Source organism: Hippopotamus amphibius, chromosome 9 (genome assembly GCF_030028045.1).
Source record: "Hippopotamus amphibius kiboko isolate mHipAmp2 chromosome 9, mHipAmp2.hap2, whole genome shotgun sequence".
Taxonomy (NCBI): domain Eukaryota; kingdom Metazoa; phylum Chordata; class Mammalia; order Artiodactyla; family Hippopotamidae; genus Hippopotamus; species Hippopotamus amphibius.
Window position 1 is genome coordinate 123,673,772 of NC_080194.1, and position 68,716 is coordinate 123,742,487.

General features: G+C 44.7%; 5 protein-coding genes across 23 annotated transcripts; 3 read left to right on the forward strand and 2 right to left on the reverse strand.

Moving 5' to 3' along the window:
* Window positions 1-2,687: 2,687 nt before the first annotated feature.
* ZNF263 (zinc finger protein 263) lies at window positions 2,688-17,087 on the forward strand. 3 transcript variants are annotated; one of them, XM_057747337.1, is made up of 7 exons: window positions 2,688-2,791; window positions 2,967-3,727; window positions 4,605-4,785; window positions 5,233-5,306; window positions 5,577-5,703; window positions 7,125-7,241; window positions 7,757-10,708. In XM_057747337.1, the coding sequence occupies exons 2-7, from the start codon at window positions 3,341-3,343 to the stop codon at window positions 8,923-8,925; spliced, it is 2,055 nt and encodes a 684-aa protein (XP_057603320.1). In that variant the 5' UTR covers window positions 2,688-2,791; window positions 2,967-3,340; the 3' UTR covers window positions 8,926-10,708. The 3 variants fall into 3 exon arrangements, with proteins under 3 accessions (XP_057603320.1, XP_057603322.1, XP_057603321.1); XM_057747339.1 differs by adding an exon at window positions 17,005-17,087 and having other exon boundaries at window positions 2,741-3,727; window positions 7,757-7,983; XM_057747338.1 differs by lacking the exons at window positions 4,605-4,785; window positions 5,233-5,306 and having other exon boundaries at window positions 2,741-3,727.
* On the reverse strand, window positions 14,567-20,701 carry TIGD7 (tigger transposable element derived 7). Of its 13 annotated transcripts, none has more exons than XM_057747357.1 (2): window positions 20,316-20,701; window positions 14,567-16,496 (listed from the first exon to the last, which is right to left on the reverse strand). In XM_057747357.1, exon 2 carries the CDS (start codon window positions 16,429-16,431, stop codon window positions 15,046-15,048), a length of 1,386 nt encoding a protein of 461 aa, XP_057603340.1. In that variant the 5' UTR covers window positions 16,432-16,496; window positions 20,316-20,701; the 3' UTR covers window positions 14,567-15,045. The 13 variants fall into 13 exon arrangements, with proteins under 13 accessions (XP_057603340.1, XP_057603336.1, XP_057603337.1 ...); XM_057747353.1 differs by having other exon boundaries at window positions 14,567-16,509; XM_057747354.1 differs by having other exon boundaries at window positions 14,567-16,512.
* Window positions 20,638-34,486, forward strand: LOC130859876 (zinc finger protein 75D-like). 4 transcript variants are annotated; one of them, XM_057747342.1, is made up of 9 exons: window positions 20,638-20,961; window positions 22,289-22,807; window positions 24,001-24,196; window positions 24,837-24,994; window positions 25,274-25,400; window positions 26,438-26,589; window positions 26,879-27,005; window positions 29,308-29,418; window positions 29,600-34,486. In XM_057747342.1, exons 2-9 carry the CDS (start codon window positions 22,397-22,399, stop codon window positions 30,277-30,279), a joined length of 1,962 nt encoding a protein of 653 aa, XP_057603325.1. In that variant the 5' UTR covers window positions 20,638-20,961; window positions 22,289-22,396; the 3' UTR covers window positions 30,280-34,486. The 4 variants fall into 4 exon arrangements, with proteins under 4 accessions (XP_057603325.1, XP_057603326.1, XP_057603327.1 ...); XM_057747341.1 differs by lacking the exon at window positions 20,638-20,961 and adding an exon at window positions 21,005-21,498 and having other exon boundaries at window positions 29,597-34,486; XM_057747343.1 differs by lacking the exon at window positions 29,308-29,418.
* Window positions 34,487-49,464: 14,978 nt separating this feature from the next.
* On the reverse strand, window positions 49,465-51,195 carry LOC130861044 (balbiani ring protein 1-like). Its single transcript, XM_057749544.1, has 2 exons — window positions 51,166-51,195; window positions 49,465-49,941 (listed from the first exon to the last, which is right to left on the reverse strand). Exons 1-2 carry the CDS (start codon window positions 51,193-51,195, stop codon window positions 49,465-49,467), a joined length of 507 nt encoding a protein of 168 aa, XP_057605527.1.
* On the forward strand, window positions 49,898-59,390 carry LOC130859880 (zinc finger protein 75A-like). 2 transcript variants are annotated; one of them, XM_057747358.1, is made up of 7 exons: window positions 49,898-50,183; window positions 51,366-51,875; window positions 53,070-53,265; window positions 53,948-54,039; window positions 54,314-54,440; window positions 57,357-57,476; window positions 57,656-59,390. In XM_057747358.1, exons 2-7 carry the CDS (start codon window positions 51,474-51,476, stop codon window positions 58,252-58,254), a joined length of 1,536 nt encoding a protein of 511 aa, XP_057603341.1. In that variant the 5' UTR covers window positions 49,898-50,183; window positions 51,366-51,473; the 3' UTR covers window positions 58,255-59,390. The 2 variants fall into 2 exon arrangements, with proteins under 2 accessions (XP_057603341.1, XP_057603342.1); XM_057747359.1 differs by having other exon boundaries at window positions 51,366-51,494; window positions 57,656-59,388.
* Window positions 59,391-68,716: the final 9,326 nt, after the last annotated feature.

Consider the following 68,716-nt stretch of genomic DNA (forward strand, 5'->3'; position numbering starts at 1 on the left):
CGTGTTACAGGTAAAAGCAAACCTGAAGCCATAGATTACAGGAAAGCTGTGGTCAAGTAAAGTGGGAAGAAACCAAAACTGGGGAGAGTGGCAAATAACAAAAGCTTAGGGTGGCAGGAACCTGGAGGCCAGCATACCTAAGGTTAGAGTCAGGAAAAGCATTTCAGAATGACAAGAGCTGCTTATTTGCTCCTACACCAAAGAGTACAGACTTGAAAGTCTTAACACTGTAGATTTCATCAAATATCAGTTTGAAAACCAGGCACAGACAACTACACCCCACACCACCCTTGAGTGCAAGGTAATCTATGAGACCCAGGTAAAGACTGAAAGTAGCTCTATAGACAATTTAGTACCCATGAGAACTTAAGACCAGGAGTAGTAGGGTTTTTTAATCTGAAATTCAAAATTGTTTTTTCTTCTACATAACAGGGAGCCACTGATAGCTAAGGACAAGAAAATACAGTTGCTTTGTACAACACAGGTTTGAAATGCATGAGTCCACTTACACATGGGAATTTTTCAATAAATACATGTTACAGTACTATGCAACCCACAGTTGGTTGAATCTGTGGCTGGAGAACCACAAATATGGAAGGCCAACTGTAAAGTTATACATGAATTTTCCACTGTGCAGAGGGTTAGTGCCCCAACCCCCCACTGCATTGTTCCAGGGTCAACTGTATAAAAAAGTAAAATCAGCAGTGGTTACTAGAGGGCATTCTCACTTCCTTTAACTTAATTTTCACCAAGCCTTAAAGTAGTGGTTTTTAATCTTTTTCATCATTTAGAGAACTTGATGAAAGCAATGGACCCACTTCCTAGAAAATACACATACACGAGGTTTTGTGTACAATATCAAAAGGTTTACAAAATCTCCAAATCCATCCACGTGACCCTCTAGAACTGTGTTGACAGTAGCCACTACCTAGTGGGTCTTAGCAACACTAGCTGCATTTTAAGTGCTGAGTAGCCACCATCACAGTAAGTTCTATTGCACTCAGTACTGCTGCGCCTGCTAGAATTAAGAACTCCTGCCCCAAATGAACACTTATAGTTCTGCTGGCCTGTAATCCCACTCCCAGTCAAATTGGTATTTGACTATAAAATACCATCTATAAAAGCTATTTTCTCTGTCTGAATATAGATAAGCCTCAAAGAAATGAAGGAATACTATCTGTAGTTCTGAATAACACTGTAAATCTATCTAGCATTAAGTACCCGTGAATAACCTAAAATCAAAGGGAACTCAGCAAATGGTTCATCCCTCATTCTTACCATCTCAGGGTATGCGTAGTTTTGCAAATATTCACATGTTCCACATCCTGTAATAATAATCTGAGTGGCTTTTCTATGAGACAGGGTAAGCCTTCAGGAATTTGCTATGCATTAGTAACAGCTAATATTGAGTTCATACTAAGTGCCAGGTATGATTCTAAGCATCTTACATATGTTAGCCCATTTAATCCTCACCCAGTGTTATAAGGTGGGTATAGTATTATCCCTTCAAAACAGATGAAGGAACTGAGGTTTGAGGCTTAGTGATATTGAATAACTTGTCCAACTTGTAAATGCCAGAGACGTTATTAGGTTAGAATCTATTATCTCCTGAAATATTAATATCTAAAACAAGAAAAAAATGGCCTTACAGGACTTCGAGGTCACACGTCTCAACAAGGCTTTCTGAAATGGACCTGCACCAGCCTGTGTGCTATGAGGCCTCGGGGTCTGCATTTGCCATAATAGCTTATGGATCTTTCTCTGGCTTGGAACAAAAATACACAGTACTCAGGATTCTTTCCACCCCGTCACTGAAAGTCAACCTTCTCCGTCCCCACATCACCCTTTACCATCATGGCAGCCTGAACTTCAGCGACAGACTAAAGAGTGATCCTGGGCAAGTGAGTTAACTGACGCTCTGTAACATGGGGATAATAGCGTCTAGTTCCTACAATTTCGTGTGCTGTGAGGATCCAGTGGCACGTAAGCAGGTGCTCAATAAATGATCACTGTTTGTCACGATTCAATCCCATGACCCTTCAATCTCCTGAGACCACGGATCTGACCCTCGCTAGAGGAAATGGAGGAGGTGGGTCGACCTGGGCCGTGGTCACCTGCCTCACAGCTGGGTAGCCCTGCAGCAGAAAGCCTCGACTGCGCCGGCCAGGGGATCGACCCTCAAGATAAAGGTTAACAGCAGACCTAGCAGGGAGATGAAGAATGACCTCGCCCCCGCAAGGCTGAACAATGACATGTACGCCCTCGGCAAGTTTAAAATCGGAAGCCGATGGTGCTGGCTGGGTCCCCAGCGGCCCTGAGGGACATCCAGCCGCCCGCAGCTGGACCCTTTCCAGGCAGGAGAGCGCCACCGGCCACAAGCCCACCACCCCACTGACCGCCTCCGCACCCTGCCTCGCAGCGCCGGCAACTCCAGGGCGCAGGCGCGGGCCACGCCGCCAACAGCATCTCCCGGCAGGCCCTGCGGCGGCGCTGAGGTGGCCGGGGCCCACTCTTCCCCTTCTCTCCCAGGCGCCGAGTAGGCGGCCGAGTGGACTCTGGCTCGATTGCCTCGGAGGCTGCCTGGGCGGGTACACCCTCCCCTGCAGCTCCGCCTAACTGGAGCGGATGGGGACCGCCTTGAAATACGTTTTGACCCGGACAGTGATTCTCAAACTTGTCTGTGGGGGAAGAATTTCTCCACTTGTCTGTGGAGATGCTTGTTAACAATTTTCGGGCCCCACCCTACACATAGACGCACAGGATCTCGCGTGACTCGGAGGTCTGCACTTCAGTAAGCTTTCCAAGGGATTCTGACGCTGGTAGCCCTCCGGTCACACCCGATTTGGGCTGAATTTCCACTCACAGGCCTTGCGGTCCCGCTCCCAGGGGCTTCTGGGATCTCCGAGCGGGTCCTATGGCCCCGTCTCAAATCTCCAATTGGCCCCTCGCTCGTCCCGCCCCCGTAGGCAAATCTTTTCTCCTGGTTGGTCGGTGGTCCGGGAAGTTGGTCCCGAGTTCGCTGTTGACGCCTAACGCACGCTGAGACTTCCGGCGTGGGAGCCGAGTACCGAGTCCTGCGTGAGTCAGAGGCGAGGGGAAGAGCGTGGCGCACAGGTTCTGCCCCGGGGCGGTCCTGGCAGGGGCGGGCCAGGGGGCGGTGAGGCGGCGCCTGTGAGCAAGCGAGGCGGAGGCGCGGGAGCCGGCTGCGCCCGGGCTAAAGCCGGGCTCCTCGGCCGGGATTTGGGGCCTCGGGGCTCCCGGCTCTTGTGGACGCCGGCCCTCCTTGCACGGGGCCCGGGGCGCCTTCCTTGGAGGGCGCAGCTGGTTTTGGGGCCTGAAGATGGCGTCGGGTCCGGGCTTCCAGGACCGGGAAGGGCTCCTGATAGTGAAACTGGAGGAGGACTGCGTCTGGGGCCAGGAGCTGCCCCCGCCAGACCCAGGGCCCAGCCCGGAGGCCTCCCACCTACGCTTCAGACGGTTCCGCTTCCAAGAGGCCGCTGGGCCCCGGGAAGCCCTCAGCCGGCTCCAGGAGCTTTGCCATGGGTGGCTGCGGCCTGAGATGCGTACCAAGGAGCAGATCCTGGAGCTGTTGGTGCTGGAGCAGTTCCTGATCATCCTGCCCCAGGAGATCCAGAGCAGGGTGCAGGAGCTGCATCCGGAGAGCGGCGAGGAAGCAGTGACTCTGGTGGAGGATATGCAGAAAGAGCTTGGGAGACTGAGGCAACAGGTGGGAGAAAGAGCTGTTTTATATGTAGTTTGGCCCCGAGAACTGGGACATCGCGTAGGCCCAGTTCCCCATACGAATTTACTTGGTTGCCCTGAGTAGACCTTAGGTGGGCAAGAAGCCTTTTTGTAGTTTAGTGAGGAACTTTCATTCTGCAGATTTTCCCCAAGTGAACAGAATGAGCAATGAAGAGTGCCCTGTTTCCACATGGAGGCAGTGTCTGTGCATTAGTGTGAGCCCAGGCGTTAACTCGTCAGGTTCAAATCCTCACTCTGCTTGATACTAGCTTTGGGACTTTGGCCAAGTTACTTAATTTCCTTGGGCCTTAGATTTGGTAAAATGAGAATGGTAAAATACTTCTCTAAGGTTGCTTTGAGCATTAGAGAGAGAGCAGGATGTAGTTTTGATCACACTACTGGTTTACAGTTAGTGCTTAATAGCTGTTAGCTAATGTTATATTACAATCAGCAGTCTAACCTCTACAAAGCTGAGTGGCAGTTAATAGTGGACTTAAAAAATAGTCTGGCACTGAAGCTCTGAGGCTAGTTGCCCCAGGGCCACCCAAGTTTAACTTATCCAGTAGTGAGGAATTGACACATCTAGAAAGGGTGGGGCAAAGCGAGAGGGAGTGAGGTGTGTCAGAAGAGCTGTATGGGGAAGGTGTGCAGTGGGAGTGAACTCCCCCCACCTGTCACACACATTTTCTCAGGTGTGCACGGGATCAGAAAAGTTTGGTTTGAGTGTAAACAATTCTTCTCTCTTGCTGGGTCCAAAGGGATTCCAGTGATTCTCTGTTGAAGGCTTGCCTTCAAAATTCTGTACTGATTTCGCCTCCTTTCGGGCCCTGTTGTGATGATGAGTGATGTGGGTTGGTTCCCAGGTGACAAACCATGGGCGGGGAACAGAAGTGCTTTTGGAGGAGCCTTTGCCTCTGGAAACAGCACGAGAGTCACCGAGCTTCAAGCTGGAGCCAATGGAGACTGAGCGAAGCCCTGGCCGCAGGCTGCAGGAGCTGCTAGGCCCCAGCCCCCAAAGGGACCCCCAGACTGTAAAGGAGAGGGGTGAGGAACAGTTATCTGGGCCAATGGGAGGGAGGAGGGGCCTTGGGGTTGCCCCTGACAGCAGCAGGATGCAGCATCCCTACCTAGCAGGGGGCTTTCCTGACCTGAGGCTTCCCTGATGTGGAGTGAAAGACCTAGAGGTGGCTTGGATTCTGCTTGGGGTGGGTGGAGGGAGGAGGATCTCTTAGTAAGCCGTTTTGTATGCAGAACGGAGACGTTTAGAGCTCAGGTGAATGATTTAGGGCTTTAATGCTTGGGCTGGCAGGGAAGACTGCTGGTACTCTGTTGTTTTGAATCACTTTGTTATCCCTTGGTTGCCTTCTTTTGTTTAGTGTTGGATCTTCAGAGTAGAGACTGGGTGTTGGGGAACGGATGCTGTGTTGTGATAATCCTTGGGTTGCCAAGAATTAGGAATGCCATTCTCATCACAATTTCTGTCACCTTCAGCATTATCTACTCCCTGGCTTTCTCTCTTTCCTCCCGAAGGAAACATGGAAGACAAGGAGCTGACTGGGTCCCAGGTGATGTGGAAGTTCCCATTGTCTCCCCCCAGTTGCTCTCATGGGGGTGGGGTCCTTTTACCACTTGGAGAGGATTCTTTCTCCCTCACCACCTGTATCTCCCCCCACCTTCTTTATTTGTTTCCTCCACACCTCACTTGTTAGGCCTGGCACCCTTCTTCCCCATGAAATGTGTCCTTGGCACCCCTGGGTTTTGCCCCTTTAACCCATGACTCTGCTTGAATTGTTCTTGGTGCCTCAGGGCCTAAAGGCGATCTTGTGCTGTTTCAGTTGCCTGAGAGCTTAGAGGACGTGGCTATGTACATCTCCCAGGAGGAGTGGGGGCATCAACATCCTAGTAAGAGGGCCCTCTCCCGGGACACGGTGCAGGAGAGTTATGAGAATGTGGACTCACTGGGTAAGGACTTCTTTTCCAGGGATGAAGACTGAGCCATTTCTGACCAGGGTCCTGTCCCTTAGCCACTCACCTCCCGGGTATAAGTTCTGAGTTTGGCCAAAAGACCTGCCTTTGTCTCAAGTTCCCTGGACTAGGATCGGTTAAATATTTGCCAAGTGCCACAGCTGGCACACGTAAGGGCCCCAGCTGCCAGAGCTGAGGGCAGGGAGTCTAAGCCATAATGGACTTTCTGGGGCTGAATACGTCAAATCCAGTGATGCCCACCCCATCCCCATCCCATCCCCACTTGCACGCATCACACACAGAGTCACAGGATGCTGTGGGGCTCTAAGTTCTTGATGCTTTGCAAGTTCAGAATGCTTATTCTTCTGACCTCACTTAGGTTTTCTATGCTCCATTAGTATTTCTGGACTCTTCTCCAAAGATGCAAATTTCAGGGGCACTGGCATCAACATTCCAGCTTCGTGGCTGTCCCAGTCCTTAAACATTCAGGAAGGGGCAAGGCTTTGTGGAAATTTGGAAATGATCTATATCCAAAACAGGGTCTAAGTAAGTTCTCTGTGTTGAATCATTATGCAGTGATTAAAAATGAGGTCTGTGAAATATGACCCAAAACTGATAGTTGGTTTAGGTGGAGAGTGTGCGGGTATTGTATGATTCCTTCATCTTTTCTACATGTTTGAAAATTCTCATAATAAAAAATTGGGGGGAGTCTTCATACGTGAGGTTTTTGTAAAGAGAAGCACAGCTGTCATCTCACTTGCACTAATTTTGCAAGGGGGTCACTGCTGGGTTTGGTTGCCTTCACGGGGGTCTTCTCCAGGTTCTTTGTCACTGCTGTGGCTTGGTGCCCTGGGTTGAGCTCAGTTCTTTCAGTGAGTGCTAAATAGGAAGAGTTCAGATCATAAGTTCTTGGAACTAAACTTTTTAAAGTCCATGTGTGCTGAAGTTGGAGTGAGCATAGCACAGGATGGCACTTTTGGGTTTTAATCTCAGGGTCATCTCAGCATCCCTTTTCTTATTGTCCATCATATTACATTTTCTCCTTTTGGAGTTGCCCAAACTTAGCTCTATTTTATATGTATCCATAAGAGCTATGGCTCTTTCACAGTATTAAACTGATTCCTCAAGGAACTGACCACCCGACCATGTCTGATTGTTGTTTTAATTACAGAAGTTTTATATTCTCATTGCAAAAAGTCCCAAGTACTACAAAAGTGTAAAAAGAAAAAAGCCATATTCTCCCTCCTCTAATTTCTTTCTCTAGAGGTATTTAGTGGGAAGAGTTTAGTGTATGTTCCAAGTAACTGCTGTCAGAATTCTGTATCTGTCCACTGAAGGCAGGGAACAAGACTCTTTGTTTGCCCTGTCTGGTTGAGGAAAGTGGTGACATAGAAATCCTTTTCTTTCATTGTGCACAGAGTCTCAGGTTCCCAGTCAGGAGGCCCTGAGCACCCAGGTGGGACAAGAAGGAAAGCCCTGGGATCCCAGTGTCCAGACTTGCAAGGAGGACCTGAGCCCCAGGAGCCCAGCTCCAGGTAAGGAATGCAGTTGAGCACCCTGCCCAGCTAGCCTCCCGCTGTTGGGAACAAGGCATTCGAGGGTCTTGGTGTAAGGCTAGCCTATCATCGCTGCCAGGGCAGTACATTGCTTCCTGTGTCCCCACTGCCCACTTTCATCCAGTGATGGCAGGTGAAATACCCAGGGTGCAAAGTGTAAGGAGGCATTCACTCCTGGGCTCACTTGCCCATCCCAGTCCCAGTCCTGCCTCATCTTACCCATTCCCCAAGGGCAGAAGCCAGAGGCTCAGTTGGAGAGGGAAGTCAGGGCCCCTACAAGGGAATTCAAGACTGGTTTGAGCCCTGATTTTGGAGTGATGGCCCCACCCCTTATATGGATGCCTATCTAGACACTTTACCTATATGGGGAAGATGGGAAACTGAGGTAGAGCCAGCCTTTCTGGACTTCTGACCTAGAGGCATTAGCACCTGTGAGATTTCCTTTTCTTTGGTGTAGAAATAACATAGGGGTTTGGTTTCTCTCGATCTTCCAGGGGAAGAGAAATTTGAGAACCTGGAAGAAAGTGCTCAGTCTGTTTCCCCTGGGGGCATCCACCCTCAGTCACTGCTGCCTGGCCAGGCCAGGGGGGAGGTGCCCTGGAGTCCTGAGCAGGGAAGGCCTCAGGACAGGGCAGAAGAGCATTGGGAGCCTCCCCCAGAGGATCGGATGGAGCAGTCCTTAGTGGGGGCCGCAAGTTGCAGAGAACTGGGGCGACCAAAGGTACTGCAGCCAAAGAAACTCCATTTATGTCCCTTGTGTGGCAAAAATTTCTCTAACAACTCGAACCTGATTAGGCACCAGAGAATACATGCAGCAGAAAGACTGTGTATGGGTGTGGAGTGCGCTGAAATCTTTGGTGGGAATCCACACTTTTTATCATTACACAGAGCACACTTGGGAGAGGAGGCCCATAAGTGCCTCGAATGTGGAAAAAGCTTCAGTCAGAATACCCATCTGACTCGCCATCAGCGTACCCACACAGGCGAGAAGCCCTACCAATGTAATGTGTGTGGGAAGAGCTTCTCATGCAACTCCAACCTCCACAGGCACCAGAGAACGCACACAGGTGAAAAGCCCTACAAGTGCCCTGAGTGCGGGGAGATCTTCGCTCACAGTTCCAACCTCCTTAGGCACCAGAGAATTCACACAGGAGAGAGACCTTATAAGTGTGCTGAGTGTGGGAAAAGTTTCTCTCGCAGTTCTCACCTTGTCATTCACGAAAGAACTCATGAGAAAGAGAGGCTGTACCCCTTCTCTGAGTGTGGGGAAGCAGTGAGTGACAGTACCCTCTTTCTTACAAATGATGGGACCCACAAGGTAGAGAAGAAACTCTTTCAGTGTTTGACTTGTGGGAAAAGCTTCCGGCAGGGCATGCACCTCACCAGACACCAGAGGACACACACAGGAGAGAAACCATATAAATGTACCCTCTGCGGGGAAAACTTCTCTCATAGATCCAACTTAATCAGGCACCAGAGAATTCACACGGGAGAGAAACCTTATACCTGTCATGAATGTGGAGACAGTTTCTCTCACAGCTCCAATCGGATTCGTCATCTGAGAACCCATACAGGAGAGAGACCCTACAAATGTTCTGAATGTGGAGAAAGCTTTTCTCGGAGTTCACGCCTTATGAGTCATCAGAGAACTCACACTGGATAGGAACAATGGGATTTCTCTTGGGCCCAGATGAGGTGGCATATTCAGGGGGGCCTGTTGTTGAGACCTGGTGTTCCTTACCCAGCATGATCTGCATCGTTAAGGTAATTGCTCTAAAGGGGAACCAGGAGAGGGTCTTTGTGAGAGAGGTGTGGGGGCAGCAAAGGATTAGCATAAAACTGAAAAGAAATTCTGTTGGAACTAGTGAGGAGGCAGGTCTTTGAGGTGACCTGCTCAGGGTGGAATCCCCTCTGAAGTTCTTCCGGTCCCAGGGAGGAACTACCCTTTTAGCATATTTAGCCAACTTGTGACTTGGATCCCTCGCTGTGTCCAGTGTCTGTCCCAACAGCATTGGGTATCCACGGACTTTGTTCCTGTTTCCTCACTTGGGACATTCAGCAGGAGCTTTTCAGCTCCTGAGGCCCTTGAGACCAAAGAAGAGGGGCCAGGTGTCCTGGGAAGCCCTCTGGAGGCACTGAAAGAAGGGTGGTGAGTTGTAGGTCTCCCGAAGTCCTGGCTGGGAAGCCACAACTACCACAGCACCCTCAATGGCCTGACAGTAGGGCTCATTGGAGGGTTTTGCATGTTATTTGTCACCTCAGACAAAAAGGAACCAGAGACCTAAGGGAAACAGTAAGATGGAATTCGCAGGTCAGCCCAGGAATTGGCAGAGGAAACTGGAGTCTGAATTTGTTTTGCAGAGATTGAGTCTTTAGAAGGTTCTGTGAAAAATGGGTTCCCTGGGAGACTTTGAAAACGTGGATCCTGGGGAAGTTAGGAATCATGCCTTTCCCTGTTGAAAATACATTTGGATGGTAATAAATATCTTCAGGAAACATGAATGTGTGTGACTCATCATTGAGGGCCTTTGACTTGGCCTCCAGTGTTGATCTGTCTTCTGTCTGCTTTTGTTAGAGGACCTGCTTTCCCTTTGTGGTCTTACTTGGTTGCTAAGGAAGGTTCTAACAAAGGTGGCAACAGACTGGCTGAGGTAGGGAGAGTGTGACCCTCGCCAGCTCCAGGCTGAGACTGCTATGTGGTAACAAAGGGTGAAGCCCAGTGGCTGCTTGGGGTGATGTCATAATGGTGTGCTAAAGGTTGGCCTTTTTTTTCCCTTCTGTGGTGTACAAAGTGAACATGTCTTTTGATTGTTTGTTTAGAATGTTTACTTTCTTGCAAAGTAGATAAAGGAAGATCTGGCTCTTCAAAGACAAGTTATTTTGGTCTAGCAAATGGTTCCCAGGAAAAGATGGTCCTGATAGAACTGATTGCCCATTAGTGGAGGGAGATATAGGAGAGGGCAAAATTATTACGAGAAAGCCTTACATTTTAGAATGGGGAATCAGGAGTAGGAATTCTAGGGACTTCCCTACTGATCCAATGGGTAAGACTCCTCGCTCCCAATGCAGGGGGCCCAGGTTTGATCCCTCTTTGGGGAAGTACATCCTGCATGCTGCAACTAAAAGCTGGAGCAGCCAAATAAATATTAAAAAAAAAAAAGAATAGGAATTCTAGGAGTGTGTTTCTGTGGGAAAGAGAATACCAGGATTCCAGGAGTAGGAGATGCTGATGCCAGGAAAACATCTCAGGATTTGGCCCTGGAGGAACATATCTAACTAGCTATTCTTCAGGAGAAAAAGATGAAACATTCCATTGGCAACAGGTTACTAAATATAGCACTCTAAAGTGAGGGAAGTAACCCTGCATGCTCCCCATCCTTGCTTATATCTGTTTCTCATTGCTATCCCTTTCTCTTATCCACAGGAGGGCAGTGGTGGTGCAGGGCTTGGGGGTCAGGGGAGAGAGGGGAGGATTTGAAAGAGATGAATGTGGGATGGGCAGTGGTAGGAGCAGGACAGGGCTGCTCTGGTTGCCGATGCCATGAAGTGGGTGGGTGGTGTAAAGCTGATGTTACTAAGCCCTCTGGTTAGGGTGGCAACTTATGTGGATTGTAAACCTCATGAAAATGGAAAGCATCCCCCCTTCAGAACCCCGCCTTACTCCTCATCCCTCATAAATCACCCATATGGATCTTATGATGTGGTCTAACTGGCATCACTCCTACTTGGAGCACTACAGCTTGAGGCTAGGGCAAGAGTACCCCCAGGTGTTCACTCCTGGCACTAAAAAGGCTTTCCAACAGGAGACGCCACCCAGTCCCCAGTCTAGCTCCCCTTCTAACAAACTTAACTTGCAGAGAGCTCTTCTTGGCCTTGTTTTCATGAGATTATGTCACAAAATATTGCATGTAAAACACTTATCACAGAGCCTGGCATTTGTGCCATCTGTGGGCAGATAATGTGGCAAATTGCCTTTCTTCTAAGCACCTGGCATTGAGATCAATGTAAGGCCACTCTGGGGGCTTCCCTGATGGTCCAGTGCCGTGGCCCAGGTTCAGTCTCTGGGGAACTAAGGTCCCACAAGCCATGCACCGTAGCCAAAAAAAAAACAAAAAACACACCATGCTGGCAGGAATTTTGGGGAGCAGTCTGCTATTGACAGCATTGATGACTTCTTCCTTGTGGTCATTTCAAAAAGCAGGTCAGAGGTCCTTACTGCAGGGCCCCATGAAGGCACTGAAAGGGACAGCCAAGTATATATATGTTTACATTACACACATATTTTTATTATTTATTTTTAATTTATTTATTGGCTGTGTTGGGTCGTCATTGCTGCCGGGCTTTCTCTAGTTGTGGCAAGCAGGGGCTACTCTTTGTTGTGGTGCTCGGGCTTCCCATTGCAATGGCTTCTCTTGTTGCGGAGCTCAGACTCTAGGCCTGCGGGCCTTAGTTGTGGCTCTCGGGCTTTAGAGCGCAGGCTCAGTAGTTGTGGCGCACCAACTTACTTGCCCCGCGGCATGTGGGATTTTGGACTAGGGATTCAACCTGTGTCCCCTGCATTGGCAGGTGGATTCTTAACCACTGCACCGTCAGGGAAGTCCCCACACATACTTTTTACATTGCTACTTTTACCCCACTTGAAAAAGAAACCAGAACAGGTTCCAACTGGCTTTTTTGTCAAAGGGAAACTGACGCTGGGGGCAAATAAAGACCCCTGCCCCCTCAGTCCAAATGGGTACAAAGGAGACCTGGGAGATGTGGACTGACCCTGAGCAATAGCCACACACCCTTGTAGCAAAGGTAGCACATGAGACCAGCAGAAAGGCGCCTGGGTGGAGAATCAGTACCACACGGTAAGCAATGTGAAAAAGCCTGGCAGAGGCAGACTAAAAGCAGCAGGCGTGACAGATGGGGACAAAGCCCCATAACATCAGAGAGGAGAAGTGTTAAAACAGCACTAAGTTGTTTAGTTTTTTCCCCAGGAAAAGCCATCAGAAATTACTTTAAGAATTTTTACTGCAGTAATTAAAGAACTTTTAGGTCTCAATAACACAGGAGGCAGAGAAAATGGTCTCGGTAAATTCAACAATGACAAAATGGTTAATGAAAAATAGCTCAGTCCCGCCCCCGCCCCCCCCAGTTCTGTGACAAACCTTCCAGTTAATGTCCTCAATTCATCAATGAGATACCTTGGATGTCCCAGAAGCTTCTGTTACGAATCAAAACTGGTGGCTCACCAGGATCCAAACCTGCTTCAGGGAGATAGTGGGATTTCCCCAGGCAGAAAGGATGGGAAAAGAAAATACCAAGAAGTTTCTGAAATCCCAGGGTGTGTCTTGGCCCTAATGAGGAACTGTGTTTGCCTCTCTACCCCCCCCCCCCCCCCCTTTGCCTCTAGGCAGGAAAACGTTCTAAATTCTGGGTGTGGTTGTCCACTCACGGTGAAGCTGCTCTCGAGGGGATTTCTTTTCTCTTGGGAGGGGGTCCAGGTTAAGTTTGGGAATCTTGCCCCAGCCACTGGAACAAGAGCGAGGTGCCAGGTTTCTCCGAAGAGTTCTAGTCTTCAGCAATGATTTCCAGAAGCCGAAACTTCAGTCCCTTCTCCGGCTTGGGCGAAGCAAATGAGCCTTCGGGTCCCGGAGCTTAGCTTCTGACTGCATTTGGGACCGAGCACCCCGTCCCTACCGCCCGCATGCCCCACCGGCTGGTCCTGCCCAGAAGGAGCAAGGGCTCGGAGCCCGCGTTCCAACAAACCTTTCCTCCCACCGCCCAGGGACTGGGGGCTGCCGCACCTGCCACCCCCTGGCCGCAGTCCCGCGGAACGGGCGGCCTCATCTCACCTCGGGGGCCGCGGGCGCGCGCTTCAAGGCTGTGCCGGGCCGCGCCCCCTTCTCAGGCCCGCCCTCCACGCAGGCCCCGCCCTGGCCGCACCCCGGCCTCGCGCAGCCTGCGGACTCGGACTCCCCGGGTTGGGCCGGGCCGCGCAGCGCAGGATTTCCCTTTCCTTCCACCCGAACGGTTTTCCGCGGCGCAACACTCCCCGAAACTTCCCCGTCCGCAGGCGCGCGAGCGAACCCGGGGTCGACAGCGGGGCCGGGCGTCTAGGCCCGCCCTCGTGGTCCTGCTGGAGGCGTGCACAGAGCTGGGTGGGGGTGGGCAGATGGGAAGGGGCGTCTCGTGGGCCGGGAGGAGCGGGCCTAGAAGCCCACAATAGGCGTCAAGCAGGGGAGGCGCCTCTTCAATTTTGTGTTAGCTGTCTCTGGCTACAGGGTGGGGAACGGATGGGAGAGGACAATAAGGAGAGCGGGAGACTAAGGAGACAGGTGCAGAGTGATGCAGCCTGGACCAGGAAAAGAGCCGTGAGGAGAGGGAAGTGGAGACGAAGTGAGACCTTCAGGACGTAGAACCGACAGGACTTAACACGGGTCCAGAACGAAATCTAAAATCTTAGGATGACCTTCAAGGGCACTGAAAATCTGGCCCTGATTTGTCTTTGCTCCTCTTCTCTGGTAGCTGCCCCCCACAGCAACCATCCTTGGGTTGCTTGCAGCTTGTTGCAAGGGACCTTGCAGTTTCCGAGGGGACGTGCACTCTCACGCCGAAGAGTCTGCTCCCGCTCCCCTTTGTCCGGACAGCCCTTCTCCCTCCTTCCCCCACACTGTAAAGGCCAGATCAGAAGTCACACTTGCCGGGCTCAGATACATCCCCTACCACCCACGCACTCGCAAAGCCCTATCTGTACTCAGCTCTTACACATCCAAAGGTGGTTTGTTCTGATTCCTTTTCTTTGTGATTAAGTCTAAATGCCCAACACCACACTGCCTAGCAAAGTGAAATGTGCAAAAATCAATGAATATTTATTATTATTATTATCTTGGCTGCACTTTTCAGCTTGCGGAATGTGTTCCCCAGAGGAGGGGCTGAACTCAGGCCACGGCAGTGAAAGCCTGGAATCCTAACCACTGGGCCACCAGGGAATTCACTAAATGAATACTTTTGAAAGGGTGTGACTGCTGGTCATTTATCCTGGGAACCTATGACCATTGGGGAAAAAACAGATGTCTAGTGCAATGAACTAGAGAGCTGTCCAGTATGATCATCTGACATTCCCCCTCAATTTCTTCCACCATCTATTCTACCCTAGGCTTGAAAGGTGTCTCCACAAATGCTAATTTTATAATTAACAAAAATGTTAAGACAATAAAATTGTATTTATAATGTAACCTACCTATTTGAGAAATACGTGAAATATACCAAAGTGTTAAGCGAGCCTATCATCAGTCAACAGAATTTGGGTGCTTTTAATCTTTTTTTATATATCTTTTATAATCGGCATATGTTACTTCCACAATAAGAGGAAACCAAACACTAAATAGGTGGTAATCCATTTACGAGAGCAGAGCATGTCATACCATTAAACTGAAAACCAAGTCTGTCCTTATCTTCTTAAATAACTAGTCAGCATATATATAGCTTCTTTGTTATATGCTGTGGACACATTTAGATTTTAATGCTTTCCCCACATCCATTCCACCTTAGATAATCTGGGACAATAGTTCCTCATTATTCAAGTCCTTGTCTAAGACAGAAAAAAATATGGATTAATGAACATATTTATACATCAAAAAGCCCCAAATTTATTACTTTCAAGTTGTGTATTTTATAAACAATATAAATGCGCATTGCTATGCGAAGTGACGTCAGTTGATAAAAACAATGCCAGTTCACAAGAGATCTAATTCAGGTATCATCACATAACTGCAGAAATCTTTAAACACAAAATCTAATTACTACAACCAGAAGTTGAAGGCATATTGAAGGAATCCTTAATACTATGAGGCCTAGGTTTCAAAAAGCTACCAATTCTAGAATGGATTCTACTCTGGACCTGTTTCTTGATTATTTCTTGTTGCATTTCTTTCAGTGTAAAATGGAACCTTTGAAACTCAGGTGTGGTATCAACAAAGTCAAGAAGGTAGTCCAAACTCCTTCTTACAGCAGATAACTTAAATTCAGCAGTCTGCTCTTCAGCTCCTGCTTTCTGAACAATTTCCTTTGTAATTCCACCTTTTGTTTTTGGGGGGCTACTCTTTTCTTCTTCATCCCCATTTAACCACACCATATTGTCATCCAGCTTGGTTTCCAACTCCCCACATTTCTCAAGAAGTTCTCTACAATCCCCATCTTCTAAGCCTTGAAGATCATATTCAGGTTCCTTTTTGTAAAGAAGATTTTCCCATGCACTTGCTATGGTTATTTGTTTTACTTCATCCCAACTCTTGGCCCAGTTAAAAATTGCACTTTTTATGTTGTAGATTTTAATCTTGGAAACTCCTTTTTCTTGCTCATCATCACTTTCTTCAAAAATTACAAGACTCTCCTCAAGTTGCTTCCACCTATAAAGTCGTTTGCAGCTCAAGATCACACCTTGATTCATTGGTTGAATCAAGGTTGAAGTGTTATGGGGAAAGAACATGCATTTTATTCGACCATCCTCACTGGTTAGTGATTCAGTGGAAGGGTGAACTGGAGAACTGTCCAGAAGTAACAAGGCCCTGACATCCTCCTCATGGAATCTTAGAACATTAAGTTGAAAGTGCTTGACCTCAGGAACAAAGTTTTGAAAAAACCATTCTGAAAACAATTCTCTGGTGAACCACACATCTTTACTAGGTTTGTATATCACAGGTAATGTACATGTGTCATCTTTTACACTTCTGGGCAGCTTTGATTTTCCAATAACTATTGACTTTAACTTATGAGTTCCATCTGCATTTGCACATAAAAGAGCAGACAACCGTTCTTTGTTTATTTTCCTCCCTGGCAGACAGATATCTTTTCTGCTTGCCTGAGTATTTTCTGGCATTGACTTCCAAAAGAGGTCAGTCTCATCCCCACTGTAAAGCTGAGCAAGACACAGTTGCTCTTCTTTGATAAGCATGGACAGTTTTCGTCGAAACGGCTCAACATTTTCTGAAGCTGGACTTAGGACTTGTTCCCCACATACTTTTCGGTTCCCAATTGCATGCCTATTTCGAAATCTAAAAAGCCAACCAGTGCTGGCTTTGAAGTCTGTTCGCCCAAAACACTGTGCAAATCTCTCGGCAGCAGCCTGCAGCTCCACACCTCTCACAGGGACTCCAGCTGAGCGTTTCTGTTGGTACCACATGTAGACTGCATCATCCACGTCGCCGTATTTGGCTCCTGTTGTCCTCTTTCTCTTCTCAGCCCCTACTAATGGCATGTCCTGCTTCAGTACAAAGTCCAAAATCAATTTCTTATTCTTTTTAATGTCATAAAATGTTGATTTACTGATTCCAAATTCATCCATTACACTTTTAAGAGATCGTCCAGCTTCAATCCTACTTAGAACCTTCATTTTCTCCTCCAAATTCAGTGTTGTATATTTCCCTCTCTTATTCATACTGAATTTGGTTTCAAACAATCAACAAGGGCAAAAAGGGAAAAGCCTTACTGAATTGGGAAAAAAATTGAAAATGAAACAACTCTCCACCCTCCAACCCCCAACTAGCACAACCCCCAGAAGGCACAGGCATTTATACCTAAGGGTAATAGGCTAAAAGGGTTAAGGGCTCATGATTGAAGTGTTGGTCTAGAGGTAAAGGTCTTCTGAACTCAGAAAGTTGCCACTGCCAAGGTCCTGTCTAGCTGTTGCTCCTGCAAGACATGGATGATTAGTCTTCAGAAGCCCCCTTCTGAATGCTTTTTCTTCTCTCGACAGATATAACAGCACCTGTCAGGCATAACACAAATACCAGCCTAGCCCCCCTAACTGAATATAGGAAAAGACACAAAAGGAAGAGAGGAAGTGAGATGTGCTCACAAGAGAACAGACTCAGGTAAGAGAAATCTCAATAAAAAGTGGTGCTTCAGAAAGGAGTGTGAAAGCCTCAAAGGAAAGAACAGAATAATATTGTGTAACAGAGATGCAGTGTGGCTTCTCCTCTTCCAAAACAAGCTGATTTTACCTCACTGCCAGAAAGGAAAATGGTGCTCATATTGCTCTGCGTGTAGTGTCCACTGGACAGCAGTCCATCCACTTGGATAAAGACTCCAAGCTACCCTGACAGTGGGATGTTTGGAGAGTTGGAATTCAGGAACAGCTGTATAGTATCTTTAGGTGAAGAAGAAAGTTAGTTGGTTCTGTTGTCCATATGAATGAAATCCAACTTCTACTCATTCAGTATAGCATTCTCAAAGACTAAACTTTAACTTGAGTGTTTCTTATGTTTACCAAGGTAATCTGTAAGTATATAAATAATGTATTTGTTACTGGCACTTTTCCACTCTCAGATCTTCTTCCTTGTGTACATCTGGTGTATTCTCAAGTGTTATTTTTCACTGAAACTGTTCCATATTTGGGATGTTATCAAGTTTCAGAATCATGGCAATTCTTAGAGATGAGCCCAAAAGTTTTATAAAAATTTTACAGTAGTTAAAATATTATTAAAAAGATCTGCTTGTCATTGTTTTCCTAAATTTATATTTAGTGTTAAGTAACATACTTTTTATATTTGAGACTTTGATTTCTCTTCAGTATATATTTTACTTAATTTGACCCAAGCCTCAATTTTTCCACTGCTTGAAGAAATTTAAAAGGTTTCTCTATTGGTGATTCTGATCACTTGTTTCCCATAAATCCTTCTGTTGGTGAACTCTTCTATAGCTCTGTGCCCTCAAATATTCCTTTTCAAGTCCTCCTGGTGCTGCCCAGTGCCATTCCATGTCTTTAGAAATGTCCTACTCTAGATTAATTTCATGGTTCTCATTCTCATTTTGTTACTCATGGAGAGTAACAAAAACTGCCACTTTTATCCATTCCAGGTGCTATGAAGAAAGAAAAGTATGTCAGAGAAATGAGAAAAATGGTATTTCAGATATTCTTCTTCTCCTTTAGGGCAAAGCCTGACTGACTTTCATTCATTTCTCAACTACACAAAATTCTCAAAAGCCTCTCATCTAGAAACCTAGAAGGGTCCAGACCATTAGTTTTCCTCTAACATTTGTTGCAAGAAATGTCAACTGCTTTACAGAGTTACTAAGAGGATCATGAAAGTGCGACAGTTAATAGGGTGTGGAGCCAATGACAGGCTGGGATCAAGCAACCTTCTAAGAGAGGCAGCTCTAACTAAGGCAATTATTATTACAAATGGAAAAAGGAAAAAGAGTGTTAGCCAATAGCGGCACCATTAAATCCAGCCAGTCATCCAGCAAAAACATTCAGCCCACTGCGGCAGTTGTGTAGTGTCTTAGAATAAACTGCATGTGTTTGCTTTCATTGCTTTCCAGCTGGACATTCATTATTTCTCAAACTGTGCCCAGTTAGGGGAAGGTGAAATCAAAAGGAAAGACTCAGGTGACTTTTGTGGGCTCCACAGCAAGAGTAAGGAAACTTTAAACAATGACAGTCATCAGTGACCCTCATTCACAATGCACCATTTTGTGCCTTGCTTCCTCTTCTTCCTTTCAGTGGGTCTCTTTTCCCACTTTCTTCTCCCCTTGTTCACTAACCAGCTCCCTACCCATGTTACGAATCAGGCCTGCCAGGGACATTCAGGGGCACTGCTGGCAGAACTCCATTTATTCAATTGAACAAGTTCCAATTCTATGCTCAGACTTGGTTCAGATGATAAGGATCTCAGTGCTAAGAGCTTTACTGCTCACTGTTCTGACTGGAAACAGTAGTTACTTTTGAAGAAACTAAGCCCCAAGCTGAGATTCTAAGGAGATGAAACTGCTTTGAAATATATTCAAGCCACTTAATCAGATGCCTTTTTTTTTTTTTTTTTGCCATGTTGCATCTTAGTTCCCCAACCAGGGAGTGAACCCGTGCCCTCTTAAATAGAAGCACAGAGTCCTAACCACTGGACAACCAGGGAATTCCCTGCAGATGCTTATTATTATCACCTCTGCTTAATCCTTTTCTCTCACTCAAAAAGGGTCAAGATCTGTGCCTCAGAGGAGTGTAACACCAGTCTACCTAAAAGCAAAAATAGCATAATGACCTGGTAATGGCCTCCCATTTTCATTCCCACTTTAAACTTAGCTCCAGATGAACTGCCCTGGAAAGAAGCTCCCTCAAAAAGCCTCAAATGGTGCTTTTTATTATTTTATTTAGTTTATTGAATGCAATCTCTTCACTTCCAATCCAAGCGATCCATAATAGATCCACAAGAACTTATTTTCTAACTTTAACTCTGTAAATATACCCCAATTACATTTATTTATTTATTTATTTTATTTATTTTTTACAGTTTTTAAATTTATTTATTATTTTTTGGGGGGTACACCAAGTCCAATTACACTTAGTTTTAAAAAGTACTATAGTTTTCCTCACATGGTCATCTCTGAAGCTTTAGAGGCTTTGCTCTTACCTTTCCCTCTGCCTGGAATGTGCCCCATTCCCTGCTGCCGGCAAATCCCTCAAGGACTTTTATAACTCTCCCCAACCCCTAAATCAGCTTTCATTTCCTTGGAATTCCCATGGCATTCGGCTTATGTCTTACGCTTTCCTACCTTGTGTCGCTGATATTTGTTAAATTGCCTCAGTCCTTTTGCTAGATCCCTTGAATCAAAGGCACTGTTCTATCGACTCTGTAACAACTGGCTACACATAGTAGACTTAAATAATCCCTTGACTAGTATAGGCTGACACTATGAAAACACTGACAACTGGAAGCCGACAACTAAAAATACTCAGATTCTTATAAATATGATTCAGTAAATATTTACGGAATACCTACCTTTCCCAGGCAACTCTACCAGACACTATAGGACACAGAAGATGAAATGAAGGTTCCCATGCTCCAATGGGCACGCTGTGGTGGAAAAAGCTGAAGACAGGACAAAGGGGCCCTAAATTCCACTGGAGCACCTGCCACTGGTGAATTATGTGGCCCTGAGCAAGTCACTCCTTAGCTCTCAATTCTCTGTCAAGGAGATCTATAAAAGGAACCGACTTCACTAGTAAAAACCTACCTCACAAGAAAAAACAATCACGTGAGCACGCACGGCCCAGAAATGAATACACACCCCTCAAGGGCCGTCGATCTTCACCGGTACAAAACGGCCTCGTATTGGAGGAGGCTGCGACCAGCCCCGGGACCGCAGCTCCGGAAGGCCGGGGGCCCCGCGCAAGGAAGCGGACGGCGACCCTCAGGGCGGGGCCGGGTCACCAGGCTCCGCCGGCAGCCGGAACGCGAACCAGGAACGACCTGGACGCCCGCGCCTCACAGAGCTGGGAAGCGAGACTGCGACACCCGGGCGCCGAGCCGCGCGCTGGGCCCTCTAGGCTGGGCAGGCCTGGAGACTCGGTGGACTTAACTCTTTCTTGTCACCAGGACTGAAACCTGGCAGCAAGCCGGTGGCCCAGCCGGGCCTGGAGCTGCAGCGCTTGCGGACCCAGCCAGCTGCGGAAGCCCCTCCCCGGAAGTGCGTCATTTCCGCTTCCTGCTGGAGTGCCGGTCGCTTACGCAAGGCGGACTGCAGGTGGGGCCCGGGGACTGGATAGGGCTAAGTGGCACAAGGCCTTCGCTCCCAAACCCCCGGGCCTCGGGGGCCAGCCTCTGAGAGGCGCGGGACGGGGAGCTGACCTCCTCAGAGCGGTGGCCGGACGGGCGGTGACTTGCGGTTGAGCCCCGGGAAGAGGGAGCGGCCTCCCGAAGCCGAACCGTCCGAGGTAACCTAGAAGCGGCTTCGCCTTCGGCGCCGGCTGCGGAGCCCCCGAGAGACGCCCGCCGCTGCTCGGGGCCGCTGTAAGGCGGCCGGGGGCGTTTCCGGGCCCGGCGGCCGGACTGTCCCGGGCGAGGCTCGCCGTCAGGCTCCTGAGGCCGCTCTCTGCAGCCTTTGCGCGGGTGGCGCCTGGGGCCGCGCGGCGGGAACGCGCTCGGACACTGGCCGCCGGCACAGCGCTCGCGGGCGCGTCGGGGCAGTCGTGTCCACTTTCCCGTCTCCGCCGGCGTTTCCTTTACTGGCTGATGTTACCGCGGGAGACACGGGTGGTCCAGCCTCAGAGAGATCGCTTCCGCTGATACAAAAGCCTGGGAAGTCCCCGCGCCTCCTGAGCCGGGGGGCCATCGGGAGCCGGCCGCTTGTGAACACCGTGGCTTCCCGGGCAGAATTTCGGTGCCCTTCCTGCTGGATCACCTCAGGAAAAGAGAGGCTCACGAGGCTCTCCTCAGCCTCGCTTAGAGGTCTAAATGGCCCTTGGAAACAGGTAGCTGCTGAACGTAACCATCACCAAGTCTCATGCTGTCCTTTTTTTCTCCTTTGACGTTTGAATAAACATTTCGTGAACAAGGGTCACGAATTGTAATTTTTCCTAGGTCGAATAAAGAGAAATTCAAAATACAGGTATAAATCTTCTGCATGTTGCTGTTTATACATCTTGCAAAGAAAGGCCAAGCTGAATGTTGAAGAACTAACATTCTTAGTTATTACTTAATTGGAGGATGCTCTTTGAGAAGAATAAGTCTCCATTTTTCTTAATTACTTTCCTTCTACTCTGGTCTCATTGTTTCAGCTCTCCTGCCAGTAATCAGAATGGAAAGCAGTATCTCAAATGGTCTAGGAAGTGAAGGCTTCCATCTTCCCAAGAGGATGAAGGGTCGTACAAGCTGTACCAATTTACTGAAGACAAAAGACTATGATAATATGTTGAAATTTAAGAGAAACTCAGAGTATTCTCCTGATGTTTCCTTAATGGGAAAGAATGGCATAGGAAATGCATCACGTAAATCTTTGGATAATCCCCAAACTCCTTGCAGCCAATGTTTGCTAGTTTTCTCACCTACCAAACTTTTCCGATTATTTTTTTGAAAAGACTGTGATATGATGACATATGTCTTGAGTAAGCTGTGCTGTATTCAGTTGAATAATAGAAAAGGAGAGAAGAGTCTGGCTGCTTATTTTTAAAGTTCTTTTTTTGTCTCATAATAAGTAGCAAATGGTAAAGTTCATGTGGCTTTCTTACTGAAATGTGCTTTTTTCTGCCCCCAATGCTTTAGGAAGAAGATCCTTTTATTGATTTTGTTCCAGACCAGACTGGGCCTCAGTTGTCAAAGGTCGTGCTGGTGGGGTGTCCAATACGAGAGCAGAATTGTTGCACGAGAAGAATGATGACAGTAAATCTGAAGGTCGCTGAGTACTTGAACCCTCAGATCAGGGCTCTGAGGGAGACCAAGGGATCTGTGACAGAGAGCTCCAGTCAGCATAAAAAATATGCCCCACAGGCTGACAGTCTCGGTCCTGAGAGGTCTCACCAGCACTTCCGGAGCTTCCGCTATCTTGACGCAGCTGGACCCTGGGAGGTTGTTGACCAGCTTCAGGAATTATGCCGTCAGTGGCTGAGGCCAGAGATTCATTCAAAAGAGCAGATCTTGGAACTTGTGGTGCTAGAGCAGTTCCTGACCATCCTGCCCAGGGACACCCAGACCTGGGTAAAGAAGCACCATCCATGGAGCATCGAGGAGGCTGTGGTCCTGGTAGAACACTTGCAGAGGGAATGTGGTCAAACGAGGAATGGGGTGAGAAGAAAGATTCCTGATGTGTACAGTGAAATTGGGTGAAGGTGGATATATTGTGGCAGTTAATTGAGAAATAAAGTGAAATGGGTCACTGTTCTATTGTTCCTTTGGGACATACAAAGCAGGACCTGAAAACACAGACCCACAGCCATAGTCAGTCCACAGGTTTCAGAGGTCCTGAGAGAGACTTCCCTGGCCTTAGGGACAGAGTTGCTCTTTGCCCTCTTTGGAGCCAGGGGGTGTTGAGGGTAATGAGCCTAGTCTGGCTTGGCCAAGGAGATGGGCCTCAAGTTCTTAGAGACAAACAGAAGGTAATAAGGAGTTGGAGAGGGTGGGGCATACCCAGAAAAGGAGGAACTCTTAGAGACCGAAGGAGAGCAAAGATAGGAAAGAGAAGCAGAAACCAAACAACTAGAGGAAGACTGCCCAGGAAGAGAAAAAGTAAAAAGAAAAGAGAAAGATTTCAAAATCCCAACAGAGTAGCTGAGAGAAGACACAGCCTGAGGGATAGTGTCCTTCATACTGTAGACGGGGCCTCCACTGCTCTCCCTCAGTGGCTGTTCCTTGGCTCTGGTCTGAGCTGGGATCCAGGGCATGCCCTTGGGCAGGTGGCAGCACACCAGCTGGCCTCAGGCCTCCTGAGAATACCGGGGAAGCACACGCTTTATGTCAGAATCGTTTGGAGATACATTGGAGCCCTGACTCTTTTCCTCCCACTTTTTTCTCCATTTCATCCCCATCCTCTGTGAGAATCTTCCCTGGCCATGTGGAAAATCTGGTTGACAGGACAGCTTTTAAATTCAACAATTCCTTAGTCTTTTGAGAGAACTAGAAGACAGGAAACCACTAAGGCAGGGATCTAGGTTGGGAGAGCAAGTCTGTGAAGGCAGCATGAGAACAGGTAGCCTGTGTAACCCTGCTAGTGGTCTGAGCTGGGCTGAATGCAGAGGATGGGGGGTGCTGTCTTGGAGGGCTGGCAGTAGTCACACCTTTTTTCCTTCTCTGCCAATTTTCCTATGTCTTGTGGATAGTTCTTGTGGAAAACCGGTGGCCCAGTATCTCTTTTAAGTCTTTGTGTCATTTCCTTCTGTGTCTCTTCCCACAGTCTACACTCCCTGCTTTTCCCTCCCTCTCCCACCAACCCCCAAACCAAAAGTAAGTTCTATGGTAACAAAGATGGGGATTATTTCTAGGTTGCGGTCCGTGAACTGGGGAAGGAGGCAGTGCTCTTGGGAGAAACAGCAGAGGCCCTTGGCTTCAAGCTGAAGCCAGCAGAGGCCCAGCCAGTGGGCATGTCCCAAGATGGAGAAGTTTGGAATACACCCCAGGGTCTACAAGAGCCGCTGAGCAAGAATACCCAGACAGAAACTGAACCAGTATATGAGAGGGGTAAGGAGCTTTGCGTTATTTTCCTTCTCCAGGGAGCTGCGATAGTAATTCATTAAGCCAGAATGTTGTTACCTTTTTCTGGCCTGCCCTTTGGGTCTACAAATGCAGCCACATTAGCAATTAGGACGCCCCCGAGGTGGCAGTAGAACAGACCAGTTGTGGGTGAAGGTGGGGGTCGGCCTAAGATACAGAAATCTCCAAACCACAGAACCCTGATAATAACACCAGGAACTCTGTTAGTAGAAAAGTAGAGAGGATTAGGCCTACCTCATCCTCATAAAGTATGGAAGGAGTTAGGATCAGAAATGGTTTGTCAGTGGCAGAAAGTGAAGAAAATTGTGTATCAGGAAAAAAATAAAAGATGATAAAAAACTATATCTCCTGCTGTACACTGGAGTCCCTGAGTACTTCATTTTCAAATATGTTTAAGCTTTGTCTAACTCTGAACAATTTATGTCATGAGAGAAAAATAAAAAGAGTTTTTCCTTTTGTTAATTTTGCTCATGAAAACTGGGGAATCTGTTTTAGAGGATGGTAGATACTTGGTTCTCATTAACAAGGAGAAGGCCATTTCTGGGCACCACACACTTGTAAAAGTGTCTCATCAATACTGAAAAAATTGGGATCTTCTGTATTTTAGAACCGAGCCTAGGATATTCAGAAACAGAAGCGAGAGAAATGTCCTCTGGCTCTCTTTCACCCACAACGGTGCCTGCTCACCGGATCCTAGCCTTTCCTGAGCAGACAAACAATGAAGACTGGACAGTGGCACCTGGGCTTGTCTTGCCTGAGTCCCAGGTGAGCTGTGCTTTCCAGCTTCTTAGGGCTGCCTTTCCCTGCTGCTCTTGACCCGCACTGTCCAGCAGCTGCTCAGAGGCGTGTTAACCTAGATGATCCCCAGGACTTTGGGTGCCTGTTTGCTGATCCCTTGCCTCCTTCCTTTCTGCCTTCTCGCTGTTTAAAAATCAAGCACTGTTAGTTCCTTTCATGACTGGCTTACCATGCAGTTGATGGCTCAGAAGGTTGGGCTGCTTCTGTAGTGGCAAGTATTGAGCTAAAGCTCATTCTCTTCTTCAGAGCTTGTTGACATTTGAAGAAGTGGCCATGTATTTTTCCCAGGAAGAATGGGAGTTATTGGATCCCACTCAGAAGGCCCTCTACAATGATGTAATGCAAGAAAACTATGAGACTGTCATCTCTCTAGGTAAAGATCCTCCCCTTCCCTTTGCATAGGAGTGGAGTAATTTGTCCTGTTGTTGGTGTACTGAGAACGCACCCCTATGAGAGAGTCTGTGTTCTAGTAGCTGACTAGTTCTCAACTAGATGGTGTGGGCAGGGAAAGGTGTATCCAGATCAGGGTGCTTTTTCCAAGTGCACATGGTAATTCCTTATCCTAAATATTGATCCTTCCTTCCCTCTTTCACTCCAGAGTGCTCTTCTCTTATCTTTCCCATCTCCATAAAGGACACCACCATTCACCCAGTATTTTAGGTCAGAAAACTTGTGGTCATCCTTTACACCTATCTTGTAATACCCCCCTAGTACTGATACATAACTGCTTCTCTTGGCTCCAGCTTTCCTGTGTAGCCTGAGTCCAAGCACGTCTCAGCCTCCTGTGCCTTAGCATCGTGGTATAAGCCAGCAGCATCTCTAACAAGGTCCACCTCAGTACTTTCTACCTGGCACCCCCTGCCATCATTCCTCCCCTCTCACAGCCTGTTTTCCACACAGCAGCCAGAATCTTTTAAAAACCGCATCATATCAGGACATTTCTCTGCATTCAAACTTTATTGTGACTTTTCACACATTCAGAATTCTTTATAGAGGCACGCAGGACCCCTCAAGTTCTGTGCTCTCCTCACCCCCCTGCCTTCATCGCCTGCCACTCCTGCCCTTCTCAGTCCTCTTTAGCCACACTGGTCTTCTTGCTGTTTCTTGAATTCATCAAGCTCATTTCTAACTTTGCATTTCCTTTACCTGACACATAGGACTCAGTACTGTATTTTCCAACATCTCTATTTTTGTCCAACTCAGAAGAATTCATGTCATGTAAGGAAAAAAACAAGATTTCCTTCTATTGACTTCACTCGTGAAAATTAAAGAGTCAACTGGGAAACCTGTCTTAGGGGCTAGTAGATGCTTGATTCTTGTTTAAAATGAGATACCCACTTCTAGGTACCACATAATACTTGTAAAGTTGTACCATCTCTGCTGAAAGAATCAGGATCTTCTGTATTTTAGAACTGAGCCTAGGATGTTCAAAGACAGAATGGAGAGAAAGTTCCTCTCACTCTTCCACAGCGGTGCCTGCTCACCAGATCCTAGCCTTTCCTGAGCAGACAAACACCAAAGACTGGACAGTGGCACCTGAGCTCGTCTTGCCTGAGTCCCAGGTGAGCTGTGCTTTCCAGCATCTTAGGGCTGCCTTTCCCTGCTGACCTTGACCTGCACTGCTGAGCAGGTGCTCAGAGGCATGTTAACCTAGATGATCCCCTCAGGAACTGGGCACCTCCCAGCCTGTTTGCTGATCTCTTGCCTACTTGCTTTCTGCCTTCTCACTTAAAAAAAATTCATGTGCTGTTAGTTCCTTTCATGACTGGCTTACCATTGAGTTCATTGCTCGGAAGGTTGGGCTGCTTCTGTAGTGGCAAGTATTGAGCTAAAGCCCATTCTCTTCTTTAGAACTTGTTGACATTTGAAGAAGTGGCCATGTATTTTTCCCAGGAAGAATGGGAGTTATTGGATCCCACTCAGAAGGCCCTCTACAATGATGTAATGCAAGAAAACTATGAGACTGTCATCTCTCTAGGTAAAGATCCTCCCCTTCCCTTCTCTCCATTCCTCCATAGGAGTGGAGTAATTTATCCTGTTGTTGGTATACTGAGAATGCACCCCTATGAGAGAGTCTGTGTTCTAGTAGCTGACTAGTTCTCAACTAGATGGTATGGGTAGGGAAGAGGTGTATCCAGACCACCAGGGAGCTTTTCTCAAGTACGTTCTTTACACTGTTTGGAATTCTTGATCTCTTCTTCCCACCAAACTTGCCCTCATATCTTTCTTGTCTCTGTAAAAGGCATACCCATTCATCCACTTGCTCAGAGCAAGAAACATTCAGTCATCCTTTACCTTGATCTTGCCGTAATACCCCAGTAAGTCTAACACATCACTCTTGGCTCCACCTTCACAGTGTAGCCTGAGTCTGATCATGTCTCAGTCTCTTGTGCTATTAGCATCCTGATCTCAGCCAGCGGCATCTCTATCAAGTTCCACCTCAGTACTTTCTAACTGGTGCCCACTGCCACCACTCCTGTGCTCTCACAGTCTGTTTTCTACATGGCAGCCAGAGTCTTTTAAAAACCTGATCAAATCATGACGTTTTCTGCTTCAAAAACCTTACAGTCACTTCTCATAAGGTTCAGAATAAATCCAAATTTCTTACCAAGGCTCCTGGGACCCTCCAAGATCTGGCTTCTCCTTGTCTCCCTGCTGCTGTCTCCTGCCATTCATGCCCTTGCTCTGGCCTCTTTCTTCACATTGCTCATCTTGCTGTTTCATGAACTTGATGTGCTCATTTCTTTCCCCTTCCCTCCACCTGGCACACTTTTCTGCCATATGAAAAAACGCTCAGTTTAGGGTTCTACTCAAATATCACTTAGGGTTTGTTTTTTTTGTTTTTGTTTTTTTGTTTTAATATTTATATGCGTGTGTGTGTACGTATGTATGTGTGTGACTGGACTGGGTCTTAGTTGCGGCATGAGGGATTTTTAGTTGCAGCAATGGGATCTAGTTCCCTGACCAGGAATTGAACCAGGGCCCCCTGCAGTGGCACCTCGGAGTCTCGGAGGGACCGCCAGGGAAGTCCCTCAAATATCACTTTCTAAAAGAGGCATTTCACACAGCCTTATCTAAAGTTGCTTCACAGAAGCAGAATGTTTTTTAATTAATTAATTATTTCTTTATTTTATTGGCTGTGTTGGGTCTTTGTTGCTGTGTGCGGGCTTTCTTTAGTTGCGGTGAGTGGGGGCTACTCTTCGTTGTGGTGCACGGGCTCCTCATTGCTGTGTCTTCTCTTGTTGTGGAGCACGGGCTCTAGGCTTGTGGGCTTCAGTAGTTGCTGCACATGGGCTCAGTAGTTGTGGCTCACGGGCTCTAAAGCGCAGGCTCAATAGTTGTGGCACATGGGCTTAGTTGGTCCGCGGCATGTGGGATCTTCCTGGAGCAGGGATCGAGCCTGTGTACCTTGCATTGGCAGGCGGATTCTTAACCACTGTGCCACCTAGGTAGCCCGAAGCAGATTCTTTAACATTATCTTACCCTGCTTTAGTTTTCTTCAAAACGTTTATCACTTCCTGACATTTTATTTGCTTGTTGGTTGATGTTTGATTGTCTCACTCTGCATTAGAAGATTAACACCGGGAGATCAGGGAACTTGGCTTACTCACCACTGTATCCCTAGCACATAGAGGGTGCCTGGTGCACCATGGTCACTCAGTACATGTTTGTTGAATGACTGAGTGATGAATATTTTCCATACTTGGCAATATGATTTAGAAAAAGTCCAGTAAGTAGTTCTGATCTGTTTCCTCCACCTGGATGTGAACCAGTGAGCTATGGGAATGGTAGAAGTCTTTACTAGTCCAGTGTCTGATACCTGAGAGCTAAACTGAAAGTTGCTATAACAGGAATCACTTGTGCATATGTTACCAGCCCACTGACCTTCACATTGATTCCTGTAGACCTGGTCTTATCCAGTATGAGTCTTCCCAGAGAGTTAATAGGGCCAGCATGTATTTCCTGCAACCTTTGCAGTTTGGTTCTACCTCAGTAGAATATGGGGTATTCTTAGCAGAAGATGGGGATCGTGCACTGGATTCCCATGTCCTATATTCTTTTCATTGGTCCAGCTTAAGTTTATTTCTCAGTCTCCACTTTACATATCCATCCACAAATGAAGTACATTATAAACCTGACACCAGATATGAGAGTCTGTCCATTTAACCATTTTGGTGTTGTAGACTGTTAAAGTATCCTTTGCTTTTCTTGAGCTAGTCTAAAATTAGTGGACTGTTGTTAAGTTACCAGTCCTTGACCTCAGTTTTTCCATTTCACAGCATTATTTGTGCTTCCCAAACCTAAAGTGATCTCCTGTCTAGAGCAAGGAGAAGAGCCATGGGTCCAAAGATCCTTGGAGTTCAAGGACAGTTCTAGAGAGCTGCCTACAGGTAAGTATACCATGGGAAGAAGGGAAATGTGACTTGATAGGAACCTTTCCAAGGGCTTAACATTTTACAATTCTGCTTATCTATTTTTTTAAAAATTAGTGTTTATCCAGTTTTTCTCTTTATTATTGTGGCTTTCTTGCTCTGTCATATAGTTACCTGTTTCTTATGTTTATTCCAGCAGGGCTAAAGTTCAAAAATGACACTGAAAATCTTCAGCCTCTGTGTCTTTCTGACTTAGAAATACAAGCACCAGTAGATATAGCATCAAAAAAGGCCAGATTGAAAGTTCCCCAGAAAACAGTGGGCAAAGAAAATCATGGTGATATGCATAGGGTGGGAAAATGGCACCGAGATTTTCCAGTGAAGAAAAAAAAGAAACTTTCAACCTGGAAACAAGAGCTGCTGAAACTTATGGATCTTCATAAAAAAGAATGTGCAGGAGAGAAGCCTTTTAAATGTCAGGAATGTGGGAAAAGCTTCAGAGTTAGCTCTGATCTTATTAAGCACCAAAGAATTCACACCGAAGAGAAACCATATAAATGTCAACAGTGTGATAAGAGGTTTAGGTGGAGTTCAGATCTTAATAAGCACTTAACAACACACCAAGGAATAAAACCATATAAATGCTCATGGTGTGGGAAAAGCTTCAGTCAAAATACAAATCTCCACACACACCAAAGAACTCACACTGGAGAGAAGCCCTTTACATGTCATGAATGTGGAAAAAAATTCAGTCAAAATTCCCACCTTATTAAACACCGGAGAACTCACACAGGTGAGCAGCCTTATACCTGTAGCACATGCAGGAGAAACTTCAGCAGACGCTCAAGCCTTCTTAGACACCAGAAACTGCACCAGTAAAGGGAAGCTTGTTCAGTGTCCTCAGTCTGAAGAAAATCACCAAGTGGAACTTGACCTTAAAGTTATGAAAAATACAAAATTATGAAGCATGAAGAATTTTTCATCAGTGGAATTTTTCATCAGGAAACTTTGGGATATAACATGTTTCACAGAAGGAATCTAGATTGACTCTGCAGGGAATGCATTAGTATTGCTACTTGCTATTTTTACTAAAAAACTTTCGAGGAGTTCCTTAGCAGGAGAGGTGTTCTAAGAACATTCCGAGTAAAGGGAAAAGCTGTTTTGGGATTGTATTTGGCAAAATAGCAAATTCAGCTTCAAATGGTAGATGCAGCCATGAATTAATTAGTCTTCAGTGGTCACAGAGGTAAATATTGTTGGTTTGCATTGATTACCCCAGCCACTCTTAAACACATATGATAGAAACATTTGTAGCATGGTCTTCCAAAACAAAAAGCAATAATATGCATGTTTAATAGCATACCATTATCTTCCAGATTTACCAATTTCAGTAATCCCAAGGGCAGAAATGAATTCTGCTGTAAAATTTCTGAAGAACCAAATTGAATATTCTTAACTGTCGCATCGTTGGGCACTGTTCACAAATTTAAAATTGTTTGAGTTCCTTGTTTAACTTTTTAGCAAATTCAGCTCTTGAATCCTGTTAATACAGTTTTTACTGTGATGAAATCATATTTACTTCACCAATAGGGAATCTGCCCAGGTGAACTAATCACTATTTTATGCCTCTCTGGTGGTAGGCAGAAAAGGGAGAACACCTCTGAGAAGGAAATAATATGGAAACGGGTTGGGATCTTTAGCCATGTAAAGAAGAATTTTCTGGAGTAAAAGAAACTAAACTGTTTACTTACATCACAATATCAACCGGATAAAATAGCCATGAAAATGAGCACTTTTCCAAGGTGTAAATGGAAATTAATGGGAATTCAGGATCACCTTCTCAGGTTTTTGTCTATTTGCATTTTAACTTGGCTTTTGTTTGTTATTAAAAACAGGGAGAGTTATGTTTGTCTGGGAAATGGAGTGTTTACTGCACCGGGATCCTGTGGGTCACTGGGCATGTTACTCTGGGAATCCAGTGAGCAAGAGACCAAGTTCCCAAAAGGAAAGATTTGGGAGCTGATGGCAGGGGTAGACAACTGCTCATCTATATTGGTTAACTTACACTGTAACTGTGAAACAGGCAGGGTCATCCTGTTTTCTCCATTGTATCATGTTATAGACTTAGGTTACAAGTTTGATAGGCTACTGAAAATCGATAGGCTGTGGATTTTCTTATAACTCTCCCTTTTATCTACAACTAGAGTGATATCTACAGCTAGAGTGTCTAGGTGTCATCGGGAAAGGATCTAAATTATCTCTTCCAGATCTTTTTCTAATCAAGGAAGTTAGGCTCAAAGAGATCCAGAGGCTTGTCAAAACCCCGTAGCCAGTGCGTCTGTTGGCTGTCACTTAGCTGCATCAGTCAGGCCTGAAGACAGGATAAGTAAGACTGATCTCTGTGTTGTCCCTGCCCAGCCAGCCTGGATGACATTGTATTGTATCTATTTCTAGCTTGTGAAACATTCCTGTTTCTTGATTGGTTACTGAAACACTCTTAAATCTCTGTTTCCCTATGAAATGGAGAGAATGCTCAACTCAGGATTTTCTGGGAATTAGAGGGATTGATGAAGGAAAAGCTCCAAATGTCCTGGCCGCTGGTAGGGTCTCAGTCAGTGTGTGTGTTTCTGTCCCTTTCCCCTGGTCCCTGGTGATATACTGGGTGGACTGACTACATTAAAGGAGCAGATGCATTTGTGGCTATTGCAGTTCCTTCCAGGAGCTGAGCACTTGTGGTGGCAGTTTGCTCAATTGATTTGGTCCTTGGCTTCAGTGCTTTATGGTGTAAGTCACCTGAGCTGTTGGTCTGGCGCTCTCAGCAGGATTTCATTTTCTTCCCTGAGATGAACTGTACCAATATACCAATGTGCTTATTTCTTAAAGCACAGCCAGCTCTGCAGCTCTGGTCTGCATAGATGTTACCCAACAGTCTCAGCCTTACACCCCTGGGACTCTGTCTCTTTTCCCAAGACATACCTATGGATTTCTTGCTGACGCTACATTCATTCATTCAGTTTAATGAGGGCCCAGGTACTCTTCTAAACCAGGGATATAGTAGTGGACAAGACAAAATGCACATCCTCATGGAGTCTGAATCTTAGAGAACAGTAAGAAGGGAGTGGTTATCCCTTTTTGTTCTTTGCAGTCAGACAGGGTCCTGAGATAGTTTTGAGCTGTGGGTTGTGAGCAGAAGTCTCACTTCTTGGCTGAAGCATTTGTTTATTGGTGCAGGACTCTTGTGCCGTCTTTTCCTGCCTCAGTCATGTAAGCATATACAGAGAGGAGTCACAAGATCAGAGCAGTCGGGAATGCCGAGCCCCCCACATTGGGAAGGGGTATCTATTCTAGGGACTCCCCTAGTCCTATGATGGGCTTTGTAGGAAAAAGAAATGAACTTTTGTTAAATCACTGGGATGTTGATGTTGTGTGTTTCTGCAGCATAACCTGCCCCATCTTGTTAGAAATGCTAAAGCAGATCCAGCACTTGCTGGATGACATATGTTATCCAGTAGATGTTGACAGTCTTCTTGAAACAGGAGAGCTATGAGCCTTAGGATGAAACCAACACCATAAAGAGCAGAGTGATAAATATTCAGGTTTTAGAAACATCATTGAGCTATAGGATTAAGCATCACCTGCTACCTAGAATTGCCCCGGACTTTTCAGCTACATACATCTGTATATTTCCTCTTTTTGTTTAAGCTGGTGTAATTGGGATTTCTGTTCATTGTAACTGAAATCATTCTAATACATAGAGCAATAGCTGATTTAAGATAATGTATGTAGGACAGGAACAATGTTCTTATATATTCCTATTTAAAAGATTTCATTACGGAAATTATCAACATATTTGAAATAGAGAAAGTAATATGACAAACCCCTGTATAGGTGTTGATATTTATCCCTTCCAGTTTTTGTTTGGGGAGGGTGGGTGGTTTGTTTTGGAATATTTAAAGCCTATCTCAGACATTATGATATTTCATGCATAAATAGTTTCATTTATAAGATAAACAATTCTTGACAGTCTTTGCCCTAAACCGTCTTTGAGAAAGAATTCCCAAAGAAGAATTCTCCCTCTTGTGGAGGCCTTCTCTCCCACAAGAGGCAAGATTAATTGAGAACATGGGAGCTGCCTTTGTCTCCCTCAAAGGGCAGCCAGAACTTGACCAACTTCCCAAGATGACTTTCTAAGAGGACCCTCTTGGTCTCCCCACTGGGGTATTCATTTATGAGAACAACAGGCAACCCAAATGCTTCATAATGAGGGTGGCCCAGAAGGAATACTAGATACCTGTAATGATCATCAGAGCAAGTTATTAATAAGTTGAAACTTCATAATCCAGTGCTAACTTTTAACAAGCCCCAGAGTGATTCACTCATTAAGAGTTCAGTGGCAACTGGTAATTGTTGGTTTCCTGGGAGCCACTGAAGAACAAAATAATAATAGTAATTACTCTCTTAACATTTTTATATAGGACATTTCCCCAGGAGCTCAAAGTGGCCCTCATTTACCTACTTTAATTGGTTTTCTTTTTTTTAATTGAAATTATGTGTAAATGAATACTAAAAACATTAGAATTTGTTATAATTCCCTCTGTTCCCATTTGATGGTATTTCTTTTTATTAGCATTTAACCATAGCATTGCAGTAACTGCTAAGATGAAAAATGAAGTGGAAATTTAATATTCCTTTTCTATTTCCTTTCCCATTTGGCACCATACTTCCTCTTAATGAGGAATTTTCTCTCCTTTTCTTTGGTTGGTGTCCACTCCCTTGATCCTCTTTCTGGTGTTATTCTAAGGTAATTACTGTGTGCTTCAACTCCTAGTGCTCTAATAGTCAAGAAATGTGGTGCAACCTGCTTTGAAAGATCCCTTTATGGCCAATTTAACTTACCATACATTATCATTTATAAATATCAAATTAATCAACAAAGTGTTATTTGCAACCAGTATTCCTGGTGCCATAAGCTAGTGTTCATCACCTGCAGTTCCCAAATTGACACTTACATTAACCTGCTGCTAAAAACTGGTTCTGTCTTTATCTCTGCCTGCAGATGTTTGCTCCCTAAGACTTTTGGCAAGATATGCACTGTGAATGTTCATTTATTCATTCAGCATTGGGCAAATGTTTATTGGGCACTTTCTATGTGCCAGTCTTTGTTTAGGTGCTGAAATTTTATGTTCACTTACTGTTTTTGCTTCTAAAGAATGCTGGGGGAATTCCCTGGTGGTCCAGTGGTTAGGAAGCCATGCTTCCACTGCAGGGGCACTGGTTCTATCCCTAGGAGGGAACTAAGATCACACAAACCGTGCAGCATGGCCAAACCAAATAAATAATAATAATAATAAAATAAGTAAATAAATAAAGCTGGATTGGGGTAAAGTGGGCAGTCTCTAGACTCCTTTACGTGGTTTAAACAATTTGTATAATATTTCTGTCATTCATTTGTTTGGCAGTTTGGCTTTCCATGGTCAGTTTTCCACTCCATCTTATCTTCAAGATAACTGCAGCTTCCCAAAAATAGAATAGGAGAAACACTGCTCTCTTACCTACCTTAATCTTATTTATTTTTTAAAGGTGACATCTTTATTTATTTTCATTTATTTATATTTTTGGCCGTGCCGTGCATCATGTGGGATCTTAGTTCACTGACCAGGGATCAAACCTGTGCCCCCTGCATTGGGAGTTTGCAGTCCCAACCACTGGACCGCCAGGGAAGTCCCCATACCTTAATCTTATTCACAAAACAAAAAAAGTGATTGAATTGACTTAAGCTCTCTACATTTTGGGAGTGGGGTTGCAAAATTGGAAGAGCCTCTCCAATATTTTTGTTTTAACTCTTTAAAAAATATAGATACTAACGTGATTCGAGCATTAAAACAGAGAAAAGAAATCTAGATACATTCTGTGGGAAACAAAGTTCACCTGTCCAATTACCAAAGAAAGGACATGGAAGCTCAGAGCACAGCAAAGCGAGACTTTAATAACGGTCTTGCAAGAGCGGGTGTCTGGTACAGGCACACCCCAGGACGGCCACGGCAAGCATTTTTTCCCCTAGTTCACAAGTCCCTCCCCTGGTTCCTCATTGGCTGAGTACTACAGGGTTCGCACACTTTCTCTACCATCGCCTACCAATGAGGTTACAATATGTACTTTGTTACTATCTGATTGAAGGGCTTAGACTTTCCTCATGATGACATGACTGTTACCACGCCTCCCTTTGTTCTGTTACTTTTGGCTGTGAACTTTTGCCCCGTTACTTTCTGGTATGAGACTTCGGTCATGTCCGCAAACTTTACTCTATTCTTTGGAACTGAATCATCAGACATCTGTTATCTCTCAAAATTCGCTCCTCTTTTTGTTTATCACTTCTGATTCATTTTCACTTTCTTATTAGGCCCTTAATGCCTTGTTGTTCAAACTTATCAAGCAAATATTGACTTTCTTTTTCATTGTTGACTTTCTTATCTAACAGTAGGAGGTTATTTGGGTATAAGTCATGGGCATTCGTTTGGTTATAGCTGCTTCTGTTAGCCTCTGGGCTAATTCCCTTACACAGGGGATAATAGAACATCCTGTGGCTGTTAGGTTTCCTGCTATAATGACCAGGGAAGTACGGATGGAAGCAACCATCCCCTTCCACTTGCCAAACCATCCCTCTAGCCAAACTGTGAATGGGTCTTCACTTGCATATTCAGCTAGTTGATTAGCCAAGGTTGTTAATCCCTGTAATGCTCTAGTGATGGTACCCTCTGGGGCTGTGTTGTTAAGAATGAACGTGCAACATTTTCCTCCCAGCATGACACATATTCGCCCTTTTTCTGCTAAAATCATGTCCAGGACTATTCTCTTTTCCCAAGCCATCCAACTGGTGGCATCTAGTTGGCTTGCTACTCCTTGCAGTGCATCTCTAGTATAGTTAATAAATCTTTGTTGATTGTAATAAATGTAAAAAATATAGATACAGACATGATTAGAGCATTAAAGCAGAGGAAATCTAGATACATTCTCAGTAAGACGTTGAGACACAAAGCAAACTCCTATGAAAATTTAGGCACTTATATAATAAAGCAGTTATATCCTACATGCCAAAAGGGTTATGTTTTTGTTTGTTTTTTGTTTTTGTTTTGGCTGTGCCAGGCAGCGTGTGGGATCTTAGTTCCCTGAACAGGGATCAAACCTGTGCTCCCTGCAGTGTAAGTGCAGAGTCTTAACCACTGGAAGTTCCAAAGGGTTTTTTTCAAGCCTGTTTCAAAATTTTACAACCATCAACCCCCAAATGATCAGAAACTTCATCTCAAGAAGCATTCCTTAACCACTACATGAAAGAAAATAGTGGGAAATTTATATTGTAGGAATTTGAATAGACATTTCTCACAATAAGATATACAGATGGCTAATCAACACATAAAAAGTCACTCAACATCATTAGCCATCATGGAAATTCAAATCAAAATGTCATTGATGGAATTCCCTGGCGGTCCAGTGGTTAGGATTCTGTGCTGTCACTACCGAGGGCTCAGGTTTGATCCCTGTTTGGGGAACTCAGATCCCATGAGCTGCCAAAATAACAAAACCAAACAGAAAACAACCAACCAAACACATTGAAATACCACTTACCTCCCATAGCGTGGCTGTAATCAAAAAGGTAATGACATGTTATCAAGGATGTGAAGAAATTAGAACCCTTATACACTGCTGGGAATTTGAATGGTTCAGTCACTGTAGAAAACACTGTGTTGGTAACTTCAGAAGTTAAACATAGAATTACCGTTTGTCCCGGCAATTCCACTGCTAAGTATATACCCAAGAGAAATGAAATCTTGTGTATATAAGATCTTACATATCAGTGTACATAGCAGCATTATTCAAAATTGCCCTGAAGTAGAAAGAACCCATATGTCTATCAACTGATAAATGGATGAATAAAAAGTGGTATATCCATACGATGGAATATTATTAGCAATAAAATAAAATTCTGATATATGCTACAACATGGGTAAATGTTGAAAACATGCTAAGTGAAAGGAGTCAGACATAAAAGGTCATGTGTGTGTGAAATATCCATAATAGACACATCTTTAGAGACGGAAAGTGGATTAGTGTTTTCCAGGGATTGAAAGCTGCAGTGGGTGGAGGTTGACTGCTAAAGATACAGGGTTTCTTTTGGGAGGGGGGTGATGAAAATATTCTGGAATTAAATAGTGATGATGAAATGTAAATATAGTAATAAGCCACTGAATTAAACACTTTAAAATAGCGAGTTTTAGGGACTTCACTGGTGGTCCAGTGGTTAAGAATCCATCTTGCAATGTGGGGGAAGGTGGTTCATCCCTGTTCAGGGAACTAAGATCCCACATGCTGTGAGGCAACTAAGCCCGCACACTCTGGAGCCTGTGGGCCACAACTTGAGTCCCCACAGCTAGAGAGAAGCCCACGCACTGCAATGAAATATCCCAAGTGCCACAACTAAGGCCTCAAGCAGCCAAAAAACAGAAATACTTTTTAAAAGTTCCTATTTATAAGAAAAAATGGTGAATTTTATTATATGTGTCTTATATCGCAATTTAAAAATTGACAAGGGATTTCAGCAGGTATTTTGTTGCAGTTTTGATTTGCATTTCCCCAGTTACAAGTAGGCTTCCAGCTAACTGATAGTAGCAGGTGGGACAGGGAAGAAGATTGTGGACAAGAAAAAAAGATTAAGTAAAGGCTTTGAAAAGAAGTAAACTAATTTAGGAAGACTTGTGGAGGCAGGGATTAAGTATCAGAGGGGAGAACCAGTAATACAGAAAAAGAAAGAAAATGTATAAAGATTGGAAAGGCACAAGAAAAACTTAGTATTGGGGTTCAGCTCTGGATAAGTTAGGATAAGCATGCTTCACCTTTTCTCTCACATAGAGAACTATAAAACCTGGATAGAATGCATGGAGCAGCTATTTGAGAACTTTAAAATGTTAATAGCAGGTGATTTGGAGAACAACAGTAGAATTCAAAGTGCCACTGAACTGATGGTGAGTTTACAATTTATGTTCTCTGATATTCCTTTACCTCAACTTAACACAACTAGAAACCTGGAAGTGAGCACTGTAGTAAAGATGGAGACAAATATACAACATTTATTTATGACAAAAACTCAAGAAAAGTAGGAGTAGAATGGAACTTCTTCAACCTGTAAAAGAGCATCTTTAAAAAAAATTTTATTTGACCGCACCATGTGGCTTGTGAGATCTCAGTTCCCTGACCAGGGATTGAACCCAGGTCATGGCAGTGAAACACCATATCCTAATCACTAGACTACCAGGGAACTCCCAAAAAGCATCTATTTTTAAAAAACGTATAGTTCACATGACACTTAATTGTGAAAGGATGAATGCTTTCCCTCTGAGATAAGGAACAAAACAAGAATACCCACTCCCATCACTCCTGTTAGCATTGTACTGTCAGGCTTGGCCAGTCCAATAATGAAAGAAAAGGAAATACAAAACATCCAGATTGGAAAGGAAAAACAAAACTGTCTCTCTTCACAGATAACATGTTGTCAATGTGGAAAATCCCAAGACCCTACCAAAATTTGTAGAATAAGTAAATTTAGTAAGATCACAGGATACAAAGTCAACAAACAAAACAAATTCTATTTCTATACACTGGAAACAATATAATTTATTATAACTTCAAAAAATGAAATATCTAGTTATAAATCTAACAACATGTACAAGATGTGTATATCCTGAGAACTATAAGCCTCTGGTGAAATAAGTCAAAGATGTCCTAAGTAAATGGGAAAACATACCATGTTCATAGTTTGGAAAGACTCAAGATAGTAAATATCAATTCTCCCCAGATTGATCAAGAGATTTAATGCAATGTAGAAAGATAAAGGAACTAGAAAATCCTAAATAGTTTTGAAAAATAAGAAAAAAATTTGAAGGAATCACATCACTTGATTATAAGGCTTTCTCTAAAGCTACGTTAATCAAAAGAATGTGGTCTTGGGAAAGACACAGATCAATGGCATAGAATAAAGAATCCGGAAATAGACCCACATAAATATAGCAAGTTGATTTTTATATGCAGTTTTTTTTGGCTGCACTGCCCTCTTGCAGGATCTTAGTTCCTCCCTTCCAACCAAAGATCAAACCTGCACCCTGGCAGTGAAAGCACCGAGTCCTAACCACAGGACTACCAGGGAATTTGTTATATGCAATTTTTAAATGAGCTGACAATTACATAAAATAAAATTAACCATTTTAAACTGAACAACTGACTAGCATTTAATACATTCACAATGTACACTTCTATCTAGTTCCAAAATATTTTCATCAACCACCCCCCCAAAAAAAAACCATATCCATTAGGCAGTTACTCCCCATTCCCCTCTCCCCTTACCTGGAAAATCACAAACCTGCTTTTTGTCCCTCTGGATTTATCTATTATGAATATTTAATGTAAATGGAATCATACACTAGCATTTCACTAGCATAATGCTTTTGAAGTTCATTCACATTATAGCATGTATCAATCAGCGCTTCATTCCTTTTTTGGCTGAATAATATTCAATAAAATTGAATTATTACAATTTGTTTATCCATTTGCCTGTTGATGGATATCTAAGTTGTTTGTAGTTTTTGGGTATTGTGATAGTTCCTCTGTAAACATGCACGTACAAGTATTTTGGGGGGTACCTGTTTTCAGCTCTGTTGGGTATATACCCAGAGGTGGAACTGTGGGGTCGTATGGCAATTCTATGTTTAATTTTTGAGGAACAGTCAAACCTTTCTATAATTGCTGAACTGTTTTACATTCCCACCAGCCATGTACAGGGTATCCAGTGTCTCCACATTCTGGACAACACTTGCTATTTCCTGTTTTATGTTATTATTTTTGCCATCTAAATGAGTGTGCAGTGGTATTTTATTGTGGTTTTGATTTGCATTTCCGCAATGACTAATGACGTTGAGCATCTTTTCAGATCTTTCTTGGCCATTTCTCTTCTTTAGAGAAATGTCTATTCAATTCCTTTGGCCATTTTAAAATCGGGTTGTTTCTCTTTTTGCTTTTGAGTTGTAGGAATTATTTATATATTCTGCATATTAAACCCTTTTCCTGTGTATGATTTGTAAGTATTCTCCCCCCTTATACATTTCTTTTCACTCTTCTGATAATGCCCTTTGATACACAAAATATTTACATTTTGGTAATGTGCAATTTATCTATTTTTCTTTTGTTGTTTTTGTTGTCATATATAAAAAGCCATGATCAAATCCAAGTTCATAAAGATTCTCTCATATATCTTCTTTGGAAATTTTATAGTTTTAGCTCATATTTAGGTCGTGGACCCATTTTCATGATTTTTTTTTTGGCTGCACTGCACAGCATCAGTGATCTTAGTTCCCCAACAAGGGATTGAACCCACACCCCCTGCAGTGGAAACATGGAGTTTTACCCACTGAATTGCCAGGGAAGTCCCTCATGAATTTTTGTGTTTGGTGTGAGGTAGGGGTCCAACTTGATTCTTTTGCATAGGGCTCTCCACTTGTGCCAGCACCATTTGTTGATGAGAATATTCTTTTCCTCTTTGAATGTTCTTGTAGCCCTTATTGACAATTGTTTGGTCGTAGATGTATTGGTTTATTTTTGGAGTCTTAATTATATTTTAGTTGTCTGTATGCCTGTTCTTATATCAGTACCATATCACTTTGATTACTATAGATTTGTAGTATTTTTTTGAAATTGGTAGTGTTTCTCCTCAAACTTTATTCTCTTTTTCAAGACTGTTTTGGTTAATCAAGGGTCCCTTGCAATCCCATATTAATTTATATTTTAAAAGATTATTGGAATTTTGATAGGGATGGCATTGAATCTGTAGATCACTTTGGGAGAATTGCAATATTAACAATGTTAAGCTTTCCAATCTGTGAACATGAGGTGTCTTTCTCTTTATATATGTCTTCTTTATTTTAACAATGTTTTGTAGTTTTCAGTGTACAAGTCTTTCATTCCCTTGGTTAAGTTTGTACCCAGGTAGTTTATTCTTTTGGATGCTATTGTAAATGGAATATTTTTCTTTATTTTCTTTACATATTGTTCATTGCTGGTGTACAGAAACACAGCTGATTTTCTGTATTGATCTTGACCTGCAACTTAGTGAATTTGTTTATTAGCTTTAGTAGTTTTTACATGAATTCTCTGGGGGTTTCCTTCTTTCTTTTCCTTCCTTCCTTCCTTCCTTCTTTCCTTCCTTTTCTTTCTTTCTCTGTCTCTCTCTTTCTCTCTTTCTTTCTTTCTTTCTTTCTTCTTTTTGGCCACACCCTGCAGCATGTGGGATCTTAGTTCCTCCACCAGGGATCAAGCCTGGACCCTTGCCAGTGAGAGCATGGAATCTTAACCACTGGACCGCCAGGGAAGTCCCTGGAGTTTTCTATATATAGGATCATGTCATCTCTGAATAGAGAAAGATTTATTTGTTCCTTTCCTATTTTAATGCTTTTTATTCTTTTTCTTCACTACATACTCTGTATAGAACCTCCAATATCAGTGATAACAGTGAGCAGTTTTCTCTAAGCACTCGCACATGTAAGCTGTTTTGATCCTTACAGAGTTCCTGCCAGCTATTATAGTCATTTTTAAAAATATTTATTTATTTATTTATTTATTTATTATTTTATTTATTTATTTATATTGGCTGCGTTGGGTCTTCGTTGCTGCACATGAGCTTTCTCTAGTTGCGGTGAGCAGGGGCTACTCTTCACTGTGGTGCGCGGGCTCATCATTGCAGTGGCTTCTCTTGTTGTGGAGCATGGGCTCTAGGCACGTGGGCTTCAGTAGTTGTGGCACGTAGGCTCAACAGTTGTGGCTCACGTGCTCTAGAGAGCAGGCTCAATAGTTGTGGCACACGGCTTAGTTGCTCCGCGGCATGTGGGTCACCTGGAACAGGGATCGCACCTGTGTCCCCTGCATTGATAGGCAGATTCTTAATCCCTGTGCCACCAGGGAAGCCCCTATTTTCATTTTATAAGATGATGTAACAAAGTACTAGAGAGATCCACTGGCTACCACAGATAATTATTTGCAGAGAACACTAGGGTGCCCAAGTCTCTAGGGTCCTAGTGTTATGACTGTTCTATGGTATCTTGCTGCCTCCCTTTTATTAAAAAAAAAAAATTTGTTATTATTTTTTCTGCCTCCCTTTTTAGAGGGCAGAGTAACCGGATGGCTACATTGACAGGAAAGGAGGTGGGGGAGGGGGGACATAGCCGAGTCTGACTGTGGGACAAGAAGCAAAGGAAGAGCAGTGCTCCTCGGTAGCACTGCTCTCGTTGTCACAACTGTAAAGAGGGTCTGAGCTCAGGTGGGGTTGGTACAAGGACCCTTCGAAATAAGAAAAGCGGAAGCGCCTGTCAAGCAGAACATCGGTAACCAATAGGAGGGATCAACAAACTGCCAGATGTACGGCCCCCGCTCTCGAGCAGCTTCAGTGGCCCAGGTTATGACGCAAGGAGGATCCCGTCTCCTCATTGGGGAACACTGCTGTCGATTAGCGGAGGGCGGAACCGGGAGGGGGAGGGCTGTCCTATAGTCATGCCACTGTCCCGGGGCGCTGTTTTCCTGCTTACCCGTTGCGTCAGGCCTTCTCGAAGTCCCGCCTTGCCCCGCGGAAGCTTCCGGCCGCACGAGCTGGAAAAGCCAGCCTGGCGGGTGAGTTGACGTGGTTAAGGCAGGGTTTTTCCGGCGGGGCGGGTCTGGGTTCCGCGGCTCCGCCCTCTCCCCGAGGCTCTTGTCTTGTTCTGGGTCTTGGAACGGGCAGACTCTCAGTGGCCGCGACTCGGGACCTCCTCCTGTTTGGAGAGGCGTGGGAGCGAGGTAGCCTGGTGTGCGGGCCTTCTCGCCCTTCGCCCTGTCCGCTCACTTTCCCCGTGAAGTCTGCTTTGAAAGGCCCTGAGCCTTTTTTGTCCTTGTGCGCTCTAGTGCTGGGCAGTGGGGGCACGAAGACAGCTCAGAACCGCTCCTTGCCGTCAGAGAGCTTCCAAACTGTGGAGTAGATAAACCCGCAGAAACAAGTTATGGTATTAGTTGGGGTAATGTAACTGAGCAACGGCTGTGTGACTGTGGCTTAGAAAGCCAAACGCTGACAGCAGGTGTTTGCAGTGTAATAGGGGCGGCGGGGCGCACGAGGCCTTAGCAGTCCCGCGCCACCAATGGTCAGCGCCGCAGTGGTCCCCGCAGTGGCAGTCTCCCTGGGTCGCAGTCCCCGGGATGCGGCCCCCGTTTGCGCCCTCCCCATCTTCCGGAGCATTGGCTGCGCCAGGCCTGGCAGAGTAGTGCCAGAAGAGGGGAACTAAAGGGGAAGCTTGGGGCAGAGTCAGGTGCGCGCACACCCGTACACCTGGCAGCTTCTGGCTTTGGGCGAGTCTGGCGGGGTTTCCCTCTGGGCAGGCGCACTGACAGGTAGACCTGCAGACTGGTGGCAGTGGCGTTGCTCTGTGAATTAGGGAGACCCTCCACCAGTGTGAAAGGCAACTTGAAGATGCTGTGGCTGGAACATAGTGACCTGACTGTGACCTGACCCACGTGGACAGCTGCAAGAACAAAGGATTGACACCAAGAAGCTGACAACAACTAACCACACCCCCTCCCTCACCTTTCCTACTAAAGGGCTTTGCTGAAAGCCCTTGAGGAGTTGGTGGTTTTTCAAGGGATGAGTCTCCCATCTCCTTGCATGGCCCAGCAATAAACCTTTCTCTGTTCCAAACTCCAACATTTTTGTATCGTTTGGCTTCATTGTGTGTTGGGCACATGGACTTATGTCCAGTAAGAGCAGCAATGTAAGGGTTTATTTGCAGGTCCCCAAATAAAGGAGTGGGAGACAAGTCTCAGATCTGCTCCAACTTGGTCTTCCAGTTTTTATCGTTTTTTTTTTTTTCCCTAAAGGGGAAGCACAGAGGCTGGAATTAATCATCATCTTGTGACATTTCATCATCATAGTTTCAGGAGTCAGGATGTCTGTGGTTCGTGATTCTCAGGCCAAGTGGTCCATGGCTTGGGGGGTCTGTTGCTCATCTTGCCATGGAGAAACACCCTGAGTTTGTACATTAATGGTGATATCTCTAATAGCAAATTTAGTATGTTAGCAATGTTATCGACAACAATCTTAGTCATATGACTGGTTGATTACTGCTCAGTAAGCATGAACTTTTTTCTCATCACAAGTCCCTGTGCTTGATGCACAGTGAGGCCAAACAATACAGAAATGGAGTTTGGAGCAGATAAAGGTTTATTGTAGGGCCATGCAAAGAGACAGTGGCTCGCTGCTCCTGCCTTGAAAACCCAGAACTCCTTGAAAGCTTTCAGCCAAGCCCTTTTATAGGAAAGGTGAGGGAGGGGCGCTGTTAGTTGTTGCAGACTTCTTGGTATCTGATCCTTTGTTCTTGCAGCTGTCCATGTAGGTCAGGTCATGATGTCCTTATAAACCTACATCAAAGCAAATTCTCTGTTCTGCAACTTTTTATCTAAAGGTGTAATACTCTTATAGTTCTAATACTCTTAAAGCCTTGAGAATTATACAACAAAGGGAGGGGGAAGCATTAAAATCTGTCTCCATGCCTCCTTGCAGCATTTAACACAACAAATCCCGTAAGCAAAGTGAAATCATCACCCCTCATTTTCCTTGTTCAAGGTCCGAAGGATCAACTTTCACCCTCCGAAGTCTAGCCCCTGGCTAAGAGGGAGGGGTCCCTGTGTGGGCTGGTTACCCTGCCAGGGAGCATTCATCCAACACCCAGTCTGGATCCTCCTGCCAGTGCCCAGGCCCAGCTGAAGAGGCAGGTCTCAGCTGGTGGCGCCCTCCAGGCCAGGTCCCCAGACCCTGCCCAGCCATCATCACTGAGGGAGAAAGGTGCCCAGGACCCAGCCAGCCCTCAGGCTCCTCAGGCTATGCAAACGGGCTTCAGGTCCTGTGGACTGTGACCCAAGGAGACTGCCACCACCAGGACTACCGTGATGCTGACCATTGGTGAAGCAGGACCACTAACAGCCTTGTGCTAATGGCTGCACTCCCACCCTGCCCCTGTTACAAACTGAGGTCAGAAGGTACAAGAAGGATAATAAAGTTTTGGTTAGAGTGATTAATCATAAACTCAATAGGGAAACTCAACTTTAGGGGGACTCATTTTCAGTAAGAGAAGGTACTCCGAGAGAGAGAGAGAGAGAGAGAGAGAGAGAGAGTTAGTGTTAAAGACAGGATGGAGGAGTTCAAAGTGTTAGGAGCTTCCACGAAGGTGTTGGTGGTGTTACCAGTCCTCATTCTGTGGGTTTCTTGCCTTTTCTGATGGTGCACTCCTTGAAATGTTTTCCTTATTTCCACAAGTCTAATTTCTAAACAAAGTTGCCCTTTCTCCCTTGATTGGAAGGAATGCAAACTGGTACCACTAGTGTTCAGTTTCTATGGAAAGGATGAATCAGGCCTTGGGAAAAAGGTTAGTGGGCAGAAGCGCTACGGCTGGAAAGCACAGAGCCTGTTCCAGGATGTGGGACCAGTTCACTTGTGCTGGACTGTAGATTGTGTATGGGAGAGTGTGCAATGAGCCTGGATGGGGTAGGTTAGGTCTTGAATGCCAAGGAGGGCCTCTGCAGGTTAGGAGATCTTGGCCTATCACAGTGGCATTGGGAGATCTTAAAGGCTTTTGAGAAATTAGATTAGATTATTAGAAAGTCAAGAAGACCAAATGTACTTTGTAGGAAGACCAGGTGGACAGATGGGAGACTTTTCTACCAGCCTGGCCTAATGATACCTGCCTAGACCAGGGGTTCTCAATCAGTGGCTATTTTGCTGCCCAAATACATTTAGCAAAGTCTAGAGTCAGTCTTGTTGTCAGGACTGGCAGGTGCTCCTGACATCTACTGGGTGGAGGCCAGGGGTACAGCTAAACAGCCTACAATGCATAGGACACCCCCCTAACCCCCATCCACACAGAAACAAAGACGTGTCTGGCCCCAAATGTCAATAGTGCTGAAGTTCAGAATCCCACCCTAGAGCCACAGGAGTGGAAACAAAGGGGAGACAGATCTCAGAGATGTCTCGGTCAGAGACCAGTCTTCATCTCCTTTCATATGCTTTATAATGCTTAAGTACTGGACACCCAGTCAATTAATCAGGTCTTCCTTGTCTTTTTTCACCTATTCATTTGCCAAATGTTTATTTTAGGGCCAGACACTTCTCGAGCAGCTGTGACTCACCAATAAAACAAATCTGCTCTCCAAGAACATTACATTCTTGTGGGAATGACAGACATTAAACCAATTAATATATGTTAAGTAGTGAGATATGCTTGAAATTCCTGTAAGATGGAGCTTCTTTTACACCATCCCAGACCATTTATTCTGCATCTTCTAAGTGTGAAACACTGGGCCAGATGCTATACAATTAGCATTTCTAATCTTTTTCTCTATGCTGCATGGTAGGTATTGTTATGCTCAGATGAGAAAAAGAGGCTTAGAGAAGTTGAATATTTTGCCCTACATCAGTTAGTGTGGAATTGAGCTGGGACTGGAAACCAGATCCACCTGATGGTAAAAGTCTTTATGATTTCCATTAGGTAACACTGTCTCATATGCCAGGCTAATTATCCCCACATTGTAGGGATTGAATTCGGGGCCACAGATCAGCCTCAGTTTTGAGTTGAATTCCCCTTTATTGCTCACAGTCTCTCAGGTGGCTGGTGGCAGATCCTGACCTCTCAGAGAGGTTGGCAACTTGGAGATCTCCCACCAGCTCTTCAGACTCTCCCATCAGCAGCAGCTGCCTCACAAGCTTTCATGATGAGCCAGCTCTGGGGGCTGTGCTCATGATGGTTGCAGCCCAAGCTGCATTCAAGGATAGGATCCTGGAGCTGAAGCAATTCCTGATTGTTCTGCACAGGGAGTTCCAAGCCTGGGTGAGGGTGCATCATCCAGGAAGCGTTGAGAAGGCAACCTTGGTGCAGCATCTGGAGTGAGAACCGAGGAGACGAAGGCAGTGGTGAGAAGGGGAGTGTGGAAAGAATGGAAATCAGGTTGGAGAGGGCCTAGGTTAGGGGACAGGCAGTTGGAACAAGGTGGAGAAACTTGATTTAGCTGCTGCTTCTTAGACACTTGTTTATTTTCCTGACTGGTGTCCATGCCAGCTTTTCAAAGAACAGATTTTCTTTCCCCTTTGAAGGGAGGAGGGTGGGTAGAGAGTTTTCAGTAGATCTTGGCCACCAGGAATAAATGAAGGGAGGTATTTATCCCTGTAAAACACAAGATTTCTCCTCTGCAGGTTCTTATCACCTGAGCCAGCTCGTAAACGAGAATCTTCTGGTTCTTTTTTTATTGAAGTATAGTTAATTTACAGTGTTGTGCCAATCTCTGCTGTATAGCAGAGTGACTCAGTTATACACAGTCATTCTTTTTTTTAAATATTCTTTTCCATTATATCACAGGATATCGAATGTAGTTTCCTGTGCTATACAGTAGAACCCTGTTGTTTATTTATCCTATATATAATAGTTTATATCTGCTAATCCAAAACTCCCAGTCCTTCCCTCCCCCACCCCTCTCCCACTTGGCAACCACAAGCCTGTTCTCTATGTCTGTGACTCTCTCTTTTGTAGATAGGTTCATTTGTGTCATATTTTCGATTCCATATATGTGATATCATATGGTATTCGTCTTTCTCTTTCTGACTTTACTTGGTATGATAATCTTTAGGTGCATCCCTGTTGCTGCAAATGGCATTATTTCGTTCTTTTTAATGGCTGAGTAGTATTCCATTGTATATATGTATATATACATTGTATATATATACCACATCTTTATCCATTTATCTGCCTATGGACATTTAGATGATTTACATGTCTTAGCTATTGTGAATAGTGCTGCTATGATCTAGGTGTCTTTTTGAATTATAGTTTTGTCTGGGTATATGCCCAGGAGTGGGATTGCTGGATCATATGGTAATTCTATTTTTAGTTTTCTGAGGAACCTCCACAGCTTTCCACAGTGGCTGCACCAACTTACATTCCCACCAACAGTGTAGGAGGGTTCCTTTTTCTCCACACTCTCTCCAGCATTTGTTATTTGCAGATTTTTAAATGATGGCCATTCTGACGGTGTGCAGAGGTACCTTGTAATTTTGAGTTGCATTTCTCTAATAATTAGTGAGAATATTCTGGTTCTTGACATGCCTGTTGTAAGACGGAGGGGTTGCAGTGCTCAGACAGTTGTGGGAACTTTGGTTGCATCGTTAGTGTCTGGGTAACACCTCTCACAAATCAGATTAGACAAAACTGCCTTTGTGAAAATTATAAACGGTACCTCATTTAAAATGGAATCAGAACTCAAAGGGCAGATTTCACGCCCTACCACTAGACATCAGTTGATTTAACAATAGGAAGTAGGTTACTACTTTACTAGCCACTGGGAGGCAGGAGGAAGAATTTCTCCTGGCCGAGCAGCAGCTGAGCCAACGAGAGGCTGTCAAAAGTCAGCCAATGATAAGCCATTACACTCCAAACTCCCATTTTCCGCCAATGGATTCTTAGGTCACAACAGCTCCTCCCACCTCCTCAGGTCTCCTGTGTCAACCATGTTCTCCAGACTTGCTTATGGTTGCCAGGGTTTGCATATCCCAAATTGCAACTCTTGTGCCCTAATTACCTCATTTTGCTGATAACTGCTTATATTGCTGTTTTAGGTCAACACCAGCTACTGGAGGAGGCTGTGAGAGTCGGCAGGAGGACAGTTAGGCACTGGCAGGGGCGGGGACCCCTCACCCGGCGGGGCTCCGGTTATCAGGCGCCGGCCGTCCACAACGACGAAGGAAGTAATGGCCGGAAGAGGGTTGCGCCTGTGCAGGACCCCCAGGCTCCGCGGCCTGAGACTCCGCGATATCAACTCTCGCCGCCAGGTTGAACCCGGTTTGCCGCGGTGAGGACGCGTTGACCTGCGCGGAGCTCTTCCCGGAAGTACGTCATTTCTCCTTCCGGTTGGAGTGCGCCCCGGGCTGTGTCAGCCCGAGGCGCAGGAACAGCTCCGGGCGGGCGGTCAGCGCCAGGCGAAGTTTAGTGGTGCCAGGCCTCCGCTCCCAAACCCCCGGGCCTCGGGGGCCAGCCTCTGAGAGGCGCGGGACGGGGAGCTGACCTCCTCAGAGCGGTGGCCGGACGGGCGGTGACTTGCGGTTGAGCCCCGGGAAGAGGGAGCGGCCTCCCGAAGCCGAACCGTCCGAGGTAACCTAGAAGCGGCTTCGCCTTCGGCGCCGGCTGCGGAGCCCCCGAGAGACGCCCGCCGCTGCTCGGGGCCGCTGCAAGGCGGCCGGGGGCGTTTCCGGGCCCGGCGGCCGGACTGTCCCGGGCGAGGCTCGCCGTCAGGCTCCTGAGGCCGCTCTCTGCAGCCTTTGCGCGGGTGGCGCCTGGGGCCGCGCGGCGGGAACGCGCTCGGACACTGGCCGCCGGCACAGCGCTCGCGGGCGCGTCGGGGCAGTCGTGTCCACTTTCCCGTCTCCGCCGGCGTTTCCTTTACTGGCTGATGTTACCGCGGGAGACACGGGTGGTCCAGCCTCAGAGAGATCGCTTCCGCTGATACAAAAGCCTGGGAAGTCCCCGCGCCTCCTGAGCCGGGGGGCCATCGGGAGCCGGCCGCTTGTGAACACCGTGGCTTCCCGGGCAGAATTTCGGTGCCTTTCCTGCTGGATCACCTCAGGAAAAGAGAGGCTCACGAGGCTCTCCTCAGCCTCGCTTAGAGGTCTAAATGGCCCTTGGAAACAGGTAGCTGCTGAACGTAACCATCACCAAGTCTCATGCTGTCCTTTTTTTCTCCTTTGACGTTTGAATAAACATTTCGTGAACAAGGGTCACGAATTGTAATTTTTCCTAGGTCGAATAAAGAGAAATTCAAAATACAGGTATAAATCTTCTGCATGTTGCTGTTTATACATCTTGCAAAGAAAGGCCAAGATGAATGTTGAGGACTAACATTCTTAGTTCTTACTTAATTGGGGGATACTCTTTGAGAAGAATAAGTCTCCATTTTTCTTAATTACTTTCCTTCTACTTTGGTCTCATTGTTTCAGCTCGCCTGTGAGTATTTACATAATGGAAAGGAGTACCTCAAATGGTCTAGGAAGTGAAGGCTTCCATCTTCCCAAAAGAATAAAGGTGATAGAAGTTGTACCCTATTATTAAAGATAGACAGACTGGGAGAGTATGTTAAAATTGAAGAGACACTCAGTACTCTCCTGATCTTTCCTTAACACAAGAGGATGGCATAGGAAGTGCATCAAATGAACATTTGGGACTTCCCTGGTGGTGCAGTGGTTAAGAATCCGCCTCCCAATGCAGGGGACACGGGTTTGATCCTTGGTCCAGGAAGATCCCACATGCCACGGAGCAACTAAGCCCATAGGCCACAACTACTGAACCTGCGGTCTTAAAACCATAGACCCAAAACTACTGAATACATGCTTCACAACTACTGAAGCCCACATGTTCTAGGGCCTGCGTGCTGCAGCTACTGAAACCCTTGTGCCTAAAGCCCATGCTCCTCAACAAGAGAAGCCACTGCAGTGAGAAGCACATGCACTGCAACGGAAGAGTAGCCCCCACTCACCTGAAAGTAGAGAGACAGCTCTTGCAGAGAAATGAAGACCCAGTGCAGCCAAAAAAAAAAAAAAACCTTTGCGTAATCCTCAAACTCCTTGCAACCAGTGGGTACTAGTTTTCTCACCCACCAACCTTTCCTGATTATTACCTTTTTTAAGGCAAAGTGATTCGTTGGCATTTTCCTTCAATAAGTTGTGCTGTATTCAGTTGAATAATAGAAAAGGAGAGAAACAGGGACTAGAATTTGATTTTTAAAGTTCGTTTTTCTCTCATAATAAGTAGCAAGTGGTAAAGTTCATGTGGCTTTCTTACTGACATGCACTTTTTTTCCTCACTTTAATGCCTTAGAAAGAAGAATCTTCTGTTGGTTTTACTCCAGATCAGACTGGCCCTCAGTTGTCTAAGATAGTGTTGGTGGTGTGTCCAGTGCTGGAGCAGAATTGTCCCTAGGTCAGAATGATGACAGTAGATCTGCAGGTGAGTAAACACTTGAACCCTCAGATCAGGGCTCTGAGGGAGACCAAGGGACCTGTGACAGAGAGCTCCAGTCAGCATAAGAAATGTGCCCCACAGGCTGACAGTCTCGGTCCTGAGAGGTCTCACCAGTACTTCCTCTGTCATGACACACCTGGACCCTGGGAGGTTGTTGACCAGCTTCAGGAATCATGCCATCAGTGGCTGAGGCCAGAGATTCATTCAAAAGAGCAGATCTTGGAACTTGTGGTGCAAGAGCAGTTCCTGACCATCCTGCCCAGGGACACCCAGACCTGGGTAAAGAAGCACCATCCACGGAGCATCGAGGAGGCTGTGGTCCTGGTAGAACACTTGCAGAGGGAATGTGGTCAAACGAGGAATGGGGTGAGAAGAAAGATTCCTGATGTGTACAGTGAAATTGGGTGAAGGTGGATATATTGTGGCAGTTAATTGAGAAATAAAGTGAAATGGGTCACTGTTCTATTGTTCCTTTGGGACATATAAAGCAGGACCTGAAAACACAGACCCACAGCCATAGTCAGTCCACAGGTTTCAGAGGTCCTGAGAGAGACTTCCCTGGCCTTAGGGACAGAGTTGCTCTTTGCCCTCTTTGGAGCCAGGGGGTGTTGAGGGTAATGAGCCTAGTCTGGCTTGGCCAAGGAGATGGGCCTCAAGTTCTTAGAGACAAACAGAAGGTAATAAGGAGTTGGAGAGGGTGGGGCATACCCAGAAAAGGAGGAACTCTTAGAGACCGAAGGAGAGCAAAGATAGGAAAGAGAAGCAGAAACCAAACAACTAGAGGAAGACTGCCCAGGAAGAGAAAAAGTAAAAAGAAAAGAGAAAGATTTCAAAATCCCAACAGAGTAGCTGAGAGAAGACACAGCCTGAGGGATAGTGTCCTTCGTACCATAGACAGGGGCCTCCACTGCTCTCCCTCAGTGGCTGTTCCTTGGCTCTGGTCTGAGCTGGGATCCAGGGCATGCCCTTGGGCAGGTGGCAGCACACCAGCTGGCCTCAGGCCTCCTGAGAATACCGGGGAAGCACACGCTTTATGTCAGAATCGTTTGGAGATACATTGGAGCCCTGACTCTTTTCCTCCCACTTTTTTCTCCATTTCATCCCCATCCTCTGTGAGAATCTTCCCTGGCCATGTGGAAAATCTGGTTGACAGGACAGCTTTTAAATTCAACAATTCCTTAGTCTTTTGAGAGAACTAGAAGACAGGAAACCACTAAGGCAGGGATCTAGGTTGGGAGAGCAAGTCTGTGAAGGCAGCATGAGAACAGGTAGCCTGTGTAACCCTGCTAGTGGTCTGAGCTGGGCTGAATGCAGAGGATGGGGGGTGCTGTCTTGGAGGGCTGGCAGTAGTCACACCTTTTTTCCTTCTCTGCCAATTTTCCTATGTCTTGTGGATAGTTCTTGTGGAAAACCGGTGGCCCAGTATCTCTTTTAAGTCTTTGTGTCATTTCCTTCTGTGTCTCTTCCCACAGTCTACACTCCCTGCTTTTCCCTCCCTCTCCCACCAACCCCCAAACCAAAAGTAAGTTCTATGGTAACAAAGATGGGGATTATTTCTAGGTTGCGGTCCGTGAACTGGGGAAGGAGGCAGTGCTCTTGGGAGAAACAGCAGAGGCCCTTGGCTTCAAGCTGAAGCCAGCAGAGGCCCAGCCAGTGGGCATGTCCCAAGATGGAGAAGTTTGGAATACACCCCAGGGTCTACAAGAGCCGCTGAGCAAGAATACCCAGACAGAAACTGAACCAGTATATGAGAGGGGTAAGGAGCTTTGCGTTATTTTCCTTCTCCAGGGAGCTGCGATAGTAATTCATTAAGCCAGAATGTTGTTACCTTTTTCTGGCCTGCCCTTTGGGTCTACAAATGCAGCCACATTAGCAATTAGGACGCCCCCGAGGTGGCAGTAGAACAGACCAGTTGTGGGTGAAGGTGGGGGTCGGCCTAAGATACAGAAATCTCCAAACCACAGAACCCTGATAATAACACCAGGAACTCTGTTAGTAGAAAAGTAGAGTGGGTCAGGCTCACCTCATCCTGAAAATAAGGAAGGAATTGGGATCAGAAATGGATGGTTAGTGGCAGAAAGTGAACATTATTTTGTACCAGGAAAAAAGTAGTAAATGATAAAAAAACAAAGACTGCATCTCCTACTGTACACTGGATTCCCTGAGTATTTTATTTTCAGTTTATATCTTGAGAGGATAATAAACTGGTTTTTTTCCTTTCATTAATTTGCTCATGAAAACTAGGGCACCTGTTTTAGAGGCTTGTAGTTACATGGTTTTTATTTATAACGAGAGAGCCATTTCTGGGCACCACACACACTTGTAAAGCTGTCTCATCAATACTGAGAAAATCAGGGTCTTCTGTATTTTAGAAATGAGTCTAGCATGTTCAGAAACAGAAGCGAGAGAAATGTCCTCTGGCTGTTTTTCACCCACAGCGATGCCTGCTCACCAGATCCTAACCTTTCCTGAGCAGACAAACACCAAAGACTGGACAGTGGCATCTGAGCTCGTCTTGCCTGAATACCAGGTGAGCTGTGCTTGGAGCGTCTTAGGGGTGCCTTTCCCTGCTGCTCTTGACCCACACTGTCCAGCAGGTGTTCAGAGGTGTGTTAACTCAGATGATCCCCCTGGGGAACTGGGCACCTCCCAGCCTGTTTGCCTCTCTCTTGTCTGCCTCCTCACTTTGAAAAGTATCGTATGCTATTCCTTTAGTTCCTGGCCTAACATATAAATCATGGGCCAGATGGTTGGGCTGCTTTTGAAGTGGCAAGTACTGAGCTAAAACCCATTCTCTTCTTTAGAGCTTGTTGACGTTTGAAGAAGTGGCCATATATTTTTCCCAGGAAGAATGGGAGTTATTGGATCCCACTCAGAAGGCCCTCTACAATGATGTAATGCAAGAAAACTATGAGAATGTCATCTCTCTAGGTAAAGATTCTTCGCTTCCCTTTATTAAGTGCTTTTTAAAAAATTGGTTAATTTATTTGACTGCATCAGGTCTTAGTTGCGCGCGTAGGCTCTTTGTTGCAGCGGGCAGGCTTTTCTCTAGCTATGGCACATGGGTCCAGTAGTTGTGGTGCAGGCTTAGTTTGCCCCATAGCATGTGGTATCTTAGTTTCCCTACCAGGGATTGAACCCGTGTCCCCTGCATTGGTAGGCAGATTCTTAACCACTGGACCACCAGAGAAGTCCCCTCCCCTTCCCTTTGCATAGGAGTTGAGTAATCTGTCATATTCTTGGCTTACTGTTAACCTGTGAGAGTCTCTGTTCCAGTTGCTCTTTGATTCTCAGTTAGTGGTTTGGTAGGGAAAAGGTGTATCCAAATCACCTGGGAGCTTTTGTCCAGTTTATATGCTCATTCCTTACCCAAAATTTTTATTCCCTTCCCTCCAAATCTGCTTTGCTCTTCTCTTTCCTATCTCCCTAAAGGACACTACCATTCACTCAATACTTCAGGCCAGAAAACCCATGGATCATTTTTTTTTTTTAAGGAGCTTTTATTTAGATACAGTTAACATACAATAAACTGTATATACTTAGAGTGTACAATTTGGTATCCCAATCTCTCAATTCATTCCCCACCCCCAACCCTCCCCGCTTTCCCTACTTGGTGTCCATGTGTTTGTTCTCTACATCTGTGTCTCTATTTCCACCCTGCAAACCGGTTGATTTGTACCATTTTTCTATAGTCCGCATATATGTGTTAATATACGGTATTTGTTTTTCTCTTTCTAACTCACTTCACTCTGTATGACATTTCAGGCCAGAAAACCCATGGGTCATTCTTTATCATGATCTTGCCATCATATCCCACTGCTAGCTCATCTTGGCTCTGCCCTCACAGTGTAGCTTTAATTGCATCATATCACAGCCTCTCATGCTGTTAGCATCCTGGTGTCAGGCACAAGGTTCATTTCAATACTTTCTAACTGGTACCCACTGCCACCACTCCTCTCCCACAGTCAGTTTTCCACACAGCAGCCAGAGTCTTCTAAAAACCTAATCATGGGGAATTCCCTGGTGGTCCAGTGGTTAGGACTCCATGCTTTTACTGCCAAGGGTACGGGTTCATTCCCTGATTGGGGAACTAAGATCCTATAGTCCACAAGCACGGCCAAAAAACCACCCCCCAACAAACAAACCTAATCAGATCATGATATTTTCTGCTTAAAAATCTTATGATGACATCTCATCACATTCAACATAAGAACCAAATTTCTTACCAAAGTTCCCAGGACCCTCCAAGATCTGGCTTCTCCTTGTCTCCCTGCTTTCGTTTCCTGCCACTCATGCCCTTGCTCTGGCCGCTTTCTTCACATTGCTCATCTTGCAGTTTCATGAACTTGATGTGCTCATTTCTTTCCCCTTCCCTCTGCCTGACACACTTTTCTCCCATATCACAAAACTCTCAGTTTAGGGTTTAGGTCTCAATTATCAATTTAGGTCTCAATTATCACTTTGGGTTTTGTTTGTTTGTTTGTTTTGTTTTGTTAATATGTATGTATGTATGTGGCTGCACCGGGTCTTTGTTGCTGCATGAGGGATTTTTAGTTGCGGCTCTGGGATCTAGTTCCTCGACAGGGATTGAACCAGGGCCCCCTGCATTGGGATCACAGAGTGTTAACCACTGGACCGCCAAGGAAGTCCCTCAAATATAGCTTTCTAAAAGAGGCTTTTCACACAGCTTTCTCTAAAGTAGCTTCACAGAAGCAGAATCTTAAATGTTTTCTTACCCCGCTTTAGTGTTCTTCAAAACGTTTATCACTTCCTGAGTCAGAAAGAGGAAAACAAATATCATATATTAACACATATATGTGGAATATAGAAAAATGGTACAAATCAACTGGTTTGCAAGGCAGAAATAGAGACACAGATGTAGAGAACAAACATATGGACACCAAGTGGGGGGGAGGGACGGGGATTGTGTTCCGGGGGAATGAATTGGGAGATTGGGATTGCCATATATACATTACCAATAAGAAAAAAATATCAAATTGTACGCTTTAAATATATGCAGTTTATTTTATGTCAATTGTATCTCAATAAAAGTTCTTAAAGAAAAAAAATTATTAAAAAAAGTTTATCACTTCCTGACATTTTATTTGCTTGTTGGTTGATGTTTGATTGTCTCACTCTGCACTAGACAATAAGCTCCTTGAGATCAGGGGACTTGGCTTACTCACTGCTGTATCCCTAACACACAGAGGGTGCCTGATGCACCATGGCCACTCAGTACATGTTTATTGAATGATTGAGTGATTAATACTTTCCATACTTGGCAATATTATTTAGAGGAAGTCCACTAGGTAATTCTGGTCTGTTTCTTCCACCTGGATGTGAACCAGTGAGCTATGAGAGTAGTAGAAGTCTTTCCTAGTCCAGTGTCTGGTGCTTAAGAGTGAACTAAAAAGTTAGTCTAATGATGACATGAATCACTTGTGCCTATGATACCCAGCCCACTGACCTTCACATTGACTTTGCTAAACCTGGTCTTATCCAGTATGAATCTTCCTAAAGTTGTAATAGGACCAACCTGTATTTCCTGCAGCCTCTGGAGTTTGATTACAGCTTAGTTAAATATGGAGTTTTGGTGTTAGAAGATGGGGAACGTGCAGTGGATTCCCATACCCTTTTCATAGATGTAGCTTATGTTTATTTCTCAGTCCTTGCTTTACATACCTACTTACAAATGCAGTATAGTGTAAGCTTAACATTGGATAGGCGAGTATCCATTTAACCATTCAGGGTAACAAACTGTTAAAGTATCTTGTGCTGTTCTGAAGTAGTCTGGAATTATGAACCATTGTTAGTTCCAGTCATTGACCTCAGTTTTTTATTTCACAGCATTATTTGTGCTCCCCAAGCCTAAAGTGATCTCCTGCTTAGAGCAAGGGCAAGAGCCATGGATCCCCAGTGTTCAAGGATCCCCAGTTTTCAAAGACAATCCCGGAGAGCTGCTTTCAGGTAAATACACCATGGGAGGAGGAGAAATGTGCCTTGATAGGAACCTTCCCAAGGGCTTAACATTTTAAGATTCTACTTCCCTATTTTTTTTTAATTCAGTGAATATTGAATTTTCTTCTATTCCCGTGGTTTTCTTGCTCAGACATATAGTCGGCTGATTCTTATGTTTATTCCAACAGAGATAAAGCTGAAAAATGACACTGAAAATCATCAACCTATATGTCTTTCTGACTTAGAAATACAAGCACCAGGAAACATAGTGTCAAAAAAAGCCAGTGTGAATGTTCATCAGAAAACAACAGGCAAAGAAAATCATGGTGATATGCATGGGTTGGGGAAATGGCCCCAAGATTTGCCAGTGAAGGAAAGAAAGAAGCTTTCAAACTGGTGGGAAGAAGAGCTGCTGAAACTTATGGAGCTTCACAAGAAAGAACGTGCAGGAGAGAAGCCTTTTAAATGTCAGGAATGTGGGAAAAGCTTCAGAGTTAGCTCTGACCTTATTAAGCACCAAAGAATTCACACTGAAGAAAAACCGTATAAATGTCAACAGTGTGATAAGAGGTTTAGATGGAAGTCAGATGTTAATAAGCACTTAACAACACACCAAGGAATAAAACCATATAAATGCTCATGGTGTGGGAAAAGCTTCAGTCAAAATTCACATCTCCACACACACCAAAGAACTCACACTGGAGAGAAGCCCTTTACATGTCATGAATGTGGAAAAAAATTCAGTCAAAATTCCCACCTTATTAAACACCGGAGAACCCATCTGTAGCATATGCAGGAGAAGCTTCAGCAAGTGCTCAAGACTTTGACACCAGAAACCTTGATACCAGTGATGGAAAGTTTGTCCAGTGTCCTTAGTCTAAAGAAATATACCAAGCAGAGCTTGACCCTAAAGTTTATGAAAAAAATGCAAAATTAAGAGTCATGAAGAATTTTTCACCAGTGGAAAATATGGGGATGTAAACATGTTTCACAGAAAGGAATCAGGGTTGACTGTGGAGGGGAAATGTTAGTAATTATACTACTGACTGTTTTTGCTTAGAACTTTCACTGAATTCCTTAGCAAAAAAGATGTTCTAAGAACATTCTGAGTAAGGGAAAAAGCTGTTTTGGGATTGTACCTGGCAAAATAGCAAAATTTGCTTCAAAATAGCAGATGCAGTCATGAATCATCAGTCTTCAGTGGTAACAGAGGTAAATATTGTTGGTTTGCATTGATCTCCCCAGCCATTCTTAAGCACATATAATAGAAACGTTTGTAGCATTATCTTCCAAAACAAAAATCAGTAATGTACGTGCTTCATTACATATCATTGTCTTCAAGGTAGCTGACTCACCAATTTCAGTAGTCTGATGGGGCAGAAATGAATTCTAATATAAAGTTTTCCAAGAACTAAATTGGAATTTCTTACTCCATATGTCATTGGACAGTGTTCACACAGTTGACCTTGTTTTGAGTTCCTTCTTGAACATTTGAGCAACTATATCTTGAGTCCTGTTAGCACACTTTTTACTGTGATGAAATCATTTACTTCACTGGTAGAGAATCTGCCAGGTGAACTAATATTGCACTATCTTATACCTCGCATTGGTTGTGTTTGAAAAAAGGAGAATATCTCTAATGAGATCATGTAGACAATGGGTTGGAATTTTTAGCCATTTAGTATATTTTAGATGAAAAGAAGAAATTTCTGCAATAAAGTGGAGTCCTTACCTCACAATGCCAATAGAATAAAACAGCCATAAACTTTAGCACTTTTCTGAGGTTCATGGAAATTAATGGGAATTCAGGATCAACTTCTCAGGTTTTTGTCTGTTTACATTTTAACTTGGCTTTTGTTTGTTATTAAGGACAAGGAGAGAGTTATGTTTGGGAATTGGAGTGAGCGCAGTAGGGAGGATCCTGTGGGTCACTGGGCACAGTGCTCGGGAATCAGTGAGCAGGAGACCAAGTTCCAAAAGGAAAGTTTTGGGAACTGATGCTGTTTGGTAGGCAAAGATGGATGAACCCGCATCCACCTTGGTTGACTTACACTGTAAACTGTTAAGCACGCAGGGTCTTCCTGTTTGTTTTCTTCAGCGTAGCATAGAGTGCGGAAAGTCTCTATAGGCTGTGGAGTTTCTTGTAACACCTTTTTATCTGCAGCAGTGATTCAGATGTGTTCCTGTGAGAGCTTTCAGGTAGTAGTAGGAAAGGAGTTGAATCATGTCTTACAAATCTCTTACAAAGAAGGAAATTAGGCTCAAAGAGATCCAGAGGCTTGTCAAGACCCCATAGCCAGTGCGTCTGTTGGCTGTCACTTAGCTGCATCAGTCAGGCCTGAAGGCAGGATAAGCAAGACTGACCTGTGTGTTGTCCCTGCCCAGCCAGCCTGGATGACATTGTAAAACATTCCTGTTTCTTGATTGGTTACTGAAACACTCTTAAATCTGTTTCCCTATGAAATAGAGAGAATGCTCAACTCAGGGTTTTCTGGGGATTAGAGGGATTAATGAAGGAAAAGCTCCAAATGCCCTGGGCTGCTGGTAGGGTCTCAGTCAGTGTGTGTGTTTCTGTCCCTTTCCCCTGGTCCCTGGTGATATGTTGGGTGGGCTGACTACATTAAAGGAGCAGATGCACTTGTGACTATTGCAGCTCCTTCCAGGAGCTGAGCACTTGTGGTGGCAGTTTGCTCAATTGATTTGGTCCTTGGCTTCAGTGCCTTATGGTGTAAGTCACCTGAGCTGTTGGTCTGGCACCCTCAGCAGGATTTCATTTTCTTCCCTGAGATGAACTGTACCAATATACCAATGTGCTTATTTTTTAAAGCGCAGCCAGCTCTGCAGCTCTGGTCTGCATAGATGTTACCCAACAGTCTCAGCCTTACACCCCTGGGACTCTGTCTCTTTTCCCAAGACATACCTATGGATTTCTTGCTGACGCTACATTCATTCATTCAGTTTAATGAGGGCCCAGGTACTCTTCTAAACCAGGGATATAGTAGTGGACAAGACAAAATGCACATCCTCATGGAGTCTGAATCTTAGAGAACAGTAAGAAGGGAGTGGTTATCCCTTTTTGTTCTTTGCAGTCAGACAGGGTCCTGAGATAGTTTTGAGCTGTGGGTTGTGAGCAGAAGTCTCACTTCTTGGCTGAAGCATTTGTTTATTGGTGCAGGACTCTTGTGCTGTCTTTTCCTGCCTCAGTTATGTGAGCACATACAGAGAGAGGAGCCGCAAGATCAGAGCAGTTGGGAATGCCGAGCCCCCCACATTGGGAAGGGGTATCTGTTCTGGAGAGTCCCCCAGACCTATAGTGGATTTTGTAGGAACGAGAAACTTTAATTGTGTTAAGTCACTGGGATGTTGATGCTGTGTGTTTCTGCAGCATAACCTGGCCTGTCTTAATAGGACTAGCTATTCTGCTAGAGCTCAGGAAACTTTTGTCATTCCACCTGGTCTTTAGTTCTCAGAAGAGATCTGGTTTCCTCTAGATACTCCACTGAGCTGATGTAACATTGATGGGAACACTTAGGGCACTTTTAAGGCTGTAGGTGGTAGGAAAGAAAGACATTGCTTATCGGGGACAAATTCAGTATAGGTCAGTTGTTGAAGTGGACGAGGCAACCACCTCTCCCTCTCTCTGGCCTTATTCCACTTGCTTGTCTCTCTCCCTCTGTGTTCCACTATTCCACAGCCCCACATGCACAAGAAGGATTTCTGATGGTCAGTGGGCTAAGGAGAGGGTAGGGGTTTCCTTCCATTCCTAAGTGAGTGCAGTAGACTTCCATGAATGGTTTGGTAAATACCTCTGTCAGTTGTGCCTCAGAAGACATGGGACAGAGATCACCAAATTTTCCCAGATTCTTGTAAAGAGGAAGGTGGCTTCTTTCTCTGGACTGAAAGGTGACAGTTGGGAAGAAGCTTGGACAGGAAAGCAGGAGCAGGACACTCCAGCAGAAACCTCCAGGAAAGTCCTAGCTTAGCCACTAACCAGCACAATGTCTTACTACTCCATATGTTTTCAAATTTGGGTTGAATGTGGTTTGGAATTTGGGTTGGAAGAAAGCATTTCTATATTTCATCAGGGATGAGAGCCAATTACTAAAACAAGATAAAACCAAAATTTTTGAGACTTTGTTTAAAAATGAAATCAGACACAACCCTGGGTTCAGCCTCAAACATTAGTATTAAAGTTCTCACTAATGTGACCTCCATAACCATAGCCATGATTTCTAAGACAAACCAGAAGGTGCTTTGTTTTTGTGTGTTCAGTTAACAGCCTTACAGCGACTCCAAGGTTGGTTCTGAGAATTGACTCACTGACAGTCCCCAAATCCTCGACTTCTTCTCTGCACCGGTCCCAGTGACTGCAGTACTGGGACCATCACATACCCAGAGTTCTTGTCATTAAGCTGACTAACCTCAAGCTGATCCTGAGAACTGCAGCTGTGTTTTAACTGGAGGGGAAGCACAGGAGGAGAGCTTGGATAAAACTGAAACTGCTAGGGTGTCGATCAGCGCTTGAAACTGTGAGAACAGTGTTTAATTGTGCTGGAGATCTTGAGAGGAAGAATGCTAAGCAGCCTTTTCTATCCAACTGGACAGGTTTCTTTGTGTATGAATTCTCCAGCGGACAAGGGTACTGGGCTGTACTGAACTTCTTTCCACAGTCAAGCATCTATAAAGCTTTCCTTCTGTATAATTCATCCATGTCTGATAATGCCTGTACTTCAAGCATCTATAAGGCTTTCCTCTGTGTGATTCATCTATATCTGATATTGCCTTCACTGCACTTAAAGCAGTTCTCCCATCTGGCTCTAGTGAGAGGAATTATGCAAGCAAGCTCTTGTCTTTGACTCAGTTTCAGATTTAGGAAAACTATCAGAATTACTTCTCATTTCCACTACAGTAGGATGATGAATCTTGAATTGCACAGGTCTAAGCACTAATACAATAATATAAAGTTTATAGTATTTGAATACCATGTACCTTCAAGAAAAAACTCGATAAATCTTTCTGTTGAATTTTTTAAACCAATGAATATATTTCCAACATCATGATTTTCACACTAAGCATTTGTCCCTGATTTGTAGAAACATTGAACAGTTTCAGAGCATGTGAAAAACTGAAAAAGTGAAGGATCTTTAATGTTCACAAAGAGAAGAGTTAGATATTTAAAGCTTTAGAACAGTCTCTTAAAATATTAGTACTTAAGGAACAATGGTTTCTTACACGGAGGAGTTGTTAACGTTTCCTTCATCCTGTAACTGTGCTAAGTAAGCATTATCCAGCATCAAAGCTATTTATCCTCCTTGAAGGAGAAGCTCATCTTTCCAGTCTTACCCTTTGAGTTAAGAGGTGCTTCTACAATATTCTCCAGTTGGGTCTCTCCATAGCTCCCACATTTTGAAATCAAGCTTGAGCAAGGGCTCTGTCTTCCCTTGACCTTCACTCTTGTCCCAGTCAGTCATGTCTGTGCTTACTAGTGTGACCGTTGTGTTTACTCCCTTCATAGCATGTGTCAGAAGGCAGAGTTATTTGGTTTGTTTACTTGTTTTTGTCTGTCGTAACCCATTAGAATGTGAGCATCAGGAGGGCAGAGGCTTTGTCTGTCTTGTGTAGCTTTGAATCTTCAGTGTTGGGCACAAAATGAACATAATATACAATAAACACAAGGATAAAAATACAGTTGATTCTTGAACAACGCACAGGGTAGGTTGGGGATGCCAACTCCTGCACAGTCAAAAATCCATGTTTAACTTTATAGTTGGCCTTCTGGATCTGTGGTTCTGCATCTGCAACTTCAACTAACCATGGATCATGTGCTGTAGTACCTGTTTATTGAAAAAAGTCCACATGTACCCATGTTCTTCAAGGATCCACTTATATCAAACAGAAAAAAAAAGTGCCCCAGCCACCTGAACATTAGCTTTGGTTGCTCAGAGCACTCCCTGCCCCACTGTGCTGCCTTCTTTGGGTATAGAGGGCTTGACAGCTGTGTGATAACCATGAATCCTGGTCATGTTCTTTATCAGGAGAGTTGGACGAGAAGAGCGTGCAGGTCCTCTGAAGGAATGCACAGAGGATTCCTATGTTGGTGACAAGGGAATGGCTAAGACTGTCATTCCCTCTGCATGCATGCTCTAGCTTGGAGTTCCGGGATCCTTACCCTGGAATAGGAAGATTGGCTTCCATGGGCACCCCAGGAAAAGCACCTCCACTCAGGTTGCCTCTCCTCCCAGCACCCACCCCCACCATGTCTGCTTTCCAGCACTTGCCAGTAACAAGGGCCACACAGACTTAGGCACCTTGCAGGCACTTGGCACACTCAAGGACTCTCTCAACACTGAGGCATATAGAAGAACTTGGAAGGGGTCTTGGAAATCTGTTCTGTCAGTGAGTCCCAAACTGGTAGGCAGAGGACAATGTGCGATATGCAGAGCTATTCCGTGAAAAAAGTATTATGCACCCAAGTAAATCTGGGGACAATGGGCTAAAGTCAATGTTTTGTTATAGGAGGACTTCTCAGTGTTTATGTTTAAATGTACAGTGTAAACTCCAGGTCAAAGGAGAGGAGTATGTGTGCAGTGATTACCAGCCTTATTTGATTGTTCTGGTGAGTGTATGACATTCACACCTAACATCTCAGTTTTGTGGAACACCAGTTTGGGAAATACTGACGTAGTTAATCCTTTCACCATTAATGGGAAGCTGAGAGAATATGTGAATTAGTGGAACAAAATTAAATCCCACACCGCCTGACACAATTTAAATGCTCTTTCCTCCATACCACACATCCTCTTGGCTAGTGGAACAGACATCACCACTAAACATTAAGAAGATGAAGCTTCAGTTCCCATGGTTAGATATTGAGGGCAGAGTAGAACTAGTACCCATGCATTCTCTTTCTAGGAAAGAACTTGGAGACTCCTCTCTTGCAAGGGCCCGGTCAAAGAATTTGTTTCTCGAATTTCAATGCAAGCAATTGTGTTTGGTGTCTTCTGTATCTGCTAGAAGATCCAAACGTTTTAGCAACAGTAGTCTCAGTTGCTTCCAACATCTGCTATGGCAACAAGTATTTTGCACACACAGATTTGTACAATGGCACTTCACTTTTACAAAGCTGACAACCCAGTATAAGATCTTTCAACTTCAAAGCTCATCTACTCCTCAGGAGGCGTGAAGAACAGGAACCATCAATCCCACTTGAGACATCAGGTATGTAAGACAGATATCAGGAAGTGGCTGTCTTAAGATGTGTTGCAGAAGATGCAGGGAGAGGACTGAGTTTCCTGGTTCCCAGTTTAGATGCCACAAGGGCTCTAGGAAGAAAGCACATTTCTGTCCATGCATGGTGTGGAGCAGGATTTAGGAGTCTGGGCTCCTGATTGATTCCTTATTACAGTTTCTTCCCCTTCTGCTCTCTGAGACAGCTTGCCAGGGCTCCATTCCACCACCATCCTGACCACTCATATCAGCCCTTACTGTCTCAGAAGGAGGAAAAGGAGAGACTGACATCTCAGGAAGTATCATAACTCTCAATTAAATCATCTCTCACCTGTCTCCACAAGTGCCAGGAACCACTTCTTAAGGATGGTCTCTTGTTCTCAGAAAGAACTCTGTTTTCTCTCTGGCTAATCCCTTGAAGTTAACCTGGGTGCTATGCTGTACACAGTCTGGGACCTGGAAGCAGTCTGTCCTCTAACCATTTGCAGGCACAAAGCAGTCTGGGATTTGCAGAAGAATAACGGAAAGTGGTGCCATTTTGCATTCCCATCAGCAACGAATGAGAGTTTCTGTTTTTCCATGTCCTTGTCAGTATTTGTAGTTATTGTTTTTGGGTTTTCATTCTGAGAGCTGTATAGTGGTGTCTCATTGCTTTAATTTACAATTCCTGAATGACATGATGTGGAACATCTTTTTCATATATATATATTTTTTTACCATCTGTGTACATTGTTTGGTGAAGTGTCTGTTCATATCTTCAGCCCCTTTCTTAATCAAGTTGATCATTTTCTTATTGTTGAATTATAACAGTTCTTTGCATAAGTTATATAAAAGTCCTTTAACAGATACGTATTTTGCAAATGTTTTCTGCCAGTCTGTGGCTTGTCTTCTCATTCTTTCGACAGTGTCTTTGCAGAGCAAAAGCTTTTAATTTTAGTGAAGTCTAACTTAACAACTGTTTTTCCTGGAGCATGCCTTTAGTGTTGTATCTACTGTATTCAGTCATCACCAAAACCAAGGTTATCTAGCTTTTCTCCTACGTTTTATCTTCCAGGAGTTTTATTATTTTGTTTTACATTTAGATCAAGAATCCATTTTGAATCATTTTTGCGAAGTGTGTAAAATCTGCATCTAGATTTTTTTTTTTTGCATGTGGATGTCCAGTTGTTCTAGCACCATTTGTTTAAAAGACTGTCTTTCCTCCATTTTATTGCTTTTGCTCCTTTGTCAGCAGTCAGTTACCCACATTTATGTCGGCCTGTTTCTGAGCTCTCTATTCGGTTCTGTTGATCTGTTTGTCTATTCTTTCACCAGTACCACACTGTCTTGATTATTGTAGCTTTACATTAAGTCAGTGTCGAGTAATGTCAGTCCTCCAGCTTTTTTCTTCTTCAGTATCATGGCAGCTATTCTGGGTCTTGTGCCTCTCCATATATAATTAAAAATCAATTTGTCAATATCCACAAAATAACTTGCTGGGATTTTTATTGGGATTCCATTGAATCTATAGATCAAGTTGGGAAGAATTGCTGTCTTGACAGTATTGAGTCTTTATCCATGAACATAGAATAATCCTCCATTTATTTAGTTTTTTTTTTAATTATGTATTTTATTGGCTGTGTTGGGTCTTTGTTGCTGTGCACAGGCTTTCTTTAGTTGCGGTGAGTGGGGGCTACTCTTCGTCGTGGTACGTGGGCTCCTCATTGCAGTGGCTTCTCTTGTTGTGGAGCACGGGCTCTAGGCACGTGGGCTTCAATAGTTGCAGTACATGGGCTCAATAGTTGTGGCTCACAGGCTCTAAAGCGCAGGCTTAATAGTTGTGGCACACGGGCTTAGTTGCTCTGCGCAGCATGTGGGATCTTCCTGGAGCAGGGATCGAACCCGTGTCCCCTGCATTGGCAGGCGGGTTCTTAACCACTGCGCCACTAGGGAAGCCCTATTTAGTTCTTTTTCATCTCTTTCATCTTTGAGCTTTCTTTGTGTAGTTATTGCACATGTGTTGTTAAATTTATACCTAAGCGGGACTTCCTAGGTACATGGGCTCAGTAGTGGCTCACGGGCTCTAGAGTTCAGGCTCAGTAGTTGTGGCACACAGGCTTAGTTGCTCCACAGCATGTGGGATCTGCCCAGCCCAGGGCTTAAACCCATGTCCCCTGCATTGGCAGGCGGATTCTTTTTTTTTTCTTTTTTTTAAAAGAACTTTTATTGAGATACAGTTAACAGACAATAAACAGCATACATTTAGAGAGTACAATTTGGTATCCCAATCTCCCAATTCATTCCCCCCCAACCCTCCCCGCTTTCCCCACTTGGTGTCCATGTGTTTGTTCTCTACACCTGTGTCTCTATTTCTGCCTTGCATTTCCTCTTTCATAGTTGTTAGCATTCGCCTCATGTATTGAGGTGCTCCTATACTGGGTTCATATATATTTATGATTGTTATTTCCTCTTCTTGGATGGATCCCTTGATCTTTATGTAATGTCCTTTCTTGTCTCTTGTAACATTTTTTATTTTAAAGTCTATTTTATCTGATATGAGTATTGCTACTCCAGCTTTCTTTTGATTTTAATTTGCATGGAATATCTTTTTCCATCCCCTCACTTTCCGTCTGTATGTGTCCCTAGGTCTGAAGTGGGTCTCTTGTAGACAGCATATATATGGGTCTTGTTTTTGTACCCATTCAGCCAGTCTGTGTCTTCTGGTTGGTGCATTTAGTCCATTTACATTCAAGGTAATTATCGATATGTATGTTTCTATTACCATTTTCTTAATTGTTTTGTTTTTGTTTTTGTAGATCCTTCTCTTCTCTTATATTTCCCACTTAGAGAAGTTCCTTTAACATTTGTTGTAGGCTGGTTTGGTGGTGCTGAATGCTCTTAGCTGTTGCTTGTCTGTAAAGCTTTTGATTTCTCTGTCAAATCTGAATGAGATCCTTGCTGGGTAGAGTATTTTTGGTTGTAGTTTCTTCCCTTTCATCACTTGAAATATATCATGACACTCCCTTCTCACTTGCAGAGTTTCTGCTGAGAAATCAGCTGTGAATCTTATGGGGGTTCCCTTGTATGTTATTTGTCGTTTTTCACTTGTTGCTTTTAATAACATTTCTCTGTCTTTCATTTTTGTCAGCTTGACTGCTATATGTCTTGGCATGTTTCTCCTTGGATTTATGCGGCCTGGGACTCTCTGTGCTTCCTGGACTTGGGTAGCTATTTCCCTTTCCATGTTAGGGAAGTTTTCAACTATAATCTCTTCCAGTATTTTCTCAGGTCCTTTCTCTCTCTCGTCTCCTTCTGGGACCCCTATAATGCAAATGTTGGCACGTTTAACATTGTCCCAGAAGTATCTTAGGCTGTCTTCAGTTCTTTTCATTCTTTTCTCTTTATTCTTTTCCATATCAGTGATTATCACCATTCTGTCTTCCAGCTCACTTATTCGCCCTTCTGCCTCAGTTAATCTGCTGTTGGTTCCTTTTAGTGTATTTTTCATTTCCATTATTGTGTTGCATATCTCTGTTTGCGCTTTAATTCTTCTAGGTCTTTGATAAACTTTTTGATCTTTGCATCCAGTCGTTTTTCAAAGTCCTGGATCATCTTCACTATCATTATTCTGAATTCTTTTTCTGTAAGGGTGTCTATCTCCTCTTCATTTAGTTGTTTTTCTGAGGCTTTATCCTGTCCCTTCCTCTGGTACAAAGTCCTCTGCTTTTTCATTTTCTTTATCTTTCTGTGGCTGTGGTTTTCAGTTCCACAAGGCGAAATACTGCTGATACTGCTTGATACTGCTGTCTGCCCTCTTGTGGAGGAAGCTATCTAGGAGCCTCCTGTGTGCTTCCTCATGGGAGGGACTGATGGTGGGTAGGGCTAGGTGGGCAGAGCTCAGTAAAACTTTAATCTGCTTGTCTGCTAATGGGTGGGGCTGTGTTCACACCTTGTTGGTTGTTTGGCCTGAGGCCACCTAGCGCTGGAGCCCACAGGCTCTTTGGTGGGGCTAATGGCAGACTCTGGGAGGGCTCACACCAATA

Excerpts from the sequence above, each read along its gene's own strand:
- ZNF263 (XM_057747337.1), top strand. The coding sequence starts at position 3,341 with ATGGCGTCGGGTCCGGGCTTCCAGGACCGGGAAGGGCTCCTGATAGTG. Across the intron at positions 5,307-5,576 it reads AGGAGCTGACTGGGTCCCAG|TTGCCTGAGAGCTTAGAGGA; the intron begins GTGATGTGGAAG and ends GTGCTGTTTCAG. Across the intron at positions 7,242-7,756 it reads CCCCAGGAGCCCAGCTCCAG|GGGAAGAGAAATTTGAGAAC; the intron begins GTAAGGAATGCA and ends TCGATCTTCCAG.
- TIGD7 (XM_057747350.1), bottom strand. The coding sequence starts at position 16,686 with ATGAATAAGAGAGGGAAATATACAACACTGAATTTGGAGGAGAAAATG.
- LOC130859876 (XM_057747341.1), top strand. The coding sequence starts at position 22,397 with ATGATGACAGTAAATCTGAAGGTCGCTGAGTACTTGAACCCTCAGATC. Across the intron at positions 24,995-25,273 it reads TTGTCTTGCCTGAGTCCCAG|AGCTTGTTGACATTTGAAGA; the intron begins GTGAGCTGTGCT and ends TCTCTTCTTCAG. Across the intron at positions 26,590-26,878 it reads TCGTCTTGCCTGAGTCCCAG|AACTTGTTGACATTTGAAGA; the intron begins GTGAGCTGTGCT and ends TCTCTTCTTTAG.
- LOC130861044 (XM_057749544.1), bottom strand. The coding sequence starts at position 51,195 with ATGCCAACGAATCACTTTGCCTTAAAAAAG. Across the intron at positions 49,942-51,165 it reads ATCACTTTGCCTTAAAAAAG|CCAGTAAAGGAAACGCCGGC; the intron begins GTAATAATCAGG and ends CGGTAACATCAG.
- LOC130859880 (XM_057747358.1), top strand. The coding sequence starts at position 51,474 with ATGATGACAGTAGATCTGCAGGTGAGTAAACACTTGAACCCTCAGATC. Across the intron at positions 54,441-57,356 it reads TGAGAATGTCATCTCTCTAG|CATTATTTGTGCTCCCCAAG; the intron begins GTAAAGATTCTT and ends TTTATTTCACAG. Across the intron at positions 57,477-57,655 it reads TCCCGGAGAGCTGCTTTCAG|AGATAAAGCTGAAAAATGAC; the intron begins GTAAATACACCA and ends TTATTCCAACAG.